This window comes from Amborella trichopoda, chromosome 3, assembly GCF_054954075.1.
Source record: "Amborella trichopoda isolate Santa Cruz 75 chromosome 3, AtrichopodaSantaCruz75HAP2 v2.0, whole genome shotgun sequence".
NCBI classification, from domain to species: Eukaryota; Viridiplantae; Streptophyta; class Magnoliopsida; order Amborellales; family Amborellaceae; genus Amborella; species Amborella trichopoda.
Genome location: NC_142338.1, coordinates 8557412 through 8629500, shown reverse-complemented (window position 1 = coordinate 8629500; position 72089 = coordinate 8557412). Strand labels below are relative to the sequence as shown.

General features: G+C 34.0%; 2 protein-coding genes and 1 long non-coding RNA gene across 34 annotated transcripts; 1 reads left to right on the top strand and 2 right to left on the bottom strand.

The window, feature by feature from the left end:
- Positions 1-12053: 12053 nt before the first annotated feature.
- Positions 12054-19842, bottom strand: RRF (ribosome recycling factor, chloroplast precursor). 2 transcript variants are annotated; one of them, XM_011623113.3, is made up of 12 exons: positions 19638-19842; positions 16330-16456; positions 16061-16130; positions 15657-15752; positions 14439-14536; positions 14080-14191; positions 13341-13382; positions 13164-13220; positions 12912-12962; positions 12643-12699; positions 12479-12519; positions 12054-12312 (listed from the first exon to the last, which is right to left on the bottom strand). In XM_011623113.3, the coding sequence occupies exons 1-11, from the start codon at positions 19735-19737 to the stop codon at positions 12502-12504; spliced, it is 828 nt and encodes a 275-aa protein (XP_011621415.1). In that variant the 5' UTR covers positions 19738-19842; the 3' UTR covers positions 12054-12312; positions 12479-12501. The 2 variants fall into 2 exon arrangements, with proteins under 2 accessions (XP_011621415.1, XP_006838265.1); XM_006838202.4 differs by having other exon boundaries at positions 16330-16450.
- Positions 19843-29272: 9430 nt separating this feature from the next.
- Positions 29273-37322, bottom strand: LOC18428907 (sugar transporter ERD6-like 5). 29 transcript variants are annotated; one of them, XM_020664085.2, is made up of 19 exons: positions 37120-37243; positions 36825-36990; positions 36632-36694; positions 35183-35272; positions 35024-35083; positions 34508-34573; positions 34326-34391; positions 34172-34247; positions 33472-33536; positions 33275-33367; positions 33102-33200; positions 32579-32663; positions 32443-32486; positions 32298-32360; positions 31956-32015; positions 31780-31833; positions 31626-31685; positions 31402-31516; positions 29273-29541 (listed from the first exon to the last, which is right to left on the bottom strand). In XM_020664085.2, the coding sequence occupies exons 2-19, from the start codon at positions 36879-36881 to the stop codon at positions 29417-29419; spliced, it is 1341 nt and encodes a 446-aa protein (XP_020519744.2). In that variant the 5' UTR covers positions 36882-36990; positions 37120-37243; the 3' UTR covers positions 29273-29416. The 29 variants fall into 29 exon arrangements, 27 of the variants coding, with proteins under 27 accessions (XP_020519744.2, XP_088719357.1, XP_020519743.2 ...); XM_088863231.1 differs by having other exon boundaries at positions 33102-33182; XM_020664084.2 differs by having other exon boundaries at positions 37072-37238.
- Positions 37323-48365: 11043 nt separating this feature from the next.
- Positions 48366-55002, top strand: LOC148782717 (uncharacterized). 3 transcript variants are annotated; one of them, XR_016052968.1, is made up of 3 exons: positions 48366-48667; positions 54250-54300; positions 54505-55002. It is a non-coding gene; the product is annotated as an uncharacterized LOC148782717 (long non-coding RNA). The 3 variants fall into 3 exon arrangements; XR_016052967.1 differs by having other exon boundaries at positions 54250-54314; XR_016052966.1 differs by having other exon boundaries at positions 54250-55002.
- Positions 55003-72089: the final 17087 nt, after the last annotated feature.

The following is a 72089-nucleotide window of genomic DNA, read 5'->3' as shown; positions in this document are numbered from 1 at the left end:
CAAGCCAAGGCCTGGTAAAAAACTTAAAGAGAGACAAAGAGGACGCATGACATAAACTCAGTCGGTCTTGATACAGGCGAGGCCTTGGGAGTCCCGGGCCAACTTGCCCGATTTGGTACGTTTTTACTCTTTCTTGTTTTTCTTCTTATTTTTTTATATTTTATTAGAATTAAATTATTTTTATTCTTTTTTACATATAATTTTGTATTTCGAATCAATGCTGGCTCTGCCACTGATTTGAGAGCAGATCTGCTCATTCTATGTAGATCTGACCTCTTATCAGAATTTGATTGTCCCACTCTCTATCACACTTTTTTAAAAATCAGTTTGTGGTGTTCAGATCTAAGGGATCTTCTTTAGGAGATATCTAAAGATAGATCAATCATCATAATCTAATAGAAGGTGTTAGAAACCTATCTTTCGATTTCCTTAACCTAATCCATAAATATATAATGTAGAGAAAATATTACACACTTTCTTTTCATTTTCATTAAATCTCTCGACATGCTTCTTTTGAAAACAAAAATAGCCTCTTATTTCAAAAACTTCCTATTTCATTTCAATTGAATGAATAGCCCTTCATGCATGCCATCAAAACTAGAAAGAGCCTATCAAAACTAAAAAGAGGGTGCTATAAGTGGGGAGTGCAAACCACACCTCCCCATATGATATCTAAAGGTGGCCCATGAAGAATAATGGGCCCAATATGTATGTGTAATTTTAAATAAAATGAATTTAAAAAATATGTAGTGTTTTATTTTTCTCTCTGGATAGTTAAATACTTGAAAATGTAGTTTAAGCTTATTTAAAAATACATTTTGATGAAATAAAATATCTAGAGACTCATAAAAAATTATTTTAATATTTTAAAAATTATTTATGATAAAATTAAGTATTTCTAAATTATTTTGATAGAAATCATATTCAATTTCATAATTCTTTGGTACTTTTGGACCGTACTTCACTCAAGTTTCCTATATAATCATAGTTTTACCTGGTCCCTTTAAATGACCACATGACCCCTACAATACGTACACCACATAATTATAATAAAAATTCCATAACATGATCAAGATAATATATTAACTTAAGTACACCACATAATCATAATAAAAATTCCACAACATAATCAACATAATATATTAACAAAGAATTGTTTAGTTTAATATGCCTCTTCAATCTACTCCAATATCTCAACATATTTTTTCTTCGAATGTACCACACAAAAATCTATTTCGAAAAGTTTTTTGTTTGGGAAAATAGATTTTAAATTGCAGAGAGTTGCTTGAAAGTCCTTTATAACAAAAAAAAAAAGAGAATAACCAGACTTATTACAATAGAAGTATATTATTCCACACTAGTATCATATTGAAAGCATGTGATTCCAAGTTAAGCATGCAAAAGAGATGCCAATCGGTCCTGAAGAACGTACTATTCATTTTGTTTCATACTCCAAACTTGGAGTCTTATTAATCTATAACTTTCTGAATGTTCTTTGACTTACCTTGTTGCAAACGTTATGTAGATCAGTTGTATCATATTTGAACAATTACTATAATACACAAACTCATACAATCAAGAAACAATTATCAAAATGTACGTAAGAGGTGAGCTATTCAACGTCTCACTCATTTCTTTTGATTTAATGTCAAAAATATCATCCAAGAACAAATAATTATGTTCTAAAATACGTGATATTTTAGGTGTAGTTTGATAAATTTCCTTCCAAGTTTACTATTGAAAGAGTACATGCACATCTTTTAAAACAGTTGGCATTTTTTTTGGGGAAAATTACATACATATCTGTTATAGTTTCCGTTATTACGGCTCTATCGAATAATTTTCGTTATTACCAATGTGTCCATTTTTTTCATGTCAACAAATTTTTTTAAAAAATATGACTTTACCATTTTTCGGTTGTTCTCACTGCAGCGTATTTTCTCTACCTCTCTGAAGCTATAGTTATCCGATAAAATCAAACGAAAACAACTAGTTTGAACCCCTAAATTTACGAAAATTTTAGGGATTATGAAATTAGAAGATTAGGAGAAATTTTGTGGTGTATTCTTTATCTACCTCTTTGAAGTCATGGTTATTCGATAAAATAAAGGATGAACACTAGTTTGAGCCCCTAAATTTTAGAGAAATCTCAGATATTATGAACTTATCCAAAAACAGATAGTTGGGTGAAGGGGAGAGAGAGTTTAAAAAAAAAAAAATTCATTTTTACCCCTATAATATAGGGGGAGAGAGAGTTTTAAAAAAGAAATCATTTTTATCTATGTAATGTAGAGAGAGAATATACTGAGAAAATATTTTTCGGTTCTTGAAGAATCGAAATTGGTGTATTTTCGATTGTTCAACCGAAAATACTTTGAATTCGGTTGTTCAATAACAAAAAAAAGAAATAAAATCGTATTTATTTTAAATTTTCGTTTTGACATGAAAAAACCAGATACGCTCAAAAAATTATACTAAATATGTATATACTATATATATATTTTAATTTATAATAAAAGGACAAAAAAGGTGTCATGCGTATAAGCTAACTGGCGTAGGCGAACTTCATTAGTGATGGGACAAGTAATAAAGGACCAACAAGTCATATATGTACTTCAACGATCTAAGCTAATTCGGTTCTTTCACCAACAACCTTGACGAGGGAGCTTCGCCTTTAGCCTTCAGTGCTTGTAAATGGAGGCAAAGGTGGTGGGGGATAATGCATAGGTACGAGGTGCATGTTTGTTGGCTAGTGGCAAAGGCTCTCTGTGAGGCCCTGGGTAAGATGGTGAGAGCATTTAACCTTAGTGACACTTGCTACCTGTGGTCACGATTTTATGTTTTATTGTCTTTTGGGGGCTCGAGCCTAATTTTTTTTGGGTTCGACGGGAACGGTAGAGAGTGGGATCGTGACAAGTAATTATAGTGCCGATAAATGGCTATGCATATATGACTTGGTGGAACACCTAAACCAACAAATGAAGGCTTAATAGTTTGAACCAATGGTTTAAAAAACGGATATGTGACCCGGATAGGGTTTCCAAAAAACCGATCCGGATCGGCGAATCGGCGATCCGGATCGGAAATCCGGTGAATCGGTCAGAATAAAGCTTAAAAAAAATTCGAAAAAATTATTAAAATTCATTATAAATATTGTTTTTTAGGAATTCAATAAAAAATGAGGGCACTCCATTAAGAATTTTCATGTTTTTGAATGAATATGCGAATATTGATATGTTCTTTCCCTGCATGAACCGCTATTCATCATTTAATTTACAGTATTTCGTGCTCATCCCTACACTGTTGTTGTAGGGACTCGATATGTGAATAATATGGCTGGGATAGGGTGGCCTCAGAATCATCATCTCTCTCATTTTCTCTTTGAATAATATGGATTAAAAAAAAAAATAACAAATTTTCAAAAAAATCGATCATGGATTAAAAAAAAAATCACAAATTTTCAAAAAATTCTATCATGGATTACAAAAAAAAATTCGATCATGGATTAAAAAAAAAAAATCACAAATTTTCAAAAAATTCAATCATGAATTACATAAAATTCGATCATGGATTACATAAAATTCGATCATGGATTACATAAAATTCGATCATGGATTACAAAAAAAAACAAACAAAAAAAAACAAAAAATTCAATCGTGGATTACAAAAAAAGAAAAAAACAGTTCGATCATGGATTACAAAAAATTCAATCATGGATTACAAAAAACTCTATCATGGGTTACAAAAAAAGCAAAAAACAAAAAATTCAATCATGGATTACAAAAAAAAAAACAAACATTTTGATCATGGATTACAAAAAAAAACAAACATTTCGATCATGTATTACAAAACATTCGATCATGGATTACAAAAAATTCTATCATGGGTTACAAAAAAAAAAAAAAAAAACAAAAAAAGCGATCATGGATTACAAGAAAAGAAACAAACATTTCGATCATGGATTACAAAAAATTCTATTATGGGTTACAAAAAACCAAAAAATTCGATCATGGATTACAAAAAAATCGATCAAGTATTACAAAAAAATCTATCATGGATTACAACAAAAAAAAAAAAAAAAAAAAAAAAAAAAAAAAAAAAAAAAAAAAAACCGTACGGACTCGCCGATTCACTGTTCGGACTCGCCGATTCCGTACAGTGAATCGGCGAGTCACTGTGTGGAATCGTCTGGTTCTCTCTAGAACCGGACGATTTCCGATTTTTCAACCGATCCGGTCCCTTTTCGCGAATTCCGAGTCGAACCGGGCGAGTCCGGTTCGACTCGGCGGTTTTTAAAACGCTGGTTTGAACCATATTCAACATGATCCGATAAGAGTAGTTAATAAGTTGGGAAATAACATTATATCAACAAATAAAATTTTTTGACAATAAATCGATTTTGGTCCAAAAAATCAGAAGCAAAAAGTTAAGGCAAATATATAATGGTCCACATATTTTTTTACTAGATTTATTATTTATAGTTTTTAAAATTTATTTACTTTTTCATATTCATGATCTCCATGTTAGAGATTATATGTCCTTAAAAATCAAGTCCAAAAATCCATCTAAAAAATAGATTTATTAATAAGCCCGCATTTTTACATATGAGGGCTTGGCCTCATAGAAACTGGCCCCTGCATGCGATAATTTTATTTGGTATAATATACATAGTAAGTAATAAAAAAAAATGCTTGCTTATACCAAGCAAAATGTGGAGGCAAAACCTAAATATTCGAACCTTACCTCTAATTCCAAGCCACCTAAATCTATAAATAATGACCGAATCCCTCTATATTTCTCTTTGAAATTGTGCACTTATTTAGAAAGGAGATTGTTCGTTGGATTGCTCCTTCTTTTATCTAAAATATTTTTTTAGCAAAAATGGCTATTTTAGAAGAATAATTTTTTCTTGCAATATGTTGGGAAAAATGGCTAATTTTTTTCTTGGAATATGTTGGCAAAATATGGCTAATTTTTTCTTGGAATATTTTGGCAAAATATGGCTAATTTTTTCTTGGAATATGTTGGCAATTGTTATTGTTGTAATACCCTTTTTTAGTGAGTTTTGTTTTTTTGGGATACTTTGGTGAAACTTTTGATGAGTTTTTATTAAATCAAGCTTATTAATTTAATTCCATTTCTAGTAAACTTATCAAAATAAAATTCGATGATTTCATATCAATGAAAATGTCAAGAAAAGTCGATAAACAAAGATACAAAAACTAGGAAGAAGTTTTTCAACAAAGTTTTGTTGAAAATAAATAAAATTCACATTTACATCGGTTCTCTAAAGAAACACAATTTTTTGAATATCATTGAAAAATTCAAAGTTTTTAACACATTTCAAACAAGGAATATTTTGAAAAAAGTTATATTTTTATTAGAGATTGGTGGTGTGGACCTCAATAAGCATAAAAATGAAGATAAGTGTATGGGCTATGTAAACCCTTCCTCATACCCTTCAAGGAGTATTTGCGGTTATTAGCTAAAGTGTATAGAGCAATAAGTATGGGCTACAATTCGTTTTCTATACAGGGATTTCCAAATAAAGATGGACTTTGGGTTTTGCAGAAACTTGTATCATATCATACAAGGCAGATCATTGAGGGGGATTCAGCTAACGCGATCAAATGATGTAGAGAATCGGACCTCTACACCTTGGAATTCAAGTCTCATTATGGGTGACATCCTCTTATGCCTTTGCGGGAGAGAAGTACAAATCGCCTACATCTTTAGAGATTTCAATACATATGCACATTATCTGCGACTTTGGCCTAGTGCCTCCCTGTTTTTTTCCTTTTTTTTTTTTCATTATCTTAACGAAGCTCTCGTAACATTTCAAAAAAAAAAAGAAAAGAAAAGAAAAAAACAATTGTTTTTCTAAATAACTTGTACATATGCCTTGTTTGGTTTTTTGCCCCATTTCCTATTGATTATTGGAAGGGAACTCATTCAGATAGTCAAAACATGAGGTTGTTTGTTAACACATACTTGTCTACTCATACTAAGGAGTTGCTCCTTATTGAATATCTTCCCCTAAGGCCATAGCTAATATGGGAAAATATCACTTAAATAGATAAATTACTTTCAAAATCATTCAATTTAGCACACTTTATGAGTTTCATTTCACTCATTCCTCCTATAAATGTTTCTTCAAAAAAACCTAAATTGCCTCTATATAGTTTTTGGAAGTCTGAATATGCAGGGGCAATTTTAATAATTTAGCCGTCTCGAGCCAAATGACGTGAATATCATTGCTTGTTCAAGCTTGGAACTCAAAATACGTTATTCCAATGAAAAAATGAATTGTATTGCTAATCAATCCTAAACAAAGAGATGTGCAATTATTAGTTTGTTTGGTCCTTTAAACACGGGTTTTCAATGAAAAAAAGTTTCGAGATCTTATATCCAAACAAGGTAGAACTACCACATTCCCCGGCTTGTGCCAAATAACGCAAATAACTTTGATTTTTTTAAGAACCCTAAACAAGCTATTTTAATATGAAAAACATACTGTAGATTCAGAAACCCTAAAAAAAAACGAACACAAGTATTCACATCACTTAAGTTGGGCAAATTTACTAAAATTACGCTATTTTTTTGGCATCTAAAAATTGAATAGGAGCAATGTGGTATTTTTGAACAAATTTTTTGGAATAAGCATATGAATGAAATGAAACTCAAAAAATAATTATTTTTATATTAAATTGGATGATTTGACTACTTTAATTATTTTGTGACCGTTAATTGTTAAATTGAGTGATATTTTCTGCTGTACTAAAGATGAGTCGTGGGATGGCCGTATTTTGGGATAAGAGTATTAGAAATTTTACTATTATTACCCATTTGTAAACCATTTCTCTCAAGGACACGCTTTCTATGAGTCCATGTAGAAATGAATCAACTCTTACACATCTATTTTTGAAGGAAAAAGTTTATATAAGGATGCAACCCTTTTGATGTAGAACTACGGATGCATCTCAAAAATCCATCGGAAAAGGTAGTTTTAATGTTGAAAAACCATTTGATTGATCATCTCGACATTGAGATGTATGTCCATAAAAAATAAAAAGATTTTAAGTCTCATAAATAGTGCATTTTACAACATATTATCTACACCGTCCATTTTCAAGATTTTCATCTGTTTATAGATCTACTTCATTTTAACCATTTTTGAAATTTAAAATTTTATAATTAGATATAAAAATAGATTTTGAGATAATCCTAAGAACATTTTACATCAAAATTATATACCATGATAAAATTTGAAGGTGCACCTTACCTCTGCAGCTACAGATGCATCCATATGCCAACTGCACCCATTTTTGAGATGAATTTTTTGACCTAATTTTTAAGGACATAATCTCTAACATGGAGATCATGAATATTAAAATATAAAAAATTTAAAAATTAAAAATAATAATTCTATTAAAAAAACATTTGGACTTTAGTTTCAATTGTTTTTAGATGGACCACTTGCTTTATACCTCAGCGATCACAAAATGTAGAAATGCGGTCCCCTCCTAAAAAACAATTTGCCTTCTCTCAATCTCTTGGACCTGCTTTCTAAACCCAATATCCTTTAGAGAATCTCTCTTGTTGTCCCATTCTCTTCTTAAAGGACATGGTTATTTTATGAGTTGGCCAACTCATACGCATGTGCCCTCTCTGTATCATAGTTAGCCAATAGGAAAATATCAATATATTGGCTCACCATAAAATCAGAAATAAATTTTTTTTATATTAAAAAGTCAAATGAACAAATCAGGTAAAAAATACAGATCGGCAAATTTACTTTATATAAAAATGTCATAAATATAGCGGACTGGGCTAAAAAATCGGAATGAAAAAAATAGATAAATTTTTTAAAAAAGCACCATATTTATGCTAATTATGCTAACACTATAGTCTTTAAACTAACTATTCTAACTATGCACCATATTAACCGCACACCATTAATAAACTATACACCATACTATACACTATATTAATTATACGAATATGCACCGTACCATCCTTTGCACCATATTGAGACTTTTAGAGAGAGAAGACGAGAGGGGGGTGACCATTTCCTTTGGAGCCAGGAGAGAGAGAAGCGGCGTGGGACACAGAAATGCAGAGGGAGAGAGAGAGAGGTGGATGCAGAGAAAGAAATAGAGAGAGAGAGAGCGGGGGCGGGGGTGACCACGGATCTCTCAAAAGAAAGCAGGCAGGGTTTTTTAGAATGGTGCTGTCGTTTTGAAGCAGATGGTGAACTTCTTTTGAAGAAAATCAGATGGGTGCGTCTAAATCAGATGGGTGCAGAATGGTGCTGTCGTTTTGAAGCAGATGGTGAACTTCTTTTGAAGAAAATCAGATGGGTGCGTCACATGCATCCTTTGGATGCATAACGCCATTGGGGATGTAAATGTAGAATTTTGTCCCTTGACGCACCAGGCAAATTTCCCCTTCTTAAATAGGCTGTCCAAAGAAAATGGAATGACTCCATTGTCATTGGTATTTGATTAATACCGTTATTTAAAATAAAAGAACCTTGTTGAACGATGCTCCCTAACGGCCAAATCATATACAAATCAGACATGCTTGTTACTTAAATAAATATATCTAAAATTGAATTATTTGGTTAATTAAAAATTATATTAGGAGTAAAAATTGTTTTTAACAAGGGTTTGTTCCTAAAACTACCATGCTTAAATACATTAATTATACAAATTTGTTGTATGGTATTTTAAATATGTTTTTAATCTAATATAAAACTAAGGATTTTTCTCAAAAAATATTCCTTCTCAACAAACTCATTTTAATAAAGATATTTCAAATTTAAATTCTTAGCTCAAGCAAAAAAAAACACTTAAAATTTAAATAAAAAACCCATTATGACTTAATTTTCTTCTAAATAACCATATAAGTCCTTTAATAAATACAACGGAATATTAAAATATACTAATTTTTTTCAAGGTTTACTACCATAAAAAGTTTCTTCAGAAAAAAAATAGTTTTTATCATTCGTATTGCACTTCTGAATAGTTAAATTTAACAATTAAATTAGAAGTATAAAATATTTAGTTTAAATTTTTACTATAATTTCTAACTAACTACATATTTGAAGCATACCCATATTTAAAAACAACCTTATTAAAATTTGTTACTAAAATATTTCCAAATAGTTAAACCATAGGGGGGTTGATGGTTTGCAGATGCAATAAATTTCCCAAGCTATACTCGTGAAAAGCAAAATAATAAGAAATTATACTAAGAATTCTGTACATTGGGTGTGACTGAATAATTAAGCATTAAAAAGTCAAAGGGGATAAATATATTACCATTTTGTCCAAGGTTCTAATCCAACTAACCTACCCAAGAAAAAGGGAAATATTTTATACTTGAACAAGGGGCATTTCCCTCCTGGGCTTGAGGGTTTCTTTTATTGATCATAGATTAAGGTCATTAAAGTCATCATATCTATTTCCATAACTTAATGTAAAGTGGGTTTGATTCTTCTAAACTAATTTGCTGCCTAAGTGAGCCATACTTAATTAAGTAATGAACCTCTCTTGTTGCGATTTTAACTAAAATTGATGGAAATGTAGCTCTTGAGTTAGGTCTAGTGCCAAAGGTCTCCTAATTCTACCATTACATTGCACAATGCCCTATAAAAAACTTTATGGTCCTTCACTAACAAAAAAACAGAATGGGCATCTTATACTTTTTATCTACCCATTTCCTAAAGGACAAGGTTTTTATGAGTCGGCCAACTCAATTATTTACATGAGTCCTCTCTCCAAAATTCATCTTAATGATGCATTTTGATTCCAAAAATTTTACGGGTTGACAATCTATACCATGATGAGCGTAATGTAAAAAAGGAAAAAGAAAAATACGTGATTCAAAAATAAAATAATGTTTAGTGATTTTAAGGCATGGATGATGAATTTGTTGGTGGTGGTGGGACTACCATATGTTCAACATCCATATTTGAAATGGTGAGATGGATGTTGGTTGAGTCGGGGGACCCCCTGTCGCACACTTCTCCTTTCCAAAATGGAGGTTACTTATGATAGTCACACAACCTCTTAGGTTACTAACTAGTTACATTTTGTCAATATCATCTATAGCTGTTGATTATGAAAACATGTGGTTCTGATGAAGTGTACAATACCTAAAATACGGTTCTCTTGGCATATTAAAGGAGTTCTGAAAATAAGCTCATGGATGAATGATCAAATATCTCATAGGTGGTCCGTCAGCCCCAGCATTCATTCATTAGTTGGGGGTCAACGTCGCTTTTTAAAGGAATATGTAATCCCATGATTGTTTTTTGTCTTCTAGGTCAAGGGCCAAGGGTAAATCTTGGCCCTTAAGGCAGGGTGCAAGTGAATCACATGGAGTTCTTGATGTATATTCTGATAGAAAAAATTCATCTATTCTTTATATCAAATATTGAGGGATAATAAGCGTAAAGCCTCTCTTAGCTATTTATGTTGGGAAAGGTATGTGACCTCCTTACATAAAGGATAGTACCCCACTTCTCAGCCGTTCAATCTGAATGGATGGCTGAGAACGCTCATCACAATATCATGCCAAAACGCTGTTTGGTTTTAATATTTTTTTCTACAAAATACTTGGGAGTGGAATTTAGGATGCACCTAACAAAAATATAAAAAATATATTTGTGGATGAAAATAAATGACAAGCCCTTGTGAGTTTCAAGGATGTTTTGGTAATTTTCCATCATTAGAATTTTTTTTATATAGTTATGATGTGCACTCTTGTTAGATATATGCATGCCCCCAAATTTTGTTGCAAAATGAGTTATAAAAGAAAAATTAAAAATAAAGAATTATGAGCCATCGGATTAAGATCTAACGCTCAAAAGCCAACTCTACTCAGTTGAGAGCAAGGTAACATATGCTTTATATGTGAGTATGGTATGTAAAGCTTTCCCGTTTGTATTTTGGACAGGCTCTATGAATCCACACTTTTGTCATCCTGTATCGTTTTGCTTTCATTTGGGAATGAATCATGGAGCAGTCCTGAATCGTTTTGCTTTCATTTGGGAATGAATCATGGAGCAGTCCTGTATCGTTTTGCTTTCATTTGCTTTCATTTGGGAATGAATCATGGAGCAGTCCTGTATCGTTTTGCTTTCATTTGGGAATGAATCATGGACTATTCATGAAATGGGATCATGAGAATGTGGCTCCTTATTTATTTATAAAGGTTAAGAGGCCTTAAGATTAAATGCAATTGTTCAACAAAGATATCAACGATATCCAACCAGCCCTCCAAGCCCTCGTCCCTTACACTGCTCTTACCCAAAAAAGCACATTTAAATGGACATTTCTGATTCATATCATACCCCTCTTTCTGACAAATTAGAATAATAAAAGTGTTTTATACGTCAAAGGATTCATTTATTTTGACAATGTACTGCTATGAAAACCCAGCTGCTACCGCCTTGACCCAAGCTCAATTCCTTATATGTCAAAGGATTTTAAGGGACCATTGAATCTGATAAGGAAAGAACACAAGGCCAACAATGCCCAATATCAAATTTCATTGCGATTTTGAAATGTTTTGCATAAGTTTCCACAAACTAATTGAATTGCTCATGATACAATTGTGAAGTGATGGCTATGACAGAAAAATTATATCAGCAAACGATAATTCCAAGGCATCTTTTTTCTTGTACAATCACAACACAGCCTATGAAAAAGAGAGGAGACAAATTGCCCTCTCCACTGGAAATGGTATTCTCTCTATGATGTTAAGTAATCATATCTCTAGCGTCTGCTACAATGCAGGTGCTATGCCTTCAATTTACACGATGCAGGGGTATAAAAACTAGATAGTTTGGGGTGGGGTAGAGAGATTCAGTGGTTCCATACTATTCACACAAGAGAGCACACCCACCTGAAGTGTTAAATGGTTGGGCATTTTATGCTGGTTTCTCATCGAGATCCACACTTTCATTCTCGCCACACCGCATCCACATTTCGTTACTTGTTGACATTGTCGGAATAAATAATATTAGCAATAGCATAAAATAGCAGTTAAGAAACAAATTTAGCTCATGAACTTTCATATTGGAGGGTTACAGATTCAAAATCCATTCTGTACAAAAACCTGACCCTAATCAATTCATTAACATCCACTTTAAATTTGGCACTATTTTCCGAGCACAGAACATATACAATAAGCAACAAAAAGCAAAATCAAACAAGGTGGGGCTGGAATCCAAATGAGATCTGGATTATGAAACTCCTTCCCTTTTGACAAAAACGTACATTAATGGTTTGACTGTAGTGTTGTCTGTCACAATAAAGGACAATAAAAAATATCAGTGATTAGCCTCTGCATATTTATGTTAATTTCCCACAGAGAAATTGGAATGTGCTTAAGAACAACCCATTTCAAATGCAACTCAACAATTATTTTTGAAAAACCATAAATTGATTAAAAAAAGAAATCTACCCACTTATCTCTTAACCATGAGAGTCCTCAGACAGTCATTAACTCCTAAAAGAACAGAACAAAGAGAAATCAGAAATCAACAAGAAAGGGCTACAAAATTAGAAAAATATATCTTACACCAACAGCAATGGGTTTATAGCGTTTTCAGTAAGGATGGTTTGGAAATACCTTCTCTTTCTGTTTATAGATGGAATCAATCTTCTTTACATATCCATCAGTTACTTTCTGTATTAAGATAAACTGAGCATCACACTTCCAATAGTATAAACCTATTTTATTACAACCATAGCTCAGAAAACATCTATCTAAATGATGAGCTGCAATAAAATTCTTCCAGTTCCCATACATAAAACAAAGATTGCAGATATGCAGGAAATGCATAACACTATGATAACTTTCAAAAACATCTGATTTTTTTAAGAAGGAATCCTCCATACCTGCAAATCACTTGACAAATCTTTCACATTGTCTTCAGACAGCTTTTTTTCCTATAAAAGGGCACAAAAGAAAACCACCCACAAGGCAGTCAAATAATTGAGTAAATGAAAACCCTCTCTCTCTCTCTCTCTCTCTCAAACAAACAAACAAACACATGCATGCATGCATGCACGTGCGAGTGCACACACAAACACAAACTCAAACACAAACACAAACACAAACAGAAAAAAACTACATTTTAATACACGAACCTTTTCAAGCTTTTCGTATGCTTTTATGGCATCTCTCCTTATATTCCTTATGGCAACCTAGATTGATCACAAACTGGCACATTAAAAGGTGTAAAAGCTTGCAATTTAGTTCCATGATTTGAAAATCTAGATGCCACGGTAAAATTCCGGACTGCTTAAAACCCGCTGCAGGCATACCTTTCCCTCCTCAGCTTGTTTTGCCACTATCTTTAATAGGTCCTGCATTTGCCAACAAAAGCAACATGACTAATATGACTGGCATTCATCATTAGACAGGAAGCACGGTAAATTAAATTATTACTTAGGCAGGCCAAGGTACTGGTTGTTAAATACATGGTCCAATTTCAACCAGGTCTTTTAGGAATGATAATTTCTTCGAAGTAATTAATCAAAAATTTGCTGGGAACCAGTACCACATGATCTAAAGTTGATGACAGAATGGCAAGTCTACAACTATAACAAGGTGACAAGCTCAGGTGCAGGAGCCATCTAATCCTTGCCTTCGTCATCTCTTTAGGACACCTATGACTGCATAACTAAAAAGGAAAAGAAACAATCTACCTTAGGAATCCATATGCAAGCCTGTATAATTTCTAGACAATCGTAGTAACCCATAGAAAACTATGTCATGAATTACTGTGGTTTACCATAACAAAAATAAGTTAGTTCTTCACATAAGCTTGCGTCCTAGTACACATCCCAATGTCACTACAGCCAAGCTCAAGTGTTATATTTCCAAGAACTAAATTCATTATGACCTCTAATAAACAAACTAGTGTCAAAGAGAAATATTATAACTCAAAAGTAGTTGACTGGATCCACAATAAAATTTAATAAGAAAATAAAAAATGAAACTGTCTTTGTAATATTTTAGCAGATGTGGCTCTTCCTTAAGAGAGTGGGGGAGCTAAAGCACCTTCCTTCTTTCTGATGTTAACGGCGGGATATTCAAGCGAATCACTTCTCCATCATTGTTAGGAGTCACGTCAAGATCGGACTTTACAATGGCCTTCTCAATATCTTTCAAGCTGAGATGAATAAAATGGACCAGTGAGCTCAAAGTTATAATCAGGATACTTCAGTTAATGAATCATCATCATCATAGCCTTTTCCCATCTATTTGGGGTCGGCTAATGAATAATAATAGAACAAGATTTACTACTGATTCTTGTTCAATCAATATTGTTTGCTGAATAACGATATTAGAAATCTTATTCTGTTAATAGTATAAAGTTGCTTATCGAAAAAATATAAAATTGATAGAGCTAGGTCTACCAGGATTTGTCAAATGGTTGAACAAGGAGGGAGCTTCCATCTGGAGTACTAATCTGTGCAATGCTTTTCAAGCTGACAGGAGTTCCATAGTACTCAACCTGAAAGCATGGAAAAATACATGGAAGGACTTAGCAAAGGAAACCAAATTATTAACATAAATAAAATAAAATAAAAAACAGACTTTTAGGAAGAAATAGGATGTACAAATGAGAAGTGTGCATCCAATGAAACAATAGATGACGAGAGAGGGGAAGCAAGGGGCAAACAGTGACTCTCTCAGTACTGTCTGTCATTTTATTATCAGAGGGTCAGAACCCCATGGACTATGATTATTTCCATAACTGGTTTTTAGTACATGTACCCTTTACAGAGTACCATTTTAAGATGATAAGACAACCCTTCACTTATACACATGAAATACTTCATATAACACTAGGTAAAGAGAAAGCCCACATTGTATAGGAACATTAATGAAGATAGAATTCACATCAAATTGTTGGGTGACATATGGAATATCAAAATGGTATGAAAGGTCAATCTTGTTATATAAGTCCTGACAGGTACCACCTAAACGATTACAAGAATTTAGGTGCATATCTCCATCAATCTATGAAAAGCACCAGGCTTACGCATTCCCTTTTCCATTTCAAAAAGAATTCTATAAAATGTATAGGAAAGGAGGGAACTACAGAAATTCTGAAGGTGTATAAAATATACTGTCAGCCGGGCCCTCGTTATTTTAAGAATGCTTAGATATAGAAGCCACATTAATTTTTTTTTGAGAATGAGAAAACCTAAATAACAAGAACATTGATAAAGCTTGTGAAATAACATGAGAAACAAATCACTACAATCATTTAAATCTTTACAAAGCTCCAGAAAACCAAAGCGTATCACTAGTCTACAAGCTATCTCTAGAAAATTTCCATCATTTTTTAATATTTCTCATGTTTTTATGAGTTGTATTTTTTAATGTTTTATGGGTATCTAAGTTGGTCCTTGTGGGTGTGATCTTCCGAGAACCCGTGTGCACCAGAGCATTTCTTCCCATGTACTCTAAATGGGCAACATGAATAGGTGCTAATTATTTCTAAACTGCTTAGTACCTCTAGAAACAATGACCATATAGAAGCAACGCTTTACAAACAAATTTCCATCACCTCAATGGTAAAATGCAATTATTTACAAGACACTCAATTTAAAGGAAAATACTCGTACTTCAACTCGATCCAGCATGGCAGGACTTGCTCTTCCTGTCCTTACAGCATTAAAATTTCCTCTGATTGTCTCAATAGTCTTTTCCATCCTATCCTTCTGTAAGAACAATGAAAGGACCAAAATGAATTTTCAATTCAAATAGTTGCATGTGAAATCATAAAGATGCACATAATGATGATCATTGTATTTTGAAATATTTCTTTAATTGGAATTGTTTGAAGTCTCATACTATTTGAGATGGACATACTTAATTTGAAAAATATTTCAAAAGGAACAATAGTCCATCAGGTCATCACCATCCATTTCAATGTATGCTGTCATGGTGACGACCAAATGGACTGCATTTCTCCAGACTATTGGATTACAGAGTACTTTTCCTATCTCAGAAAGTGATGGGAACTGACAGCTTCACTTTCAATCATAGATTTTTCAGCCTCAATTTCTTCAATGGTAGCACACCTACAAAATCCCATCCTGAAGAGAGAAATAGCGGCGCCAATATTTAGAGTAAGCTTCACATAAACTAATTTTATCTGATCTGAAATTCCCACCATCATATAACTAACAAGTATAAACAGATAAGGAGCTTCAATAAAGAAAGCCTAAGACATAAGGCAAAAGAATCACATGCGAATTTATCTTAACAAGCAAGATTGCAATGAGAATCACTTGCCTCCTATTTGTGTTGCGGTTCACAGGAATGGACCTTTCAAAGAAATTTCTTGGGCCCAATAGGGATTTTCCATAGTTAGAGCTGGAACTCAATGCGCATCCCCAAAGAAATTTGGTATAACCTTTATCTCCAGCAGTGTATATTTCAAATACTCCATTAGTAAAAATTTGCAAAAAAAATATCAAACAAATGATATCAAGGAAGTAGTCAGAAAAATCATGCTAAGAACTAATAACGGCAATGACAAGATTTCACTAGTCAACACAATATGAAGCAACAGTGCAAATGGGAAAGACTATTCATCATCCATGGTCCTGGTTTGCTCTAATTTCGACTCTTGAGGTAGTTTTACCAGAAAGAGTACTAGAAATGTAGTTAGTCCCACAGCATGTATCCACAAAAGAGTCTTGGCTTCAAGAGTGTCATGTGGTATATATACAACAGAGACTGCTGAAATTTAGCAAGTCCCACATCTGCCATGTAAAAATGAGTTTTGGATTCCAAAAATACCAGGATCATGACACATCAGGTAACATGCACAGAATCATTATAGTACTTGATCATGACTTGCATGGGTTACTATCAGTAGAATGAATATCTGGCCACAGATATTTCTAGTTTACTACTAACTCAAACAAGTTTGGGCTACATTAGATCAGAACCCAAGCTGGGTGGACTCAAGCAAATCATGGCTTAGCTACTTGGCTAAAGGAGCTTTTAATACTTGCTGTCAATTATGAATATCAAAATATTGGTTGATCATTGTAACAGCGGCATGAACAAGTCTAGGTACGCACCTAGTGCAATTGTATAACCTTTAGATAGTACCAATACTTGAGAGTAACATGAAATTGCCATAGTTGATTGTGAATAAATTGAATTTTGAAAGTATTCAAATATGATCTAAAATTTCACCAGAAAATAGAATTCTTGATTTGCAACTGATGATTCTACCACTCATATAGACAAGAAATAATGCTAAAAGACATGAAGTCAATGCCTTTTCTCAACTAATTGGTGTCGACTACATGAATCCTGGTCCGCTATTCTGCTCTATCAAGGGCCGTACACTCAGTGAGGCCACAAGTTCCCATATCTTTTCTCATTACTTCCAACCATGTCCTTTTGGGCCTACCACTTGTCCTTTTTAAACTTTCCACTTGAACTAACTTGCACCTCCTAACAGGTGTTGTACTGGGTCTGCGCCTCACATGGCCAACCCACCTAAGTCGAATCTCTCTCATCTTATCGCCTATTGGTGCTACTCCTAAATTTTCTCGAATGTATTCATTTCGAATTCTATCCTTTCTTGTCTTGCCACTCATCCATCTCAACATCCTCATCTCTGATACACTCATTCTATGGGTATATTATTTTTTGGCTGCCCAACATTCTGCCCCATAGAGCAAAGCTGGTCTCAAAGTTGTCTTATAAAACTTGCCCTTTAGCTTCATTGGTATGCGGCGATCACATAAAATTACGGTTGCACATCTCCACTTTGCCCACCCAACTTTACTTCTATGTGCGACATCTTCTCTAATCTCTCCATTTTCCTAGATTATCGAACCATGATATCGAAAGTGTGCTCTTTTCGGCATTTCTTGACCATCAATCTTAACTACTTCATCGTCTCTACTCCTATTATTACTAAACTTGCATTCCATATACTCTATTTTAGTCTAGCTAATTTAAAATCTTTAGATTCTAGAGCATCCCTCCAAAGTTCTTTGTATTGGTGCCGTTTCGGGTCTCATCGATCAAAACTATCCCACTATTTCATAATAAGGTTAAAAGAATTATTTATTTTAACATGGGGGCATCCTATGTCACTCATTGAAGACAGGTATGTATGCCATGCCATTATTTTCTATGAAGCTCGATTTTTTAGCCGATCGATCCATGGAGCCCAAATAAAGAATCAAACGGTGGGAAATTTGTTACCTACTAGCTGGACTGGAAAATGTTTGTTGTTGTGATTACACCTAGTTAACTCCATCTCCTTTGAACAATCTTTGATTATTACTACTATACCAAAATGTTATAGATACAAGATTCAACCCATGGAAATGTTTCACATGTGCACCACATATTATATGACAGTTCTGGAGAGGACTTTCACTTCTAGCACTGACACCAACACATCCTCATCATCATCTGAGTTTTATCCCAAATATTTGAGGTCTGCTACAAGAATGTTGTTCTACCATTCCGCTCTATCAAGGGTCATACCCTCAGTCAGCCATAAGTCACCTATCTCTTCTTTCTATTTCCATCTATGCCCTTTTGGGCCTCCCCTTACCCTTTTGAAGCCTTCCACTTAAACCAAATCACTACTCCTAATCGTTGTTATTCTAGATCGACGCCACACATAGCTAGACCACCTAAGTCTACTTTACCTCATCTTATAGACTATTGGAGTCAACCCTATGTTCCCTCGATGTATTCATTCCAAATTCTATCCTTTATTTTCTTGCCACTCATCCATCTCAACATCCTCATCCCAGCTACATTCATTCTATAGACATGTTTCTTGACTGCCGAACGTTCCATCCCATAAAGCATGGCTGGTCTGATAGCCATCTTATACAGCTTCCCCTTCAGTTTCATTGGTATGTCATGATTGCAAAAGTCTCCAAAAGCACATCTCCACTTTGTCCACCCAGCTCTAATTCTACCTGTAACATCTTCCACAATCTTTCCATTCTCATGGATGATCGACCCAAGATACTAAACACCAACACAATAGACAATTTGTTGTCAGGATTAACTTTATTGAAACTGTGGATTTTCATAGATGACAAATACACTAAACAGGCCCTTATTTATTTAACTAATCTTCTATTAAATTGTAATGGATTAAACTGGCTTTAACTTTTTCCCTACCTAGAACACATTGCCAAGGAGAAATAATGGTAATGCACGAACTCAGCAGCAAGTGGCTTACGATTACCTTCAGCCTTACAATTACCTTCAGCTTAAGAATCAGAATAATAAGAACAACCACTTTTATTATGGGTACATTTCAAGTCAAGAAAAATGGCCAAAAAAACAACAAAGCAAAATAAAACATTCCCTATAACAAAAAGAAGCACATATTTCAAGTCAAGAAGCCAAAAAAGAATACAATAAAATAGAAGAATAAATACCCCATTTCCATTAGAACAAAGAGGAGAAGAATTACAAAATACAGTACAGGCTTACCACTGGGGAAAATAGAATTACATATGTTAACTCAAAAAGCAGTCCAGAAATAAAAAATACCAACAAAAGAAACAAATTGGTTTAATGGAAAATAACTGAATGACAACCTCTTGCTGCGACTGGTGTTCTGAGAAGCGAAGCTCTCGGTAAATTCCATCGGACTGTAACAGAATTACCAGCTACAGCGTATGGAAATGCAATTGCCATCAAAATTTGAGACAGAGAACAAAGAACATGAACAAGATATTTTCCTAAATGGAACCCAACAAAATTTCTTTTTATTTAGGCAAGAGCTTTACAACATTGGAAGGAGGTTTGGGTTTTGGGATTTCTAAACCCCTTTATCCGTTCTCCGCAAGAAAAACTCAGGGCCCTCTTGAAAATGACGAAAATAACCCTGGGTGCCTTAATAAGAAGATGCCAAAACAAATTCTACTCCCGCGGGACTAGAATGTCCATAGTATACGTGCTATATAGGGGTGGCAGCGGCTCGGGTCCCGCTGGACCAGGACCCAAACCCAAATAGTATTTGGGTCCAGGTTGTGGACCCAAATTTGGATCCAAATAGTGTTCAGGTCTAGGTTTTGGACTTAGACCTAATCCTCGAGTCCAAATGTTGGACCCATATCTGGACCCGTTTCATGTCCCAAATAGGATCCGGGTCCATTGATACCCCTAGTGCTATAGACTATAAAAGGTATTAATTAGGGGTGGCAATGGACTTGACTAGACTATACCCGATTTCGGGTCTGGGTATGGGTCCAAATTTTGTGTCTGAATACTGTTTTCGGTCCTGCCCGACCCATAAGCATAGTCATAGAGCATATGATGGTAATCATATCTTTAGGCACATGTTAGGAGTTCACATTGTTACAATATTGGCAACATTTATAATATTAATAACAAAAAAAAAAGAAAAAAAAAGAAAAAAGAAAAGCTTATGGTCATGGGGTGGTAATGAATTCAACCACGCACAATACCCGATAGGTCTGAGTATGGCTCCAAATTTTGGCCGGAATACTATTTGGGTCCGTGTCCACCCCTAATATTAATAACACCATGGCGATGTGGTTTACCGGTGGCGGGATGGTGAGGGAGGGGATCCTTCATCATTGTCTCTGTGATTCATTTTCCATGCGGACATGGATCTTGTGATCATGTATGTCGTGCTCCAGTGGGAGCAAATTGTTTATTAACTCCTTTTAGCGCAAGATCCATAGGTGGATTTTTTTGATGGAAAAAATTTATATAGGGGCGAGGCCCTAAACAATCAAATTAAGACCCACCACAAAAATTCACTAGAAGATGTCATTTCAATGGTGGAAAATCCTAAATTTGTTCATCTTGACCTCTAGATGTATGGACATGAGAAAAAATAGATTTCAAATTTTAGAAATAATGTATCTTGTAATGTATTATCTAGACCATCAATTTTCAAGTATTCATAGAACTACTCAATCTACATTACTTTTTAATATTTAAATTTTATGATTCGATATGAAAATAATCATAAAAATTTCTGATACTGAAACAACATATTCCGATACTATTCGAAAGTGCGCCTTATTTTAATTGTTTAGCGCCTTAGCCTTAGCCTTATACAAACCGCATTTTATTGTGAAAATTTCGAATCCAATCACAAGATCAATAATTCTCACGAAAAAAATAAATAAAGGAAAAAAGGAAAAAGATTTTGAGTTCCTTTATACCTAGATTTTAACGTCGAATTAAATAATACTTGTGTTTATATACCTAAATCTGGGAAAGTGATTTCCGATCAACCGTCTCTGATTTAGGTGTATTTGTAAATAAACTATAAAAGTAAAAGGATCAGGCTCCAACTAAATTACAATTTGCAATTTAGAGATTTACGATATCTTTCATATAAACCTCCAACGTTGCTAGACTAGATCTCGCTCAAAATCTTCTTCTTCCCCTTTTTTTTTTTTTTTTAATAAAAGCTTGAAATAAAAGAAATAAAGCAAATTTTATTGTTAAAATTGAAGTCTAAGATTAGGGTGCGGTTGGACCCGAATGCATACCTGAATGTATTCAGGTCTAGATTTTGAACCCGGACCCAACCTATCGGGTCCAAAAAGTTGGACCCATAGCCCTACCCGTCGGGTCCTTGGTTTGGTCGAGTCCATTGCTACTCTCACTATGAGCTTCCTTTTTTGTAGCCTACAATGGTGAGCAACAGAGAACTGCTTTTTGAGGGGTGGGCGATTAGAGAGAGAGAGAGAGAGACATTTGAGATCTAGAGAGAGCTATGTCTTTAAGAACTGAGAGAGGGAGAATTGTAAAGAGGGAGGATGGCGATGGGGTTTGGCTGTTTGAGGAACCAGAGGAAGACGAAAAGTATTGAAATGATTTTAGGGTTGGGGCTTTGGCCTTTGGGTCAACTAAAAATTCGGGTCTGGGTACTCGTCGGGTCGGGTATAACAGGACCCATACTCGGACCCAGAACAATTAGCGTATCCTTAATTAGTCCTGGACCCTACTAGTGGGTCCAAAACATGGACCCATTTCCAGACCCGTGTCAGGTATACCCAGTGGGTGTGGCTCTTGATATTGATAAGTCCAAAGTGAGGAGGGAAAACGACATATCTCGGCATATAGGATTTGAGGCACAATTACAGGAAGAAGGAATGATGGGCAGAGTACAAGATGTGGTGGCCCGCCCGGATTTTACGCCGGCACAATTGGAAGAGGGAAGGTTTTCTCCCTCAAAATTATCGGTTGCAGGTGTGCAGGCAGTGGTTTTGGATTCAAAATAGTGGGATTTCAGCTAGTTTCTCCTAGTTTCCGCTTTGGTGGGTGCAGGCCATCGTCTCGGTTTGTCTTTGGCCCTCCAATTTGTGTTAGTTTTGCTAGGAAAGATGTATCATCTGATGCACCGTCGTGCAACCGTCACTCTTCTCATAGGCCTTCCTTTGATCTTTCGACTATCAATCCTATGGCTATTGTGGTGATTGAGGAGGTTCAAAAGCACATGGTTTTGGAGGAAGGGAAATTTGTTCCTGAAGTGGTGGAAGGTGGTGGAGAAGCTGATTCTGATACTGATGCCTTGGTACAAGACTCTAGGGTAGCTAGGATGGAAGCCGATGATTCCACCTCTCTCAATGTTATCCGAGAAGAGGATAGACCTCTGCTTCTTCATATTGTTGCTGTAAACCCTTCGGTAGAAGCATGGAACTTTCATGCTCCAAAGGTAATGCCAGTTCAGATGAATCCAGAGGAGGTGGTTCAAGAAGACTCGAAAGGGGACGATGTTGCCTCAATTGTTTCTGATAGTGGGTTGGACTTTGATGTCCCAATTGGAGTGGTCTTCAAAGAAATTATAGAAAAGAAGAAGGCAGAAAACCAGGGGAAACAAGCTGTAGGAAAGGAGAAGCTTAGTGCTAGTGGGAAGACTCCTACCAAGGGGGAAAGACGAAACTTAAAGGCAAAAGCTCGATGAAGTGTACGAGATCATCTGCGAGGTTGCTGGCTCGGGGATTTCTGCCTACAGATGTTGCTGCTAAAAGAGTCATCATCCATGATGAACATGTTATTGAAGGGATATCTTCTTCCTCAGAATCGTCGGTGGCTATGGAAGAGGCATTGGATGAGGCCATGGAGGAAGCGTTGCTCCTGAAAGAAGCTTACTTTGGTACGAGCAGGGATGGCCTAGGTTCCTCCTCTGCTAAATTTTTTAATGATTATTCTTTCATGGAATATAAGAGGTTTGGGCGACCTCAAACGTAAGAAAGACGTCATATTTTTGGTTTGTAAGTTTAAGCCTATTGTTCTAATTCTGCAGGAAACCAAACTTCTAAGTCACAGTTTGTCTGGTGTCAATGAAGTTTAGGGTTCTGGGGTAGTAGATTTTGTGGGGATTGACTCGGTTGGGGTTTTTGGGGGACTATGGATTTTGTGGGATCCATCAGTATTACAGTCTTTTGCTTAGTTAAAAAAGAAAACTTTCTTGTGGTTGGTTTTGTGGGGCTAGATGCTAATTTTTAGTGGGGGTGGATCAATGTTTATGGACCCCAAATCTTTGCCCTAAATGAAATTTTTGTTAGTGACATGTTGGATTTCCTTCATCACTTTGACCATTCGATTTGTTTAGGGGGGGGTTTTAATTTTATTAGATGGCCAGATCAGAGTAGCCATGGTGGGCATATTATGTCATCTATACATCTTTTTAACATGTTTATTGAGTCCTATGCTTTACTAAACCTACCTATTTCAGGCACAGTCTTTACCTGGACTAATGGAAGTACTTCGAACTTGTCAATGTCTAAACTTGATAGGTTTTTAGTTTCAAGAGAGTGGTCAGATTTTTTTCGCTTTTGCTTCTATTAAAGCTTTACCTAAGCTTTCCTCTGCTCATAACCCTATTATGCTTAGCTCTAAAATTGTCTCTGTAGGACCTAAACCTTTTCGGCTCGAAATTGGATGGTTACAAGAGAAGGAAGTGATTGATATTATTAACAGCTCTTGGGAGAATATTATTTCCTTTGACTCGAACTCCACAAGAAGCTTTTAAATGTAAAGCATAAGGTTATTGTTTGGAAAAAAGAAAACAGGTATTATGTTAGAGGAAAAATTGAGGAAGTGTTAAGAAGCATAGAAGAGGTGGATTTAGTTGTGCAAAATTCTGGAGTTTTGTCTGAGGAGTTGGTAGTGGAGAGATGTTAAAAAACAAATGAGTTACATGAGCTTAGAAGGGTAGAAGATGTCTTTTGGAAACAAAAGTCTAGAGTGAAATGGTTGAAGGAGGGGGATCTAAATACCAAATTTTTTTATGCCATAGCGAATGCGTGCAATCCACAGAATGATGTTTCTGGTATGTTGATCCATGGAGTAGATATTGATGATAGCAATGGGATGTCTAATGCTAACATTAGTCATTTTCAAAAAACATTTTCTTTAGAGGTGATGTTTAGCCCTTGGTTAAATAGGGTAGAGTTCAAAGTTTTACTTTTAAATTTACTAACTTTTCTGGAGAGTGATGTCTCAATGGACGAGTTAAAAAAAACAGTGTTTTCTCTGCCAGGTAATAAGGCACCTGGCCTTGACGGATTTCCTTTAATATCTTTCCATAAGTTTTGGAATCTGATTAGTGGAGAGTTGTTGGAAATTGTTAGGGGTTTTTTTTAGTGGTAGTGCTGGGGTGGTGATTAAATTGGACATGGAAAAGATATATGACATGGTTGAATGAAGCATTCTTTTGAAAATTATGAAGAACATGGGCTTTGGTAAGAAATGGAGAAATTTGATTTATGGATGCTTATCCTCTGCACATTTTACCATTCTGTATAAAGGGCGCTCGACTGGTTTTTTAAGATGTCTTGGGGTCTTCGTCAAGGTGATCCTCTTTTCCTTTTTCTATTCACTATTTATGCAGAATACTTAAGCCTTCTTGTGAGAAATGTCTAAAGTAAGAGGCATCTTTCGGGCTTCCAGATGCCAAATGAGGGATACTGTATTTGTCATTTGCAATATGTAGATGATGCTATACTGTTTTGTGAGGCTGAGGTTGATCAGATTAACAATATTGCTATTCTCATGAGATGTTGTAATGTGGCCTTAGGTCTTAAGGTTAATTTTGAGAAAACTGTAGTGATTGACATTAATTGTAGTGATTCTGTGGTCCTGGAGATTGTTGAAATGTTGGGATGTAAGGTGGATAATTTTTCAATCACGTATTTGGGTATGCCAATATCGGATGGTCGACTCCCGTTGGCTGTTTGGGATAAAGTTATCCAAAGGATCCAAGTAAAACTTGATATGTGGAAATATAAAAACCTTTATTTGGGGAGAAAGATAACTTTGGTAAAGGCGTATTTGTTGAACTTACCAATATACCAAATGTCTATTTCGTGGATCCCTTCATCGGTGGCTAGGAAAATAGAAACTTTAGTGATGAACTTTCTATGTGGTTCCTTTGTGGACAATAAAAAGGACCATTTTCTTAGATGAGATAGGGTGTGCAAACCTAAAAAGGAGGGTGGTTTAGGAATAAAGAAAATTAAACTTGTAAACCAAGCCTTACCCTATACATGGTGGTGGAGAAGTTTAAATTTCAAAAATCAACTTTGGTGTAAAGTGATTGCCTCGAAGTATGGAGATGATAGATTTAGAATGTGGGTTGGATCGAGGAATGGTACTAGGGGGATGTCTCACTGCTAGAGATCTATTCAATCTTGTAAATCTTTGATTCACAAGGACATCCGATGGACTTTGGGTGATGGAAGCAATATCTCTTTTTGATACCACAAATGGTTAGGTTCATCAACTTTGAAATATGTTTTCCCACTTGTGTTTCAAATGATGGATAACCTCAATGTTGTTATTGTTGATTCCTTTGAGATAAGGGGTAATCAGGTTGTGTGGAATATTAATCTTTCCTACAATAGAATTTCGGATCACCTCTTTTTTGAATTTTTTGGTTTGTTGATATTATTGAATGAAGTATATATCCCTCAAAATGCATTGATGAGGTTGTTTAGGATATTGATAAAGATGAAATTTATTCGGTTAAGTTAATGTATCAGTTGTTGTTCCATGATCGATGGAGGTGGTTCATACCTGAAGTTGCCATTATTTGGAATTGGCCTTTATCACTTAAGGTGCAAGCATTCTTATGGCTGCTAGTGCAAGATAAGGTATCAATTATTGATAATCTCATCAAGAAAGGGAAGATCCTGCCGAATATCTATCTCATGCGTAAGGGTGATGGTGAAACATATGCTCATTTGTTTCTCTATTGTCCATTTACATTTAGACTTTGGTGTTGGTTTTTTGCTCAGCTTGGGATGACGATGGTTATGCCTTCAAAAGTTGAGTGGATAGTTTCAAACTTCTCGCTCTCTTTTTTACCGCAAACAGGTGTGGTGATCTGGCAAATCATGAGAGGTGTGATTTTGTGGGATGTGTGGAAAGAAAGAAATAGGAGCGGGTTTGATGGGATAAGTTTGTCCTTTGAAAGAATTTTAGAGAAGATCTTGTACACAATATGACCATATCTATCGGTTACAAAAGTTGGGCAAGATATATTGGAAGTAGATATTAGGAGAAACTTACCGAACCTTTTTCAAATGGCTTTATCAAATGTAGGCCCAAGGGAAGATGGATGCCCCAATGAGAGGAGCCTTTAAACTCAATTTTGATGGCAGCTCGTTAGGAAACCCTGATTTAGCGGGCTTTGGAGGAGTGGTTAGAGACTGGGATGGAATTATTGTTTTTACTTTTGCAGGTCCTCTTGAGGAAAAAACGTAAATTATATAGAATTACATGCACTTCTTTATGGCTTGAAATTTTTTGTAGCTAGGAATTTAGCTCCTTTTTGTGTTATTAAAGGACATTCTTTAAATGTCATCAAGTGGTGGAAAGGGGAGCAGAAGTCGTATTGGAAGATGAGATCTGTGCTGCTACAGATCCTGGACTTATTAGACCTTTTAACTTCTCTTTTGTACATGTTTTTCGGGAAGCCAATATGTTGGCAGATTTTTTTACAAAAAGGGGTACTTTTTTAGCTGAGACAGTTGTATCCGACTTTGTAATTTCCTTTTATCTTCCTTCTAATAAAGTCTTTGAAATCCTATAAAAAGAAATTTGGTTAAGGTACAAAGGGGTATTTTGGGCAAAACCCAATCTCCCACCTCAGTGAGATATGAATGCCCTAATGCCCTAATGTATTATCTCACAAAACTTGAGATGAAAATGCCCTAATGCATTATCTCACAAAAATCGAGATCAAACGATCACTGGTTTGTCCACCATTGCATTGCACATTGACATAGACATAGTCTGCATTTACATCAATGTGGTTTGCAGTGTCCGGAGAACCATGAACCAAAATGAGCCCTACTTTGGCCTATAATTCAATTATGGCTCAGAAGATTCCCAAGGCTGGATCTTGTTTTGAATGAAGTTTCTTAGGGTTTTGAATTAAACAAAAAAGAGAATATATTAGGGTTACTGTCAATATTTTGAGATGCTAGACTAGCATTCATGGCAATTTCCATTGTTTTGTTTTTTTTGGGTGAATAATTTCTCGTAAGTTTTAGGAAAGCATGGTCTGAGAAGTTGAAGAAAGATAACCCCTAGGTTTAGGATCTCAGTTAAGTTGGTCCTAGTACATTTTAGATATAGACGACTAAAAAATCAATCCAAGGATCTCTAGACCTGAGATTCAAAGATAATTAGGACTTAGAATCACAAAATTTGAAGCCACAGGACCCTAACAGACCCTAGAGGCTCGAAGAAATATTTGGGGCCTTTTGGATGTCATCTTGGGCTGTCAACATGGTATATATCAGTGATATGTGACCTCGTCGTGTAGCATGTTGACAACAATGCATGTTGAGACTAAAATGGAACTTTTGATTGACAAATTGTATTTTGCCCATAACTTTCACACAGAGGATCCAAATTCGAGTAACTCTTAGATTGTTGGAAAGCCTACGACTTCCTATACAATTTAGAATCAAATTTGACGCAATTCTAAAGCTGCCATTATGTTTGGACTTTAAATGGTCAGTTTCAAGGTTTTTGGCCATCAAGTTGGTGCATGGGGTAGTTTTCTAAGTTTGTTAGGATTGAAGGTGGTCTAGGATATTATGTAAATGTATTTTATAAATTTAAAGGTCTAGATTTTAAGGTTTAAGGCACCTAGGAGGACCCTTAGCCAAAGTGAGATGCCTACAATTTGTTCAACCTAAACAATCTTTTGAGGCACCTCTAGAATGACTATGCTGATTTTTCCATTTTATGTCGGTTGCTAGGTTGATAAGGTCTCATCCACCAAAAACTTACCTAATGCTCTAGTGTTTTGCTTGAGAGAACAAGAGTACATTTCAGTCCCATAAAACCATAAAATCTTTTGACTGTTTATATCCATGCCTACCTTTTCCTTGATGTCATGCAGGAGAAGGCAAGTCTAGCCGAGTAGCTCATTTATTAAGGAATTCAGGAAAGGGCTCGAGCTTGTTTAGTATATGACTAATTATCTATGCTTATTTATTTTAAATATATTTTAGAAAAGTGTTATATGTGCTAGAGGATGCACTTGATTTGTTTCCCAAGGCATAATCATCCATCCCAAAGATAGATTAAATTGTGGTCCCTCCCAAAAAAATTAAAATGAATGGTTTAAATATTTCCTTCAAAAAATATATCATTTTAATTTTTAATTTTTTTTATTTTTATATATTAATATCCATGTTAGAGAATACAAATTCCTCAAAAATTAGGGCCAAATCTATTTCAAGAACGGATTATTAAGAGGGGTACATTTCTACATATGTGTCCAACGACTTGTAGAATCCATGTCCATATATTTTATATAATTAGTAGTATATATTAATATCACATTTATACATCATCGTCACACCTTGAGCTTGGTTTGGACATGCTCAAGCTTGCTTGCATGATTAAAGGATAAACTTGAGTTTGGCTTGAGCCATAACACATAGCTTGAGCTTGGTTTGATTAAGGGCAGTTAAGCTTGAAGTTGGTTTCATTTTGCATGTTTATGTAAGCATGCCAGTCATTAACAAGCAATTAATAGAGCCACAACAAACTTACAAACAAGCCAAGCATAAGCCGCTATAATGCGAGGTATATTTCACATTTATACATGTAAATTTGAAATATACTTTGCATTATGGCGACTCATGTTTGTAAGTTTGATGCGGCTCGATTAATTGCTTCTTTATGGCTGGCATGCTTACATGAACATGCGAAACCAACCTCAAACTTAACAATCCTTAATCAAACCAAGCTCAAGCTATGTGGTTTAGGCTCAAACCAAGCATGAGTCATGCTCAAACCAAACTTACGTTTATCCTTTAATCATGCAAGCAAGCTTGACCATGTCCACAGTTGACTGAGCTCTTCAGGGAGAAGAGTGCTCAATGGAAGCCTGTATTTCTTCAAGTGTTCGCCCCTTTGTTTCCGGAACCAGCTTGGCAGCAAATAACACAGTCGCCCCACAAACTCCTGTGTATATGAAGAATGTGCCTGAAACAAACATTACCACAACCCACTATGAATGGGAGAGTATAACTTACTCGGTGGAAATTATGTGTTTTTTTTGGGATTTAACGTTGTAAATCATGTCTCAAAATAAATAAGATGTTTGTTTCAAAATGCCTGTGTTTTGAAAATGTTAACATTTTGGTATCAATAAACACCTTTTTGCTATCAATCTGGGATATGTGTTTTTCACTAGAATTTGTTGTTTCAGGTTTGAAGTCCAAAACACGTGCAAGCATTTCCGTAAATTTGCCCCACTTGTATTGCAGACCACATAACAAAAATATATGTGCTTATTTAGGATCTCAAACAATTGAGAGAGCTATGCCTAGGTAATTTTAGGTGTGGCTCCAATATGCAATAAGATGAAAGAAAGTAAACTTTGGTGGGTTGACAATGTGCAGCTACGTAGTACAACATCTATTATGGGGTACATATTTGTTCAAGCAAAAGGCTCAAAAAGGGCAAAAGGTAGGCCCAAAAATACATAGTTGGAAGTAGTGAAAAAAGATATGGGGACTTGTAGCCTCACTGAAGGTATGACCATTGATAAATGGGAATAGCAGACCAATATTTGTGTAGTCGATTCCGAATAGTTGAGAAAAGGCTCTGATGCTGATGATGAAAACTTTATGGATAATTTGACCACCTCAATAATTTTTAAATGGATTTTGACCATTCTTTTCAAGATTTATTGCATCATTTTCTTCCTTTTAGAAGGATATACTAGTACTTTTGCCAAGATTTACTTATGGAGTCCTTCCATTATTCAGGAACAGCCCAAGTCAATAATAGTGGCAGCTAGGTTTCTACAGTTTTGAACCTCCCCGACAGTCTGACGTGCAAGGGCTGATTGGCATTTGTCCTCCCCTCAAATCAGTAATATTTATATATATATACATCTATATAAAAGAAAAATAAAAGTTTGAGTTGATGAAGAGGAAACACATACTCTTTACTTTCCCTTGTTGCATCAAAGAATCATGTAGATTTGCAAAAATGTAGCAAACCTAAAAAAAATTTAGTTTTTACTTATGAGTGCATATACTATGTTACAAAGGGAGTATCGCTGTATATCTACTCCCTTAGTCATAAGGCCATACTTCAAGCTGAATTTATGGGAACCGCCTAACAATCACTAGATGATTATTTTTAAAATAAAACATTTGAATTTCACATTTTTTGACACTTGGGCACTTAGGTCTCGTCCGTCAAAATTGGACGGTCTCTGTTCAGTCTTGATATATTATTTTTTTTCTAGTACACAATTCAATTTGGAAACTTTATCAAATGAGGTTAGTCTATGCGTGAAAGAGGTTACATCCCCAAAATTTGGACTCCTAAAATTACTTCCATATTGAATTTTACTCGAGGGAATAAATAGACAGCCGCGGATGTATAAAAATTATTTGGCTTTACTTATAGGAGTTGTTGATACTTAATGCATAAAATAGCATATTGCAAAATTATCTAAATTGTGGCAACAATATCTTAAAGGCATGGATATCATGCCTCCAAGACCAATTACCATACACCCAATTGTTACTTAATTCAATCAAAGGTGTATCATATACATTACACCACAGGGGCATGCACCACATGTTCCCAGTGACTGGCATCAAATAATCCCTGCACCTCGGGAAATGTCAGTCATGAGGCGCTAGGACTAATATCCATCATCCATCCTAGGGACATGATGGATGAAACCCTGGTTTACCATATACCATACACCAATGATGTACGTTCAATTCCCTGCAAGAACTTTCATCTACATTTTTCTCCTCTAATCAACTTGCATGTAAATTAGACAGTAAGAGAGGGTTTTCTTATTTCTTTCTTTGAAACCTGATTTGCTCCAGCTCATGAGGGAGCTGTAGGTAATTGTGATGACCCAAGAACCGAACCAGTGTGTGAAGTTCACGAGGCTCCCGGCTGATCCCCTCACATTGATGGGGAATATCTGCATTGAGATAGCTTTTCAGATAAGAATGTTAATAGGCCTCTCTCTCAAGTACACACGTGCACACGCTTGCGCATGCATGCATATCGTTCATGCTTTTGAAGCTCACCTCAGACATTATAATGTATGGTATCCCACCCATGCCCAATGCGACCGATGTCTCAAAAACCTTAAATCAATCACACAAAGAAATGGCTGTCTCAGATTCATCACACAATATGTATCACCTATCATTTTAAAAGAATTCTCTTCAGAAACTTTACCAGGATGCCAGAAAGTGCTAGTATTGGGGAAATTTTTTCTGATTGATCAAGGTCCTGTTTCACAGAAATGACTTAAGATTATTGTTCAGTAAATCTGACGCTCTTTATGTTTGAAAATGAGTAAGAAAAGAAACCATTAATGTTAAAATGCTTGGATTTGGCTTTTTCTACTTTACCTTAAGCACAAATGATATTGCAGTGAAAAGGCAACCTATGCATGTCCCTGTTGCAGATATCTGAACTCATAATATTTCACCATGAGCCATCCATATACCCAAAATCCTCTTTAGTCACAGCCCAGCAAATTATCATTGGGAAAGTACCTATAACCCTGTGGACTATGAAAACCATAGTCCATTGGGTCAACACCATCCACAGAAATGATGGAGAAAGTGGAATCCATCACTGTCTATGTGGAAATGAAAAGTCAGTACATAACAGACTTCCCATATTTGATTATAATACACTTTCCCGTCTCTAATTTTTTCAATTTATTTTCTTCTGTATAATATTCTTACCATTAGAAGAGGCCGCCTTCCATAGCTATCCATCAGAAGTGCACCGACTGATGATGCTGGAACCTGATAAACCAAGGCAATTTTTAGAAGTTCACCGGTCAAGATGGAGTTAGATAGGTCCATACTATAAATAGAAATGGAAGACCTGCATAACAGCCAGCAAGATAGTGCCAACTGTACTTGAGAATCCTGAAAACATATAAAACGAATTAGAAAATTCCATTCAATTGGTTATTAAAGACAGATATCATGGCAAAAATACAGGAAATAGTGCATGTTACCTGCAGAAACAAATGTTTCACTGGCATAGAAACTGATTGCATTCATTCCACCAAATTGTTGCAGGGAAATAAGGCCAACTCCTACCTAATTATTGAAATATTTAAGATTTTGAGAAAGACATCAGGGAATTGAATAATAGTTGGATGAGGAAGTTGAAGGTTAATAATGAGAAGGATTGTTGGGGTTCTAGTAACTTAAAGCTATTATAGCTTTGAAGTATGGAAGGTATACAATGATCAAATTAACCATGGGAAAACCATAACCATGAGATCATTGCTGTCCATTGAAATGGATAGTCAGGAAATGAATTAATTGGCAGGCCCCGCTCTCTGTATCCATTCGTCATATCAATAATGGTGATGTCCCCTTGAACTATGGTTAGGTTTATTGTCCACTTGCTATATACACACGTACATATTAGAAAGATTAAGAACAAAATACCCAATCTTTTGTCATATAATACAAAACAAGAACAATATATTCAAGATGACCCTGATGGGCTTAGGATTTAAGGTTGCTCACAGTGAGTGGATACACGTATTTCCTTTGGAACAAGTCTAGCGGTTTGGCCTGTGGAAGGCTATCAATAATTTTGATGGAGTCCTGTACGATAGTGGCCTTCTATTACATATTTGTAGAATTTACATATTCATTAAAAGTTTATAATGTACACTAAGAAGCAAAAGATTACAAACTTCAATGTCAGCTGCTTCTTTAGAAATATTGGCATCCTTCCCCCGTAGTCTCTGCAATGCTAGTTCACATTCACTTTGCTTTCCAACTTTTGCCTGCAGCATGATTTTTCATTGGTTATTTTATGTTTTCAAGAAATGTTGATTATCTCCGAAATGGATGTAACATGAGATGAACACATTTGAGAATTCTGACAAACCAGCCATCTAGGAGATTCCGGAATTAAAATGAGACCTAGTTGTAGCATCAAGGATGGAATTATCCCTGCACAAGAAATGGCAAATAAAATTGGTAAAAACTTAAATACACAAAAACCTTCATTTACGCACCAACTCTAGTGTATTTCAGTCCCCAACTTTTGGTTTCTCAATATATCTTCCTAACCTGAGTGTAATTCATCTTTGAGCTGGGACCAAAAATATCTGATTGAGTCATGACTCATGAGACATAACTGCTTCTTTTACCCCACTAGTTATGCATTGATTTTCAACTGATCTACAGGGGTCTTTTGTCTAATTTGCCAAGATCTCTGTGGCCTCTAAAAGAACAAGTGGCTATTCTGGACTCCTAAAACCAAAAGTGAAGATATTTTTAGGGAAAGTATACTATAATCAAATCAACAGACTATGGGAACATGATGGTCCATTGAGTAATTGTTGTCCATTAATCTGATTTGTGTGTGTGAGAGAGAGAGAGAGAGAGACCACCATTGGGATGTCGTCATGTTCTAGCAGCTCCCACTCTCGCACAATCATCCTCCATCATTTCAATGGGCGATCATGACTCAATGGAGTATTGCTTTCCCATAGACCTTTGGATGACTGTCTAGTTTCCCTTATTTATGAGGATATCAGGAACATGAAATACATACCATTTCATTCATATAGAGAGAAATGTACCAGTTAAAGTAAGTGTACGCCAGGTCAAAATTGTTCCTAGTAAGTACACAGTTGAGATTCCAAAACCGACCATTAGCTGCATAATAAACAGGAGCTGAGATTATGACCTTTCTTGTCCATAGCCCAAAAGAGACTTTTCTACCTATTATCTTACTTGATTCATTGTTCCGAGACCTCCTCTAAGGTCCTTGGGTGCTACCTCAGCTATGTACACTGGAACCTGGGGAGTGATGTGATTAAAAATTTTATGATCAAAGCAATGGTGATTATGGACTAGACACAATTTTGTAATTGCCAGAGATTTAATGACAATATCTAGGGTATTTTTGAGGATACCACATAAGAGAAAACACCGATTCCATATCCCACAGATAGTCTTCCAAGATCTAGAATCCATGCATCCTTTCACAGCAAAAAGAGTTAAGAACATAAGATGTCCTTCTGGATTCCATTTAGAACAATGTAAACAATGGTACAATGCAATGGACCATGGAAAGATCACAGTTCATCAGGTCAAGAGTGAGACGCACCAGAACAAGACACAACCTCAATGGTTGGTTCCACTCTCTCTCCATCAGCGCGTATCATGTCAATCAACAGGGAAAACTAATATACTATATTGCTTTCCATTATCAATTGGATTACAATATACTTTCCCTAAGAATAATCACATTTTTGTACAAATGGGCCATTTCATTTTTGAAAGGTCAATATGTAGAGCCATTTTTATGGACCTACTAATTACAGTCTAAATTAAAGAGCAGAACTACAGAAGGTTGTTTATTTCTACAACTACTATATTTTTTTGACAAATATCAAAACTTCCACTTGTTCTGAACCAAGACAACAGACCTTAGAAACGCCAGTCGCTACCCATCCCGTGAGGCAAAAGATGGCTGCTATTCTCATTGCCTACTTATAAAAACAGTTAATTAGCATAAAAGTTCCTAAGACTTCAGGAAACCAATTGAATCTGATCGCTTGATATGTTCACAATGCAATTGAGCTCACCCCTTTTCGACCAGTGTAATCGGCTAGGCTCCCGCACATTAGCGCCCCAACCATTGCACCAATTGTCAAGATGGATGCAAAAACAGAGTACTGCACACAAACAAACAAACTAACAAAAAACTGAAAATTCCAACTCTGGCCAGTGTATAAAAGGAAAAAGACAAGCAGAATCTTTAATGCATAAATATCACAAGTGCAAAAGTGACTTTGGCTTAAAACGTGAAGTTTGAAAAAAAGGCTTAGACACCATAGTTATGTCATATAACGGACTTTGGCTCTAAGCCTGTTGACTGTTATAACAGTTGTTATAATGGTTCATCGTGTCTCTCTTTGAAACCAAAATAACATAATATAATAATGTTACGTTGATATTGGCCAATGGCCATTGTAACACACCCTTAAAGCGTGCTGTTATAACATCCGTTGTAACGGTTTTTAGAACCATTTAAGGTTTTTTTTAGGAAGAAATGTCCATACAAGAGAAGCCAACTCTCAAAAAGAAAAGACGACAAAATACTGCAAAACACCTGGTCACTGGCCTATTTTTGCCGATTATGGCAGAAAATAAGTATGAAATTTATCCTTTCAGATAAAAAGTTCATTTAAAGTTTTAAAATAAATCCTAAGAAACTAAAACATGGAGTTTCTGGTTTATTTCTGCCAAATTTAGTCAACTCTTGTTTGAAAATATGACTTTCTTTTTTTTGCTTTCTTTTTCTTTTTCTCTATTTTTTTACAAATTTCAAACAGTTGACTAAGTTTCATCACAAAAATATGGTTTTAAGTAACAACTAAAATTTTTATTTAAAATTTATCAAAATATCAATTAGAGATCACTGTTTAACATCTTACATATTTACAACTATAAGCAATGATTTCATGCAACAATTGTATAGTAATATGATGCAATAACTTTTAAAAACAGCTTATGGCCATTTGTTTGATTCAAAATTTGAAATATACCCTCTTTTCATTCTAATGAACGATCACAAAAAACAATAAATTGAAAACACAATCTAGAAAGTATTTTTTTAGCCCAATTATCATATGCCGTTTATTTTGGTGAGATGCTAAGATCTTGGGCATAGAATGATTTTTTTATTTCCAATTTTTTGGATGACTTTATTATCGTTAGATGAATAATATTTTTTTTAAAAAAGAATGATTTTGAGTTTATAAAGGCTAAGATCTTGAAATTCATAAAATAAATGGTCTAGATTCATTTTTTGGAGGGTACTCGTTTTGACTAAATTTGGGGTTCAAGTTGAACTTACAAACGTTGCATTGAATCATGCTCTACAACTATTCCAACAAATGATTTTGATGAGTATTTTAGAATTAAATAAAAAATATTTCAAAAATGTTAAATGCTTCATCTCTCATACAAATTTTGTTAAGCTTCCTAAAAGGCTAAAACTAAATACAGAACAGGAGATTAGTGAACATTACCTCATATAATGAGAGGCCAAGTTCATTCCTAATCGCTGATTGTGTTGGAGACGAAAAACCCAACTGTGTAAACCGCCATTATAGTAAAAAAAAACAAAAAAAAATCCCCCCAAAAGGCAAAAAAAAAGCTTGAAACCTCTGCAAAATGAGGACAATGGGCATTATAGAAAGCTCAGTCACCAAGATCACTTACTGCACAACCAAATTGAAAAGAACCACAAACTGCAACAAAGGTGCTGAGAAGAACCATCAAAACGGATCCTTCTTTGTCGCCATTTGAGCAACTGCTACTCGCCGCTTCGGAGATGAGGGGCTGCTTTATCTCAGGTTTCTGAATGCCATACCCTCCTTCCAATCCTCTGTTCGTCAACATTGTAGAGAGACTTTTAGTGATAGAATTCAGGGGAGGAAGAAGACACTTTAAGAGAGAAAATCAATACAGAGATCTGGAGCTGTAGCAGACCACGACTTCAAGCTACTGCGATTACCGAATAAAACCATAAACTAATCAAAATTGACGGGGCAAATAATGCACCAGAAACGTAGCTTTTATGCAAAAGACGTTTCGTGCAGGGGCGGGCCTGCATGCGGCCCCTCGTTCGCATGCTACCCACGCCGAGCTTGCTCCCGGATATAATGACAGGGTGCAATCTGCACCGTCCAACTAAATAGGGTGGGGGCGGATACCTGGCCCATATGCAGCAAAAAAATGTTATCTTAAAATTTAGGAATGGAAAATTTATTAATGAGTCAGCAGGTGCAAGAACCTACTCATAGGGCTGAAATGACTTTAGATATTTTGAGTAAAAAAATTTACACTTTAAATATTAAAAGTTTTATTCATTTTTTATATTAATAATCATTTTAACTTAAATCATGAATCTTTAAAATTTTAGATTAAAAATCCATTTTTAAGATATTTATTTTTTATATTAATAATCATTTTAACTTAAATCATGAATCTCTAAAATTTTAGATTAAAAATCCATTTTTAAGATATATTTAAGTACGGGCTTGTATATACACAATATAAATGGGCGGACTCATAGAAATCCCATCTTTTACAAAATTATCATACGGCTCCAAAGATTCAAATTACTCTTATTAATGAAGGAGAGTTTAAGCATTCTAAGGGTATTTGGATAATTTTGACTCACTTAAGTGGCTAAATTTAAAATATGAAAGTATCCCTTGTTGCTCGGGGGAGGGAAAATAGCCATGAAAGACATGCAAATGAGATTTTTTAAATACTGTAGTGATATTGTAGGATAATTAAACACGTTAATGATATTTTTCCATTCAAAATTGCGGATTTAGATTGAGAAGATTTGGTACTCACTCGGTCGACTTCTTGGAGCTGCTAAACAACTTTTTTTTTTTCTTTTTTTTTAAGGAAAATTATTTTATGTGGGCTAAACTGTATTTCTACAATATGCGGTCCAATGGTATAAAGCATCAATCTTAATGATGGATGCAAATAGGTAGTCTTTCTAAAAACAAGTATAACTATCGGTCCAAATGTTTTTTTTTAATATAAATATTATTTCTAGTTTTCAAATTGTTTTTTTTTTCATATTCATGATTTTCATGTTAAAATTATATATTTTTTAAAAATTAAGATCAAATTATATTTTAAAAATATATTTATTGGCAAGCCCGTATTTCTGTAGTAAAAATCGTGTCCTTTTTTCTAATAAAGGAGAATTGTTGTATGTGTGAGGGAATGTATTTCTACATTTACGTCCTCCAAGGATAAAACATCCCTCTGAAAGATAGATACACATGTGTGGTCCCTCTAAAAAACGTTAAAACTAATGGTCCACATATCTTCTTTATGAAATTATTTTTTTTTAAAAAAAATTATTTATTTTTAAGACAATTATAGATGGGAGGGCTTTTTTTGGGACTCCGCCCATATATGGGGTGTATGTGACCCCTAATCTCAATCATCACATATGAGTAGATGGTTGAGATGGCTTGAGTCAAAGGGTCACAAGTTAGCACTTAACCGTCAGCTCTTGATCAGACGGCTTATAGGTTTTATTTTTTATTTTTATTCTACAAATAATTTTGAAGAAAAATTGAGACATGCATATATCTAACAAGGGCACACATGATAAAAATATTAAAAAAATATTTTTTATGATAAAAAATTACTAGAATACCCTTGGAAATTTTCCTTTTGGCCATTTATTTTTACATAAAATATTTTTTTTCCACGTTTGCCCTAATTTTTTTAATGGGACACACAAAATTTCATCAAAAAATATTTTGTAGAAAAAAATAAAAAATAAAATAGTGTTTGACGTGCCATTGTGGTATGAACAATTGTATCTGATTCAGATCGAACGGCTAAGAAGTGAGATCACATATAACTTATATGTTGTTGGGGACACATAGAAACATTTCCCATTATAGATACCTGCCTTGATGCTGCTTTTTAGGAATGCCAACCCATTACTTTGTAAATTACACATTTAACCCCAAAACTTTTTATGTTCGCAACCACCTCTAAAGAATAAAAGTATGGTTATTTTGGACAAAAATAAGTTCTTTTAGGCAATATTTTTTCACTTTCTCTCTCTAAGCCAGCACGATACAAAATGTGTCGGACTAACATAACTTGATATAGAGCTGGTCCAACATATTTTTGGTACCAATCCGGCTTTATATTCAAGTTGTGTAAGTCAGACACAAAATGTATTGGATTAGGCCAACCTGAATATAGACCGGTACAACCAATGGTTTAAAAAGTGGATCTGTGGCCCAGATCGGGCACCTCAAAAACCGATCTGGATCGGCAAATCGACGATCTGGATCAAGAATTGGGTGAATTAGTCAGATTAAAGCTTCAAAAAATCCGAATAAATTATTAAATCTCATTATAAATATTGTTTTTTAGGAATTCAATAAAAAATGAGGGTACTCCATTAAGAATTTTCATTTATTTACATGAATATGCGAATATTGATATGTTCTTTCATTGCATGAACTATTATTTACCATTTAATTTACGTCACACAAAAGGATAAACATAGAATTATCATGGTATAAGTATATCAACATACATGGACCACAATAAAGCATACAATTAGTAACATATGATCTAAAAATAAAATGACAGACGACGTCGTTCTTCTTCTTGGTCACGCTGGTGCCATTGATTGAATTCGTTTGACAATTCATTGATTCGATCTAAAAATGAATCATCGATATTAGCAGGCGTCTGACTATATCTCAATCCCTGAGTGTTAGTGTTTTGTTGTGTTCCTAATCCAAAATCCCCGAAGCTTGTCCGTTCTTCATGCTCACCTACACTGCCGTGCTCATCCCTACCCTGTTGCTGTTGGGACTCGATATGTGAATAATATGGCTGGGATAGGGTGGCCTCGGAATCATCATCTCTCTCATTTTCCCTTAGACCCCCTTCCCACTCTCCCTCATTAGGTGTAATAACACTAACATCTCCAACGAATTGTGGATATGTTGGCTGACTGCTTCCTCTTTCATGCTGCTCATCACGTTCTTCAAGATCTTCCTCACCGATAGCCTCAAGGAACGCTATCTTGTGCAACATTCACTCCTCCTCTTCTACTACCCATTGGTATGTTGTGTCTGTGACAAATATTGTGTTTAAGTCTATCGGCCCATAGTCTTAAAGCTTCATTCTTATTTGTCGCTCTCGGAGGTTTAAGTTGTAATAAACGTAGACTAGTTTATGAAGCTTCTCCAAAGCGAGTCGATTTCTCCTAGTAGTGTGCAACCATTGGAACGTACTCCAGTTGTGCTCACAGCCAGTAGCAGAACATGTCTGGGAGAACACCTTGATTGCTTTCCTCTTTAGGTGAGGTGCATCAGTACCATATATCTCTCACCATTCAGCTGTATTAAAATGCAAAAAGCATTATAAGGGCAAGAACAACTCATAAGATTAAATATATGAATGAACAAAATATTAGCTAGGAGATAACCTGGATCCATCTTAGTTTGAGAATTCTTGGCAAGCCTAGTTCCGAAGGATCCTATAGCATCTCTATACATAGCAAGCTAAAACAAATATATTTTGTTTTAGTGCATTATTCCTCACAAATATAAAAACTCAATAAAGTTCTTACCCAAACATTAAATAATACTTCTTGTATTGCTGCTACTTGGTTTCGCTGGCTTATCTCCAACTTTGTAATAATGTATCTGACTCCTTCCATAATCTTGTAGAGATGTTCAGGTGTCAAATAGAAAATTTTAGGTTGAAGTAGTAACCTATAAAATGTACAGATAGAAAAATGCCATTTACAATTTCATAAAAAAATGATTTAAAATGAAACATTCTAATGATATAAATATATATTTACCAGCATAATGAATTGGATGTCCAAATTTGGCGTTCCACCTCCGTTCGATAATCTCGATCACTTTGCTTGCAAAACTACACTCCTCCCTAATAGCTGATTTCGCTCTTTCGATACCTTCATAAATGATGCTCATGGTAGCTTTCTTGTCAGCATCCACCATTCTTAACACCGTGACCAAAAGGGCAGTGGCCTCTACGACACTGGAACATCGAGACCAGAACCTCCTATTTGAGACTATACCGTCTACTTTTATACCGGTACTGGACTTCGAGAGGCGGTCATTTAACCACTCTTCACAGGTAAACAATCTCTTTAATGCACCTTCAGATTCCCGAGTGGAGTCCACAGCTAAGTAATCGGTGGCAAAGTGGGTTATGACAAGCCTGATTATCTCTTTTTTCTTAGAGTGTTCTCTAAACAGAAATAATATTTTAGAGTGGTTGTATATAAATCTCGACACCAACCTTGCTTCCTCTAGAGTCTCCTTCACAATTTTGATCTTACTGATCTCCTCTAACATAAGATCGATGCTGTGTGCAACACACGGGGTCCATACTAGATGCTTCATCTTACTCATCAACTTGCTGCCCGCAGAAACACATGCACGCGTATTGTCCGTAATAAACTGGACTACATGCTTATCTCCTACCTCCTCCACCTTCTTCGTTCCTGATACGTCTTTGCTAGACAAAAAAGCTATACCTTTTGGGAAATAGGCCAATAAGTTTAAAAACTCCTTTTTGCTAACTTTATTCAACCAACCATCACTCATGAGAGTAACGTCTGTCCTTGGCCAACTCTGTTTACTTCACCTCTTCATCTAATATTGGCCCACTGAGCTCATATGCCGTCAAGGGTTTTACCCAGGGCCCAGCTCTCTGGATTGCACTGACTATAGGTGGAAAATATGAGCTATTGGCTGCATCAAAGGGAATCCCTTTATCATAGAACCATTTACCAACATATCTCCCCAACATGTTTTTTGTACCTTTAACCATGCCTTTTAGGGTTATCTGTTGTGACTTAGGCTTTGAGAGAAATGGGTCTATACGACCATGACCTGCAATAGTGGCACTCTTAGATAAGCTAGGAACTATTTCTTTAACGTTTGATTCTTGTTGACACATACTGCCACCAACCCCTCCATACATATTTGAGCTGGGCCCGCCATACATGCTCGACCTGGGCCCGCCATGCATGTCTAAGCTGGGCCCGCCATACATGTCTGAGCTAGACCCACCATGCATGTCTGTGCTAGACCCACCGGACATTCTAAACCCACGTTCCCTCTGATATTATTCATGTAAACTCATTCTTGTGGCCATGTCCAGGTCATTATTATATTGCTCTTCTAAGTCATTATCATATTGCTTTTTTGTATCATTCCTGCTTGAAGACTTATATAAACTAGCTATCTCCTCATTTATCCTATGTTTGGCAAGTTTTTTACCTTTGTTAGCGTTAAGAAATGCCGCCATCTGTTTTTTGACATTACTAGGGACACTACTGCATGCAGAAACATCTCCCTTAACCCCTGCCAAGTGTTACTTGAACCTATGTACCCAACTACTTATCACTCTTTGGCAGTAATTACAAATAATTTTGTCTTTTTTGTTGGATAAAGTCTGACCCCATGTTGCCATGCAGGGTCTTTTGCAGATTTTGACATGATTCAACTGTTTTAATATGTCAAAAGTTAAAAATTAATCTGACAGTTCAACAAGAAAAATCATCACCATGTGTAGTGATAATATGTTGGGGTAGTTCATGTAGTTATATTTGTTGTTATTTGTTATTGTAAAATACTTCTATTGATAATAATATTTTCGTACATATCAATTACAAACATATAGGATAATATAATACAAAATGCAAGCTCCAAACATGGCTACAACTCAATTATCAAGAACATACATTTTTTGTATTAAAAAATTAATAATAAAATTGAAAAAATGCAGGATAATGTAATTGTCATATATGCCACGATTTTTTTACAATGATATTTATTTTAATTCCTCACAATAATACAATTTAACAATATGTATTTTTTGCGTTCAAAATTTTAAAAATTGAAAATACATTTTTAATGCAAAACGACATTAAAAATATAATACAGTTTTGCATTAGAAATATATTAACATGTATGTTTTTTGCATAAATATTCTATCAACATGCAATTTTTTCAACAAAAACTTTGACAATAAAAATTAAAAATATGGTTTAATACCTCATGATAATCAAAACCTGATCACTATTTTCACATCTTTTCCGAAAATCACGATTTTTTTTAAAAAAATCGATCATGTACTAAAAACAAAAAACAAATAAAAACATTTCTTCACAGAGCCACCTAACATCAATCATTCCAACTAAAAAATGCATTAACAGCAAATTAAAAAAATACAGTTTTTGCATTAAAAATATAATAACATGCATTTTTTGCATAAATAATCTATCAACATACAATTTTTTCAACAAAAACTTTAACAATAAAAATTAAAAATATGGTTTAATACCTCATGATAATCAAAACCTGGGCAGGATTTTCACATCTTTTTGAAAAATCATCATTTTTCAAAAAATTCGATCATGGATAAAAAAAAAAAAAAAAGTACAGCAAACTCAAACAATAAAAATTAAAAATATGGTTTAATACCGCATGATAATCAAAACCTTGTCACGATTTTCACATCTTTTCTGAAAATCATCATTTTTCAAAAAATTCGATCATGGATTACAAAAAAAAAATTCGATCATGGATTACAAAAAAAAAATCACAAATTTCGAAAAAATCGATCATGGATTACAAAAAATTCGATCATGGGTTACAAAAAATTTGACTACAAAAAATTCGATCATGGATTACAAATAATTTGATCATGGATTACACAAAAAAAAAAAAAAAAAATTTTCAAAAAATTCGATCATGGATTGCAAAAAAAAAAAAAAAAAAAACAAAAAATTCGATCATGGATTACAAAAAAAAATAAAAAAAAACAAAAAAATTTGAATATGGATTACAAAAAAAAAAAAAAATTCGATCATGGATTACAAAAAAAAAAAAAAAAACAAAACAAAAAATTCGATCATGGATTACAAAAAAAAAAAACATTTCGATCATGGATTACAAAAAATTCTATCGTGGATTACCAAAAAAAAAAAAAGAAAAAAAGAAAATAGGAAAAAAAAGAAGATGCTGTTTTTCACAGGGCCACCTTACATCTTCCAATCCACCTCCAAGCGAATAAATTACATCCAATTGAATACATTTTTTGATAAACAATAATATAAGGAATCAAAACCCTAAATTATGAACACATTATCATCAATAAATCAAATCAAATCGAGCAAAAAAAAAAAAAAAAAAGCAGTTCTTCACAGACAACAGTCATTGAATCTTAAAAATGAAGCTTAAATTGAATAAATCAAATCAAATTGAATACATCTGATTATAAACAAGACTATAACGATTAAAAACCCTAGAAATCTAACACATTATTTGTAATATATCGTGAAAAAAAAATCGAAAGGCGGAAAAAAAAAAAAAAAAAAAAAACGACAGAAATTTTTTTCACAGACATCACTGTGTTCATCTACAAAATCAGGCTGTAATTGAGTAAATTAAATAAAATTGAATATGGTAATGATAAAAGACATGATAAAGATTTAAAACCCTACAAATGTAACTCATTATTTTCAATATATGGACTAAAATTGATTAAATGGCGGAAAAAAAAAACAAACCTAGAGTTCTTACCTGGTTTTGTGAACTCGTGGCTTCAATCTCCAAACTACTCTGTTTTTCTCAAAGATTATTACAAATTCGTAACAGAATTTTTTGATGAACACATTTACGATTAAAATGCCTAAAAATTTCACAGATTCATGCCCTATTTGGCATGAAACAAAAGGAAAGGCAGAAACCCTAAAATCGCAACTTTCATGATCCAAAAACACGAAATTTCTCTACCATTTAATCCATGAAAAGGCTGAAAAAAGCTGCATAAAGCCTGAATATTCGATCACATGACAAAAAAAAACAAGAAAAATGATAAAAAAATGACAAATTTTGAAAAATCACATGAAGAACACAGTGCAGCCCGTGTTATTCACGGGACTCACCGATTCCGTATAGTGACGGGACTCACCGATTCCGTATAGTGAATCGGCGAGTCACTGTACAGAATCGCTCGGCTCTCTCTGGAATCGGGCGATTCAGTGTAATTTGTCGGAACCGGCACGTCTAGTGCCGATTCCCGAGTCAAACCGGGTGAGTCCGGTTTGACTCGGTTTTTTTTTTAAACAATGGGTACAACACATTGTTTGTGTTGGAGTGACTCTATATTCAAGCCAGTCTTGTATAGGTCTAGACTGATAAATATTGGGCATTACGTTTTGGTATCATAGGTTAAAATGTTGGGTATTTTGGTAAAAAAACTTCACTTTTTTTTTAACTTAGGAAGGTGGTTGTGAAGAAAAATAGTGTTCGCCAGTAAGTGTTTTATAACACTTCAAAATATAAGACCAAAATGACGTTCAAGTTGATAAAGGAGAAAGTCTTTGAAGGGAAAAATGCGTGGTTCCCTATGTACAAGTAAAGTGAACGAGTTAAAGTTAATGTAGATACTCAAGTCTGTAAAGCCTATGATATAAACTATTTGTAGACCAATATTTTGTCTTTACTTTTTCCTTTTCTACACATAAGAAATAACCCATATATTAGAATTGGGAAAAGATGGGATTAGCCCACTAACTCATATAAACATACGAGTCCAACGGTCCAAATTGAATATGGGCTGATCTGACGATCACGGATGTTTGGTAGTTTTTTTAATTTTATTTATTTTTCTACAGATCCAAATCCCTTAAAACTTTAGGTGTGTATTCTTCTCATCAAGGCGCACTTACTAAAAATATAAAAAAAATTATTCGAGAGAAACAAAATGACCAAAATATCTCTCGAAATTTTTTAGGGGTATTTTAATCAATTTATTTCTTGTAAAATATTTTTTTGATATTTTTCAAAGATTCACCTATTTTTTATGAACACACTCCTAAAATTTCAAGTGATTTGGATTTGTAGAAAAATAAAATAAAATTCAAACACTACCAGACATCCGTGATCGTCAGATCGGCCCAGATTTAACCTGAGACGTTGGGCTCATATGTTCATATGAGGTAGTGGGCTAATCCCATCTTTTCCCATTACAAATATATTCAAAATTATACTAAGGACCAATCCGAATTGCCCATTCGTGTTTTCAACTCTGGTGATACATAAAGGCGAAAATGATGTCAAATTAATAAAGAAGAAAGTCTAAATAAAATTAAAGTGCACCTAAAAAATAAATGAGTCACACCTAAACGAATGTGACTCCTTATGTTTTCCTCACTCTCTCATTCTAAATTCAAATTTTTTCCTCTCTAAGAATACAAGACTCTGGTGTTCTACAACAGGCATTTGGTTTAGGTACACGGAGGTGTGAAGCATAAAAAATTGACCTTATGTTTTTTGTGTGTCCCAATAACGAATTGTCATTCTTAAATACATAATTTACATTATTAAAGGGGATAAATATCGTCTTTAAAAAAAACACACTATCCAAAAATAGAAAAGAAATTCGTTCTAATTTTTTGCCGTCATTATCTGTCATGAAATTAAGCAATTGTACGGGTGGGTTATCCATTGCACTAAAAAAAAAAGCGATGATATTAAGCAGACATGCATGTGCAAGCGATCATGAGAGACACATAAATTGATATACTTGTGAGCCATGATATTAAGCAGACATGCATGTGCAAGCGATCATGAGAGACACATAAATTGATATACTTGTGAGCCATGATATTAAGCAGACATGCATGTGCAAGCGATCATGAGAGACACATAAATTGATATACTTGTCCCATTTTAAGCATTAATGATAAGCGTACATACTGAGAATTACATCACCTATGAAATATGATAAACATTGCAACATGAAAGAGAGAGAGAGAAGAGAGAATGTTGTTGACCATGAACAACATCCAGTCACTCATTGTTCAGCACCATAATTGTAAAACCACAAAGGAAAAGTACAGCATAAACAAATACGACTCAAAGAGAATAAATAAGTCCTGAGTTCACAGGCAATAAAAGGTTGTAGTTCAATTACATTCGTGTCATATAAAAATATGATAATTATAAGGAAAATTGTTTCATGCGGGCTGGACCGCATTTCTACAATATACGGTCCAAAGGTATAAAGCATCCATCTTAAAGATGGATACAAATAGGTAGTCTATCTATAACTAACGGTCCAAATCTTTTTTTAATAGAATTATTATTTATAGTTTTCAATTTTTTTATTTTTATTTATTTATTTATTTTCATATTCATGGTTGCCCTATTAAAGATTATATATTCTCTAAAAATTAGGATGAAATTATATTTAAAAAATATATTTATTGCTAAGCCCGTGTCTTAATTATAAAATAGTTGTCTACAAAGAGACCATTTATCTTTTGTACATGGAGGCGACAATTAATTTTAGCCTTTAATTTTCAAAATAGGTGGTTGTAAGAGTGTCATTGAATAGACACAAAGTAAAAAAAAAAATCTCGGACTTCGTGACTCATCCCAAGCTGTCGAAGTTGACATCTAATGAGTATAAATGATTTGTGACCTCCATATACAAAAGATAAAGGAAAAGTCATCTCGTCATCGAGATGCATGGACATAAGAAAAAGATGAATTTCATGTTTTACAAATAGTGCATCTTGTAATGTATATTTGGATTGTTGATTTTCAAGATTTTCAAGTTTTCATAGATCTGCTCGATCTACACTATTTTTGAAGCTTTAAATTTTATAATTAAAGATGAAATTATAGTTTAAGGCTGTCATAAAGATTTCTAGTATTGAAACCATATTTCTTGACACTCTTTGATGGTGGGTTCTAATTTGATTGTTTTGAGCGTTGGCTCTATACAAACCATACCCAAAGATAAATAGTCTCTTTGCAGACAATCCCAATTATAAACTAGTCCAAGAATATGTAATATTTATGTCGAGGTTCTGCTTTCCTAAATTTTTTTAACTTTTTTTTTAACTTTGCCCTTGGTCTGATATTTCAAACGTTGAGACTGAATATTAATTTCATTTTTTTTAGTTTATGATTGTCTAGTAGCCCAAGGAGTCATCCTGGGGTTGTTTCGATATTTCAAACATCAGACCGCTCTAAGGGCATGTTTGATAACATGAAGTGTCTTCCTGGAACTTGAGAACTTCTTAATACTGTTCAAGTTTCATGTTTGATAAAAAAAATGAACTTCAAACAAAACTTCAAACAACTGTTCATGTTCCAATCTCGCGTTACCCAAGGGGTCGAAACTTAAACTTGGAACTTTTTTTATGAGCCCCTGATAACCCTAGTTCCTCAGCATTTCACAGAAGCAGTTCGCATGGAAGCAGAGTCCTCCTCCGCTATCTCTCACACAGAAAAGAGCTTGCAGTTCCCAAATAGCCCTCCCTCCGCCATCTCTCACACAGAAAAAAAGAGCTCACAGTTCGCAGAGACCCCTCTCTCTGCCATCCCTCACACAAGAGAAAGAGCTCAAAAAATCTATTGTTGGAGGAATGATCAGTACGTCGAGCTCCATTGTTCTTGGGCTTGAGTCACCACCCTCCCACCCTACGTTAACAGGTATGGTTTTTTTTTCTTTCTATATACCTATTTCTCTTGCTCGAAAAATTAAGGTTTCTCTGTGCGAAGATCTTCTAAGTTTTTGTGATATTGGTTGTTATCGCTTTTTTTAGTGCTAAAAATGCTTGATTTGGTTTATCATATTTGGGAGAAATTATAGGTGGCCCATATTATGGAATCATAGGGTTTCCTTATTTTTTTGCATTATTCTATTTTTCTGTGTTTGGTTGTTATTCATTTGATTTTGTGGGTTCTTCTCCATGGTCTTGCTTTTTGTAGAAATCCCAATTGTAAATTGTGAATTTTGGCAATAACCCTAAAATTCATTGGACTAGTTTTTGTGTGTATATACAGTTTCCCTTCTAGTGTTGATCTCTATATGATTTTCATGTGATGTTCTTTATTGACAATTTCTAGAAATTGTTTATACAGTTTTGTGCTTTTTCTTTCTTTTTGGCAAGACTTTGTATGGAAAGACTCTGAGCTCTTATCTTTGTTTACAATAATTTTAGAATGGACCATATATTTTTTATTGAGCTCTGCTTAAATCTATTGATCTCTGTGTTTGTTTTTGGTTTTTTACTCTGAGCTCTGATCTCTGTTTACAATTATTTTAGATAGACCATATATTTTTTATTGAGTTCTGTTTAAATCTATTGATCTCTGTGTTTGTTTTACTCTGAGCTCTGATCTCTGTTTACAGTTATTTTTAGATGGATCATATAATTTTTATTGAGCTCTGTTTAAATCTATTGATCACTGTGTTTGTTTTTGCTTTTTTTTACACTGAGCTCTGATATCGGTTTACAACTATTTTTAGATGGAATATACATTTTTTATTGAGCTCTATTTAATCTATTGATCTCTGAGTTTGTTCTTGCTTTTTTTTACTCTGAGCTCTGTTTACAGTTATTTTTAGATGGAACATACATTTTTTATTGAGCTTTGTATAAATCTATTGATCTCTGTGTATGTTCTTGAGCTCTTAAAGTTTATCATGGAACACTTGCGTCAATTGGGGAATGTATCTCTCTCTAGGACGCTTCTATATATATATATATATATATATATCCCTCTCAATCCAACGTACTTTACTTTCAATTGATATTGTATTTCAAAAAGTAACATTATACAAATTAATAAAAAATAAATATCTAGGCCTCAATTTTAATATTTACATCTTGCCTATTATTTAAAGCTAATCCAATATAGATATCCAGTTCTTCTTTAACTTCCCAAGAGGTTATCAAACATAGAAGCCAGAAACTTCTTAACTTCCCAGGGAGTTTATCAAACACAGAAGCTATGAACTTCTTAACTTCCCAGGGAGTTTATCAAATACAGAAGCTAGGATCTTCTTTAGTAACTTCTAATTTACAGTTCTTTAGGAACTTTCAATTTACAGTTCATGAACTTGCTTCTAGTTATCAAACAAGCCCTAAAAATTGGAATATTGCTACCCTTTGAGGTCAATCCAATGTTCAAAACATCGGACCACCTTAAATCTATAGAAAAAAGAGGTTTAAAATATTGCCATATGTTCGAAAAATTGAATTGTATTTAAACCTTTAAAAACTGAGGTTAGGAAAATTGGAGTGTACTTAAACCTTTAAAAACTGAGGTTCAAAATATGGTCCAAATTTTAAACATCGAATCGCCTCTAAACATTCAAAAAATGAGGCTTAGAATGCGGTTTGTTATTTTCTAACATTGGATTGCCTTTGAAACAAAAGAAACAAGGGCTATATGTTTATTAAAAAAGAGAACAATTGTACTCTTTTACAAGGGATTGTCTACAAAGTGACCATTTATCTTTTTTACATAGAGGTCATAATCATTGTTGTCCTTTAAATTTTAAAGGAATGCTTTCTATACTTCCCCTACAGCATAAAAGAACTATCCTCTCCCCTCCTTTTTAACCGTTGATTTGAAATGGGTGGCTGAGATCATTTGAGTGAAGTCACAAAAGTAGGATCACGGGCTCAACCGGTTGCCTAAAACCTTTCTCCGGTAAATGGAGGAAGAAAGCTCCCTATCTCTCCCTCTCCTCTGTCTCTCTCTCCTCTCTCCATCTCCTTCTCACTCTGTGGATGACTCCCTCTCTAAGAGACCCAACGGCTCCCTCTTACTCTCTCACGGAAGCTCTGTAGACCCAATGGCTCTCTCTCTCTCTCTCTCAAACCTCATCTCTCTGCGGACCCTCGTTTATCTCTAACTAACCCTTGCAGAGCTCTCTCATCCTCTGTGAGCAAGAACTAGAGGAACATGTGGGAGCAAGAACAACAACCTCTCAATCAGTAAGTTATATATAGATTTTTCTTCCCTTTTTTTTCTTACTAATTTTAGGTTTTTGGGTTTTTTTTATTAGGAAACCTTGTAAAATTTTTAGGGATTTCTTTATATTTATCTATTTTAAATCTGTTGTAAAAAAAATTTATCCATTTCCCAATGTTTCTCTATTGTAAATATCTTCGATTTCATTCTATTTTATGATTTCTTGCTCCATTTATTTTCATAAACAGGGGAAGAAGATAATCTAATTTATTTCATTTATTTTCACGAATTTCTCCCCCCTCCCGTGACTCCCTCATTTCTTCTGCCCCCCCCCCCCCGCTCTCTCTCTCTCTCTCTCTCTCTCTTTAAATCCACCATTTCTGCTTCTCTATTAAAAGATCGAGAGCTTACTGTCACAGAAATGAGGTTTGGAATATCTCACTGTTACTTATTTGAGAGATATCTCACTGTTACTTATTTGAGAGTTGAACATGACTCTATGACAAATTGAAATGTATGGAATGCTCTCTCTCTCTCTCTCAAACTATATTGTATGACAAAGATGTGCTTGTTCCATTTCTCTTTTTTGTTGTCCTTTTTATTCCATTGTTAAAATTTCTACACTCACAGTCACTGAATTCTGTTGCATTTTGGTTTTGTATTTGCTGAAACTTGACTATGAGAATTTGCTTAATCGTATGTGTGATTTGTGGTATTCTTCCACTCAATAGAAAATGGATTTGGTTATTGATGTAATCACATTAGTGAGGTGTGGAGAAGCCAAACATATGTTCATATTGTTAAATGATGCTATAGAAAGCCTAGGGCATATCACTATTCACAAGGAGATTCTTTTATACTTGACCCGAACAGTGGCATAGAACTATTTTCTCATGGTGTTTGCCACACAATTTCAGTGTTCACTTTAGGAATTCTATGAGCTTTGTATGACCAAAGTATGCCATTTGCATACCTTCCCCATGAATTCTATGAACTTTATATGACCAATGTATTAGGACATATTTTTGTGCAACATTATTGCTTGGAATCCTATTAGGATATGTTTTTTAGCTTTGTGCAACATTATTGTATAATTAGATATGGACTCCCAAGAAGCAAATTCTAAGAAAAAAGTTATTGAAATGCAAACCTTTGGGCTTTATGAGATGGACCAGGATGAGTACTATAAAGACAAGTTTATGGATGTGAGTTATGATAATGTCATAGCAACTAGGGATGGTGATGACAATGAGGTCCCTCTATTTTGTGATCAACAATAGTAGGCATCAAAAGAACTTATTTGTATGAATGAACTTCGAATATGATGATGCTGTGTATCTATTTTACAATACATATGCCCAACAAAAGGCTTTTGCATTTGTCTTGAGAGGCCAAAGAAGGACAAGGACAACAATTTAGGATGCGAGATTATGTTTGGTGAAAAAAAGGCAAACGTAATCCAAAGTATACAGGAAAAATTCATCCTCGACCAATAACAAGGGAATGATGCAAATCAATGTTCAGGGTATGCAGGATGAAAGAGGGGAAAAAACTTTATCCATAGCACCCATAGGAAGGCGAGTGTTAGAGGGAGGGATGGGGAAGCTCTTTTGACCTACTTTCGTGAGCATGTCGAGGCGAACTCATGATTTTTTTATAAAATACAGCTTGATGAAGTATGTCAAGTCTGTAATGTGCTATGGATTGACTCGTGATCAAGGATATCACATGAGAATTTTGACGATGTAGTTATTTTTTATACAAAATATAAGACAAATGCATATCACATGCCTTTTGCCCCCATTATTGGAGCAAACCACCACAAAAACAATATAGTCTTTGGTTGTGCACTAATTAGGCATGAGACAACAGAGTCTTTTAGTTGGTTGTTTGGGCATTGGCTATAAGCTATGCAAGGTTGAGAACCGGGTTGCATCATTATTGATCAAGACGCAGCCATGACTACTGTAATTAAAGAAGTTCTTCCAAATGCAAATCATCAATTATGTAGATGCTACATTTAACGAAAGTTTCAAGAAAAATTGGGCCATGTTGTGCGAAAGCACCCAGGATTCTTACATGAGCTGCATAGAATCACTACTGATTATAATGAAACAATTAATAATTTTGAGGATCGTTGGTCCAGAATGCTTCAAAAATATGAGCTTCGGGCGAATGAATGGTTGGACACAATATATAGATGATGTTCTCAATGGGTTGATGTGTATATGAATAATACATTTTTTGCTGGCCCACGGTCTAGTCAACAGAGTGAATATATGAATAGTTTTATTAAACAATATGTAAATTCACACACCAATTTTTCAGGATTTGTAAAGTAGTGCCAGAAAGCAATCGATCATCTTTATGAGAAAGAAAATATGATGGACTTCAAGAACATTGAAGGTATTCCAATGATGAGAACGACATTCCCCTATGAAAACAAGCTACTAAGTTGTACATCCACAATGTATTTAGGAAGTTTGTTGAGGAAATTCAAAATATACCTCATATGATTACAGAGTCTATAGAAGTTGAGGGACCAAATATCACATATAGAGTGTATAAATATGATGCCAATCGACCATAATATAAAGTGTTATTCAATAAATCAAAAATCACAGCAACTTGTACATGTTGCTTATATGAACATGATGATATTCTTTGTGCACATGTCTTAAAGGTTTTCTATTATAATAATGTTATGCTCATCCCCGAGCACTACATCATGAGAAGATGGCCTAAGGAAGGGAACAAAGGAATGGTATCAGATGGCGATAGTGTTCAAATTAAGACTGACTATAAGGAGTCCCAAACTGCTCGTTACGAAGATTTAAGTAGAGTCGCCTTTAACGTTGTATCAAACGAACCATCTAGTGAAAGACTATGGGAATTTACAAAAAATATTCTTATGGAGTGTAATGAAAAAGTGGAAAGGAAGATATTAGAGTATGAACAAGAAGCAACCTGTTCTAATCAAGGTAGCAATATAAAGGATGTCATGCCTAGCCAAAGTTCTACACCATGGACTAATCCAAATATCTTTATACTTGAACCACAATGTGCTCGAACAAAAGGGCAGGCTACCACTGCAAGAAAGAAAACACCATGGGAGGAGAAGACAAGCACGATGCAGTATTATGTTTGCCAAAATGTTGGGCATGATAGGCATACTTGTCCAACTTTTAAAACTCTAGGGTAAAATTATAATTATGCTTACAATTATAATGTAATATTGTTATACTTCAATATTGTCTTGTGAATTTGAAATAATGCATCAACTAATCATTATTTTGCGACTTATGTAGGTTCGACATGGAAATTCCCACAATGGAGCCTGAAGCTGAGCAAAACAATATGTAGACTTCGCTAAGTATACGATTCGGTTTTTGATGGTATATCAATAATACATTTACACTGATTGATTGTTATATGTTAAATGTATTAGGGTATAATGACATGTGTTTTATGTTAAACGCTTATTTTTTCCATTTTCAATTGGTTTCCATTTTTAATTGGTTACCGAGCTAATGAATATCCTAAAATTTCAATGACTATATCAGTTTGGATAACGATGCAAGAAGTCAATTGGAAGTTTTTTTAGAAGCCCAATGGTCAACCCTCAAGCTCATCATCTCAGAAAAAGCCCAATGCTCAACAATCAAGCTCATAATTTTTTGCAAGCCCAATGCTCAACAATCAAGCTCGTCATCTCAGTTGCAAGGCCAATGCTCAACAATCAAGCTCGTCATCTCAATTGCAAGCCCAATGCTCAACAATCAATCTCATCATCTTGGAAATTTATCGCAAGTCCAATGCCAGTGGCGAAGACCTTGTCTTGGAATCGAGCTTTGAAATGAAATTTTTGTATAGCTTCCATATGTTGTAAAGTGCATGTTGAATAGCTTCAAAATGGAATTTTTGTATAGCTTTCTATTTTGTAAATTGATGTTGCAAATAAAATTTTTGTCTACCTTCGAATGAAATTTATGTATAGCTTCCATATGTTGGACCCATTATGGAGAAAATTCCTTTTATGAAATTTCTATATAGCTTTCGTATTTTTTTGTTGAATCTTTGAAGGGGAAATTTGTGTATAGCTTCGAAGTAGAATTTTTGTATAACTTCTATAAGTTGTAAACAATATGTAGATCTTTCGCGCTATCCCACGACTTAGCTCTCTCTCTCTCTCTCTCTCTCTCTCTCTCTTTGTAGATGCATAAATTCATTTTTCTGTATACATAAACTCTCTCTCTCTCACACACACACACACTCTCTCTCGTCAGCCCTGCAACCATGTAGAACCATATCAGTGGTCGGCGATGCACCACCATGTGAAAGCCAAACCATTTATAAACTCACGTTCACAAGAGTCAGATTTAAAAAACTCTTGTTCACAAGTTTCCAATTTCACAATAAGATCCTTAGGATAAAAAATCCTTAGGATCAGAAATCTACTCCTTAGAGTTCACCACGCTTTGTTTTCTTCTTTCTCATTTTGTACATATCATGATGAACAACACTATATTACATTAAAGGAAAAGTTTCCTAGAAATTGAGAAGATAATTGCATATCTTTGGGTTTGTAGCCAGAGAACTCAAAATTGAATGCCGTTCAGAACTGAGTTTCTACATATCCATCTACAAAAACTTTAATTACAAATATGTAAGATGCCCCAATCTAAATACACCATTTTCCGTTACCCTTGGTCGAAGTTCCCATCTGGGTTCCCCAGGCATAATAAGACTGTGATACTGGTCTTCTCTAGACTTTATTCTCCTTTCATTGTCCTCCTTGGCTTCACTCTCATTTCCTCCATTTTGCTCCTCACTATCCTCTTCGCTTTCATTCGCCTTTCCTGCATCTGGTGTGTTCTTTACTAATAATTCATGTGCCGCAACTGCATAATGCGTGGAATGCCCTTCGTTTTCAAGTGTGGCTTCTTACATCCATATACAGGTGTGTTGCTGCAATTACAACAATATGTATATAATTACAAGACAAATGAGATTGAATAAATTTGATTGAATATATAGCAAAACTTGGACATGTAATGAAATATACAACTAAATAATTTACCCACGACCGGACATAAGTGGGGTTTTTGACAGCTTCAATAACATTGTGTTGATGTTCGCACCAATCCCTAATCTCCATACTCAACTCATCCTCCCAAATTGTGGGGTGCACACCAACCTTCTCCCTCCTATCCTACTTAAAAGGCTCATAACGGGGAAAAAAAAAAAAATGTTGCAACAATGGAGGAAATGAGAGGGTCACAAAATTTCTGTCAAATCTAACAACTTTTTTCAAGGATTCCAATCAATAATGTTGGGAGTCCATATCTAATTATACAATAATGTTGCACAAAGCTCAAAAATATATCCTAATAGGATTCCAAGCAATAATGTTGCACAAAAATATGTCTTAATACATTGGTCATATAAAGCTCATAGAATTCATGAGGAAGGTATGCAAAGCACATAAAATTCTAAAGTGAACACTCCTATGGTCATACAAAGCTCATAGAATGCCTAAAGTGAACACTGAAACTGTGTAGCAAACACCATGTAAAAAGAAATACTATCAAACTCATTCTTCATAAACTGATAGCAACGTAGGCATCTTAACCTTTGCTTAGATGTTACAAATCTCCAAAAGCTCGTCCTTTGTTTTTTCTCCTGCCTCAATACAAAGAAATCAAGTTAGGGAGGTTTCACAGAAAATGAGAAAATAGTTCTATGCCACTATTTGGGTCAAGTACAAGAGAATCTCCTTGTGAATAGTGATATGCGCTAGGCTTTCTATAGCATCATTTAACAATATGACTTAGTCAAGTTTCAGCAAATATAAAACCAAAATACAACAGAATTTAGTGACTGCGAGTATAGAAATTTTAACAATGGAATAAAAAGGACAGCCACAAAGAGAAATGGAACAAGCACATCTTTGTTATACAATATAGTTTGAGAGAGAGAGAAAGAGAGAGAGAGCATTCCATAGACTTCAATTTGTCATAGAGTCATGTTCAACTCTCAAACAAGTAATAGTGGGATGTTCCAAACCTCATTTCTATGATAGTAAGCTCCCGATCTTTTAACAGAGAAGCAGAAATTGTGAACTTAAAGAGAGAGAGAGAGAGAGAGAGAGAGAGAGAGAGAGAGAGAGAAGGGGGGGGGGGGAGAAGAAATACGTGAGTCATGGGAGGGGGGAGAAATTCATGATAATAAATGAAATAAATCAGATTATCTTCTTCCCCTGTTTATGCAAATAAATGGAGCAAGAAACCAGAAAATGGAATGAAATCGAAGAGATTTACAATAGAGAAATATTGAGAAAGGGATACATTTTTTTTACCGCAAAGTTAAAATAGATAAATATAAAGAAATTCCTAAAAAAGTTACATTCCTAACAAAATATCCAAAAACCTAAAATTAGTGAGAGAAAAAAAAAAAAGGAAGAAAAATCTACATATAGCTTATTGATTGAGAGGTTGCTACTCTTGCTCCCACAGGTTCCTCTAGTTCTTGCTCGCAGAGGATAAGAGAGCTCCGCTAGGGTTGGTTAGAGAGAAATGAGGGTCCGCAGAGAGATGAGGTTTGAGAGAGACAGAGAGCCGTTGGGTCTCCAGAGCTTCTGTGAGATAGAGAGAAGAGTCATTGGGTCTCGTAGAGAAGGGAAAACTTCCTCTATCGTCCGCAGAGGATGAGAAGGAGATGGAGAGAGGAGAGATAGAGATAGAGGAGAGAGAGAGATAGGGAGCTTTTTCCTTCCATTTTACCGGGGAAAGGTTTTAGGCAACCGGTTGAGCCCGTGAACCTACTTTTGTGACAACTTCACTCAAATCAACGGCCAAAAAGGAGGGGAGGGGGGGGGGATAGTTTTTTGGGCCTGAACCACACCTACCGGGACCAATTATTGGACCCATACCCGGACCCAGGTCGGGTCCAGGTCCATTGCCACCTCTACCTAATCTCCGGAAGGTCATGGTCTACCTCATTAAATGTTTTTTCATCGCTACTTCAGCCATGTCATTGCCTATGGTAAGTCTCTCCTGTAAGGTAATTGCTCTCTTTTATATTGCTTGGCATCTCTGAGTGTATTATGTATTAATTCAACCGTGATCATCAAAGCCTTTACCCAACTAATTGAGATTGACTATGCATTAATTCAACTAATTCACGTAAAATCGATTGTAGGGTGTCATTGCCAACATGGATATTGTCAGCCTAGTTGATTCACCTTGATCAGCTAGGCCTTTATTTATCCTGGCTACAACATATTATTGTTCAAAATGGGTTGAGGCAGTACCACTCTGGCAAGTGACATGGATGACAATGGCTAACTTTGTCTGTCACGTTATCATTTACTGTTCAAGGTGCTTGATAGAACTATCTTAAACAATGGTTCCTAGTTCAAGAACCAGTTTGTTGATCATCTAATGGATAAATTCCAATTTGAGTAGAAGTATTCAACCGTGTACAAACCCAAGAGAAAATGGTCTGGCCAAGGATTTCAACAAACCCTTATGTGAAGTTTAAAAACTCAAAATAATTTTCATCAGAAGTTGCCTGAATCATTATGGGCTTAATGGGTGATAACCCAAACCTCTACAGTTTCAGTTCTGTACTCCGTAGTTGTGGTAGCAAAGCTGTCCTACCCCTGGAGGTACAATTTCTGTCTCCAAGAGTGGCTATCCATCAAGAACTGTCTACTGAGAAGCATGCAAAAATTCCATCCCAAAAGTTGGAGGCGCTTAATGAAAAGCGCCTCCAAGCACAATATATTGAGGCATATCAGGCCCGTATGAAGGAAAATGTTTATATAAAGTTATAAAAAAAATATAAAGTTATAATTTTATTTTTAGAGATAAGGTTATATTAGTTTATATCATCTATTTTATTTGGATGGTGTAAATTGGACACTATCTTAAAAGATGTGACACATAATAACATTGTTTTAAAAGATGTGTCATAACTGTACTCATCGATTTCACACCTGATGGTTAGAGGTAATTGTAACCCATCGATTTCACACATGATGACTTCTTAATAGTTTAAAAAAGTTTAAAAATTGTGAAGACGCTGCAATTCTAATTTATCAGTAAATATTTTTATGAACCCAATTCAACTTAGCATAGAAATCCTAACTAGAAGTGATAATCTGGAGCCTTTTCTTTTGTAAATTAAAAAATAAAACCAAGAGATGTTATTTGGTTATTATAGTATGCATTTGCAACATGCACGGGTGACGTATCTATTTACATTTAGGGAGATGACGGATCTTATTAAACCCAAGGTAAGGTTCAAGAGTAAATGAGCATAAATCATTTTGGGAATATATCAATAAAATGGACAATCTACCTAAACAATCTAATCTACCAACCAGGTGGGTATTTTTCTTTTTACAAGATTTTCACTGTGACACTTCCTCGTTATTTTGTTAACATTCCTAAAGTGCATCTATTTTACTTATGGAATCATGAACTAGTGAGGATATTTTAATACTTTAGCCCAATGGTTTAAAAAGTGGATCGGTGATCCCGGATTGGGTACCTCAAAAATCGATATGGATAGGCGAATCGGCAATTCGGATCGGGAATCGGCTGAATCGGTCGGATTAAAGCTTCAAAAAAATCCAAAAAAATTATTAAAATTCATTATAAATGTTGTTTCTTAGGAATCCAATAAAAAATGAGGGTACTACATTATTAACTTTCATTTTTTTTATCAATTTGTGAATATTAATATGCTCTTTCCCTGTATAAACTTATTTTAACTATTAAATTTGCATCACATAAAAAAAAAAAAATAGAATTATCATGGATAAAATATATAATTATATATGGACTATTATAAAGAGTAGACTAATCAATGAAAGAATGGCCATTAAAATCTCGTTTTGGCGAAAAACTCTAATCCGGTAAAAAAACCCAAACTATTACAGCCTAACTAACTATAATCCAAAATTATTACAACCTCACTAATTATAATATTATATACTGAGATTATAATTATTAGTTTACATTTTATAATTATTTTATTAGACAAATAATAACAAATTTAAAATATGTTATAATATTATCTAATTTAAAATGTATTATTGACAACTGTAAGAAAAATAGTGCATTACATGATTTATAATGTAAAAATTCATAAAATAAAATAAAATATTTGGTTATCAATGTAAAAATTAATGAAATGCGTACAAATTTTGAAAAAAACACTTCAATTTTTCAAAATTTATTTTTTTAAGTTTTTATAATAAATTTAGTAAAAGAGATTGTTAGTAGAAAGATGGAGATTTCAAATAGAATAAACTTTTTATTTTTATTTTTTTTATACCTTTCATATTATTTACAAAAATAATTATACCGCTATATACAACAAAAATTAACTGTTATATAAAAAATTAATTTTTTTATTTTTTATTTTTTTATGTCTTTTATATTATTTACAAAAATATTTATATTTATACCAACCACTATATACACAACAAAAATGCAACACATGCCCGAAGGGATTCGAATGCAACACATGCCCAAGGGGATTCGACCTTGGGACATCAAGTAAAAAAACAAAAGTCATAACCACTAAGCCATCTAATTACATGTGATTATAAATTGCTGATTAATAGACTATATTTACATTTCGTTTTCATTTAATGATGTTTGAGAATTATCCCACATCGAAAGATGAGTATTCAACTTTGGTATATAAATACCTATGTAATATGAACTATAATATGTGTGCCAAAATATTAGGGCAACATCACGCATGCATGTGTGTGAGGCACGCTTGCACGTGCGCTTGAACACACGTGTGCATGTGTGAGTGTACGTGGGGCATGCTTGCACGTGCACTCAAACACACGTGGGAGCGTGTGAGTGTGCGTGGGGCACGTGCGTGTCATGCGTTACGTGTGTGAACTTGCTTTAGCCACACTTAAACTTCTCGATCGAAAAATACCTATGCTTGCTATGGGCTTAAAACCTAAAACATGATTTTTCATTAAAAAAACTTGTTTTAACATTTTGAACTTGAAAATAAACGTGGGCTTTTTTATCTTTTTTCTTGGGTGACTTAAGTGGGGGAAAGTTACCAAAATGCTCCCACTTGTTCTGGTTTCTAAACTTTGTACAATTTTAAATAAGAAAAAAAAATTCTGCTTTTGGAAATGGGAAGAAACTGGGTTGTTTAGGTCATTTCACTCCATTGACTTAAGTGAGTCGTGCCCCTACTCATTCAGGGTTAGAAACCTTGAACAAGGGCATCTTGTATTTTTCTGACATAATTTTTGATAAGGTACATAATGAAAAGATTCTTATAGAGTAACCACTTTGTTGATAAATTTTTTTATTCAACAACAACATTATTGACTCTTTGAGGTGGGTTGTCCTTTCAATGATATTTTTCTTATTATGCTTTTGAAATGAAAAGAGCATATTAATCCTCTCATTATACACAACTATACGTATATGCATCCATGTCTCAGCAGTATTTTCTCTTCTCAATTTGAGGAAAAATTTAAGAGTTGGAAATGTAATTCGAATAAAACAAATAAATGACTAAATATAGCTAATTTAAGAACAACTTATATTAATAGAACATGTGAGAAATTATTTTCTGGAAGTGAAATCTCTGTAACATAGGAGTCGATAGTAGCCTTTCTTTAGGTAAGCCGCAGCTTCCATTTATCGAACAGCTTCGTGAAGTACATATATTTATTGATGGTCCAAAAATGCATTGCAACATACATTGTTTTCATAATTTTTTTTTTTTTTTCCAAATGTCTATGCATCTTAAGGTCGAGATGATCAATTTGAGGATATTTGAGCATCAAAACAACCTCTTTTAGTGAAATGTTTGAGGTGCGCTCTAATTTGATTGTTTAAAGCCTCACACTTATATAAACTTCTTCCCTTATTGGGATATATAAGGGTTTACGCTAATATAGGATTATGATTTGCAACTATTATATATATATATATATATATATAAAAGTTTATATAGAGCCGAGGAGCTAAATAATCAAATTTCAGCCTACCTCAAAAATTTCACTAGAAGAGGTTGTTTTGAGGCCCAAATATCTTCAAATTGATCATCTCGACATCAAGAAGCATGGACACGAGAAAAAAAATGGATTCAAGTTTTGGAAATAGTGTATTTTGACCGTCAATTTTTAAGGTTTTCAATTTTTTATAGATCTGTCGATCGACACTATTTTTGAAGCTTTAAACTTTATAAATAAATATAAAAATATATTTTAAGGCTATCACAAAGATTTCAAATATTGAGACCACATTTTTCGATATTATTTAAAGATAGCCTCTAATTTGATTGTTTAGAGCCTAGTCTCTATACAAACCGGACATCTCCTCCCCTCTTATTTTGAAAGCTTTTTTTTTTAGGGTTTCTATGCAATGAGATTATTTACCTTTGATAGTTGATATAAGGAGATAACAATTATTTATAACCATTCCATATTTTCATATGATAGTTTTGGTGTATCACAAAGTTTGAAAAAATTTCTAAAGTTTGTGTATGGTCAATGGAATAAATATAACTATCTAATGGTCAAAATTAATATGTGACTACCTTATACCAAAATACTTTTACCCATGTTTTTTTTATTATTATATAGATTGATTTTAATTTGGGTTTGGTAATATGGGATGCATGTTTATAGTCTTTTTTTTTTATCGTAATGATAGATTTTGAAAGGTTTTTTTAAGAGGTGTCTTCCGTGAGAACATAATTTATAGACGTACTTGGAAGGTTTTCTTAACTCCAAAATTTCGGGAGCCCTACTTGGAAGGATTTTTTAACTTTAAAATTTTGGGAGCCCTTAAAAAATTGGATGGTCGTTCAATCTTGAGTCATAAATATTTTTTTTAGCATTTAGAGAGTTCAATTTTAATTTTTGTTTGTTTACTAAGATTAGTTGTGCGGGTGAAGAGGTTAAATCCCCCAAATTTGGGGTCTTAAAGTTACTCATATCTTGGGTTTTACCCAAGGCAACAGATCGACAATATACTCCTGCGGGAGTACAAAATCTTTTGGATATTATTATTATTATTATTATTATTATTATTATTATTATTATTATTATTATTATTATTATTATTATAGGGGATGTGTTTTTATTTGTTATATTGCTTTCGATTGTACTTTTTTTATTTCTTTTATCTTTTATTTTGAGACATGCTCCATTAAACTTCTTTTTTTTTGTTAATGGATGAGCCTTGTATAAAGCATCAACTTTAAACACAAGCAACACCTCTAAACTCTATTAAAAAATGCAACATTGTCATACCTAATTATGAAATTTAAAACCTAAAAAATGGTGCATATTAAACCAATCTAAAAATAATTAAAACTAATTATAAAATTTGAAAATAGATAGTCCAGATAATCTGTAACAAGATGCACTATTTTCATGACTTGACATTCTCTTTTTTTTTTTTAATCTATACATCGAGGTGGAGATGATCTATTTGAAAAATTTCCACCATTGGAATACCCCATTCTGATGGACTTTTGAGGTGTGCTTTCCTTGAACATTATAAGGTGTTGTTCAATCACACTTGGTGGCCATATTTTTTAAGGATTCATCAAGTCCCTGTCTTAAAATTTCCAATCAAATTATCCATAATCCAGTATCAACTTATTATATTCATGTTAGGAAAACCAATTAGAAACTCAATTTCTCAACGACTTTCTCTCTAATTGAAGAAAACCAACATTTCCTGAACTTTTATACGAGTTCTAGAGAGAGAACATGACAAAGAGTGCAGTTCTAGAGAAAGGAATGCATTATTTGATACAAGAAACTATTACAATAAATTAATTCTAATTATCCTTTAAATTTGGGTCGGGGTGGATTGAATGTAGCTTTAATATGAGCTAGTTGATTTAAGGGAACTTGGTAGAATATGAATTTGGGTCTGAGGGGCTTCGATGAAGGTTTATTTGGAATTGGGGAGGGTGTAAACGTAAATTTTCATTGGTATGAGGGAGGGAGTAAGGGGTAAATGTAACCTACAGTGAGGAAGAAGGGATGAGGTGGGGTGTGAGAGAGGGTTTAAAGTGTGAATTTTAGGGTTTGGGGTGTAAATTCTAGGGTGCAGGGTGTAAATTCTAGGGTGTAGGGTGTAATATCTTATATCTATGAATATAATTACACATTTGTATTTATTGTGGGATTGTATATTATGAGACCATTTATTTTCGGTATAAGGATATCAGAATCATTTTGAGCCATTGGATGTGAAATCCAATAGATAAGAGAGTGTGTGAAATCTAATAGAAGAGAGTATATCATAACATTCGAGAAATTTTATTTTGGACTTTATGCTTAAACAATGACACATCCTCAACCACCTGATTTCAAATCTAACGGTTATACAATGACTGTGACCTCCTTATATAAAATAAATAGCGTCATTGTATACATTTCCCTTTTTTTTCACTAATAAATGGTGTTGGGAGTTGTGTAATTATTTGGTCCTTGAATCAGTAGTGCTTAGACTAAATTATTTCTTTAATTTTTGGTTCTTGGTAGTTAGACTTGTGTATTTATTTTATTTTGGCCTTGAATCTTTCATTTCCATTCTTTGAATGAATGGTGATCAGACCCTGACCAGACCTTGACCCCTTTATGTCCTTTAAGTATATTTTGTTTTTGATCTTTGAATGGTGCTTAGACAAGTGTTTTTCTTTTTATTATCCTTGATGCTTAGACTACTGCATTTCTTTTCTGAATTTTATCATGGTTTTCTTGTATGAATGGTGTTACTTGATGCTTAGATTACTGCATTTATTTTCTAAATGTTATCATGGTTTTTTTGTATGAATGGTTTTACAGGGAGGAGTTATCAATGGAAGTGAGGCCCTTACTAAAAGCAGAAAATGATGATTTGCAGAGGTTTGAAGAGGAGCAACAAAAGAAATGAGTAGAATAGAGCTTCTATCTAAGATCATTATTTTTTGTTTCCTATTCAATGGCCTCAATAGCCACAATTTAACAATTTAGTGAATAAGACCACCTGATTTTATTTCTCTTCTTTTAATTTCTGATTTCGAGAATATTCCTCAACAAGGGATCTCCCTTTGTACTTAATGCAGTTTAATTTTGTATTAATGAAAATAGATAGGGGACTGACCTTTCTCATCGATTTACCCCTGAAAAAGAAATATTTTTTTTAAAAAAATATTGCATTTGTGTTCCATTGAGCTTTCTTACTTGAATGAAGGTTATATGAAAGTCTTGTGGAAGAAACAAAGAAGCAAACACAAGAATACCATGTTATTATTTAACTACTGATTAGAAATTAACCATCATCATAAGGATGATATATTTCATCATCTATATGACGAAATACATATATTTCATCAGCTTCCCATCAAATGGTGCACTACTATTCAACTGGAGGATTATATGTGCGTTGGACTTAACAACACAGAAGGAGAAAGAAAAATAACAGAACATGCATAAGACAAAATAATTTAGTATTGAGTTATTAACATGAAAAACCAATGAAACAACAAGAGTCCTTTATGATAAAAAGGCAATGATTTAAAAATCACCGAGTCAACACGGACTCGGACGAGTCAATCAGTCACTCCTTGTCAATTCCAGTAAAATTCAAAGAGCCGGCAAGTCTGTCTGAGTCTCTATAGTAAACCGCATGAGTCTGTCCGAGTCTCTACAGTAAACCACACGAGTCTGTCCGAGTCTCTACAGTAAACTGCCCCGTTTTACTGGAAAACCGGTGAGTCCGACCGAGTCTCAATGGTATACTGCCCGAGGGTAATTGAGATATTGTTTTAAAAAACGGGGTCATTCTATTGTTGCTTGTCACCACGACTGTTAAGGAGCCCCATGCCCATGCATTTGTTTTTGGTATGAGCGTCCTCAGATGTTTTATACCCCGTTAATGGTCCATGAAATTTTCGATGTGGGACAATTCCCACTGCCAGTTTGAAAGGTAATATATATTTTTATTATGAAAACTAACACGTTTAAGTAGTGTTGTGGCATAGTGGTTATCATGTTCGTCTTTAATGCTAGAAGTATAGGGCAACATTTTTTAAAAAAAAAACAAAATTAAAACGTACCATCTACTTATTGTTCTTGTCAAAAATAAATTTTTTTTATCAAAAAATAAAATAAAATAGAAGGCACCATCTTCTTATTTTTCTTGTAAAAAAACAAATTCTTTTTGTTAACAAATAAAATAAATTTTCATAAAAAACAAATTCTTTTTATCAAAAAATAAAATAAAAAGTACCTAGGCAATACCATATTCTTATTTTTCTTGTCAAAAAAAAAGAAGAAAAGGGAACACAACAAGTATTTCTTGTCAATAAATAAAAAAAAATTAATACAAGTATCATGTTTTTCAAATACGCATTTGAGCTGCGATTATCGTAAGCTTAAATTAGATATATAAAGGTAATACAATATACGATTGAAGCATGTTAGCTCTTTTTTTTTCTCTCGTATATAGATGCCTATTGTTAGATTTTTTTTTTTTTTACTTAGGAATAAATGGTCTAATTATATTTTTTATTTTTATAACATGGTGGTCTTTAATGTAAATTTAGGAATATTAATTTAAATATAGGGTTCATACACTGAGGCTATTTGAAATATCGATTTCTCTCTTTCTACTAACAATCTCTTCCACTAAATTTATTCTAAAAACCTAAAAAACTAGATTTTTGGAAAAAAAATGGCATTATAAATTATACAATGTATTATTTTTCTTACAATTGTCAATAATATATTTTAAATTAGATGATATTATAAGATATTATAGATTTATTATTATTTGTATAGTAAAATAATTATAAAATATAAACCGACAATTTCAATTTAAATATCTAATATTATAATTAGTTAGGTTGTAATAATTTTGGATTATAGTTAGTTAGGTTGTAATAATTTGGGTTTTTTTAGTGGATTAGGGTTTTCTGTCAATTCAAAATTTTGGTGGCCATTTTTACATTGATTTAATCCATTATTTATTGTAGTCCATGTATGATGATATACTTCATCCATGAATTCTATGCTTATCCTTTTGTGTGCTGTAAATTTAATGGTTAACAGTAGTTTATGAAGAAAAAAAACAGCTCAATATTCGTATATTGATGCAAAAGAATGAAAGTTCTTAATAGAGCACCCCATTTTTTATTGGATTATTAGAAAACAACATTTATAATGAATTTTAATAATTTTTTTGGATTTTTTTTAAGGCTAAATCTGACCGATTCCCGATCTGGATCACCGATTCCCCACTTCAGATAGATTTTTGGGGTGCTCGATCCATGCCACCGATCCTTTTTTTAAACCAATGATAAAATGAAATAAATAAAAAGTGATCTTTGATAAAAACATGCAAATAAAAATAATTTTAAAACCAGGCTAGTCTCGGATCAAATATTTTATTTCTTAATTGCTTATTTGCATGATTTTCCCACTCACATACACACAAAAGTTTATTTCTTATTTGCATGATTTTCCCACTCACATGCACACACAAAACGTTTGGTTGGTGGGGCTTTGTTACCTACATAAGGATTATGTTGAACGCATATGTATATTTGCGAGAGAACTCGAAAAATTGAGCCTAACAAAGCGGTATAAGAGCTTATGTTTTCCGTCGCTTGCGACACCAACGGTTATCCCTATACATGCATATGTGTTTTCTAAACGCGCTGCTCTATATAAACTTTATATATATATATATATATATATATATATATATATATATATATATATATATATATATATATATATATATATATATATATATATATAATACAAAAATTTAAAAAAATAGGAAATGTATTTTTAAAGCAAGCTTAAGGAAAACACAAAATAGTAGTAAAGCAAAATAGATTTAAAAAAATTCACTTGTGATTGGGGGGGGGGTATTTCAAAATAATCCAAAAAACTAGAAAACTGTGAAAATAAGTATTTATGGTCAAAACACTTTCCAATAGTTTCCAAGATGACAAAAAACATAAAAAAAATATCAAAAATAAATTTTTTGCCTTTTTGAAAAATAATTCTTTGTATTTTTGAATTTTTAAATATCCCCTAGTGGGACACCCAACTCGGGGTAACTTGGGCTTGCCAGGGTGTTGAGCCTGATTACTCAACCTGACTACTCGACACTCAAACCGAGTTGTCTAACACTGATGAAAAGTGATTCTTCAAAAGTCCAAAAAACAAAAGGGCAAGCTTTCTATGCTTCCCCTACAACATAAAACTTATATACTTCCCCTTATCCAACCGTCTATTTTGAATGGAGGGCTAAGATTGCCCCAATCACAATGTCACGTCTCTACACTATTTTATTTTTAATTTTTTTTTGTATAAACTATTTTGGCACCAAATTTTGTATGTCCAATCCTCTATTAAACTCGCACTAGAGAAAAATATAAACAAAATATTTTCAATAAAATAAAATAACCAAAATACCCTTGAAAGAATCAATAGGTATTTTGATCATTATATTTTATCAAAAAATTATTTTTAATATTTTTTATAAGTTCACCCCAATGAGAAGATGGCACGTACTGAATTTCATATCCATACAATTTGAATAAAAAAACTAAAAATAAAATACTTTTGACATTGGATCTAAGATCAAATGGTGAATGACTCTCTTGATCAAAATTGGACGGCTGGATGGTAGGAGAAGTATAGATCTTCTATACTGTAAGGAAAGTATAAAAACATTTCCCAAAACAAAATTAAAAAAACTAGCATCAGAGCTAGGGTTTAGGGCATACATGGTACGAATGTCATTGTTTGGCAACTCAATTTTTAAACCACAGCTCCTAAAATAAGATATTTTCCTCTATCTCATGTCTTGAACAAATGCCTCTACAATAATCAATAGGAAAAACTCCATTCAAGGGCAGGCCGGAATGGTAATCAACCATCCCCCATTTTGTTATGGCCATATGTTTCATCCCCAATTTTGGCACACACATTCTATTGATTCAACAAAGAACTTGAAAAAAGTCAATAAACCTTTAGAATAAGATTTTATGAGGAGTTAAAAAATTGCTCCGAATATGAGCCATACATTCTGAATAAAAAAAAAATTGTATCAATTATTTAACCCCAAATTTTCTTAGGGATTGTCTACAAATATACTATTTATCTTTCGTATGTGGATGTCACAATCATTCTACTCATTAGATGTAAAATTGGATGGCTTGGGGTGAGTCACGAAATATAAGAATTTTTTTTAGAATTTTGTATCTATTAAATGACACTTTTACAACTACCCATTTTGAAATTTAAAAGACATAAATGATTATAACATCCATTCATAAAAGATAAATGTTCTCTTCATAAACAATCCCATTTTCTTAAGTTTCTCATCATTGAGAATGCGCTGCGTCGTGGTGGTAGCACCCCCTATACTTAGGGCTGCACATTGTGGCTTTTATTCCTATTGACACTTTAAAGAAAACTAGTAATTATTTTAAACACAGGTAGAGCCCTGTACTCCCCATTGAATTACCCAAAAAAAGCTCCTCATTATGACTAGATATAAAACTTTTAATAAAAAATATTTTTGAGTAATTAAATGACTACATATGTCATGCCATGAACCTATGGCTCTCATCAAATCCAAAAAACCAATTTTCTCAATTTTGCTATTATGAAAATCTTTTTCAAAGGCTTCTTTATGGCCCGAAAAGAAGATGTGTGAGTCAGAAAGATGGACTCCGAGGCTTCCAAATAGGGGTGAGTGAACCATTATAGCACTCATCCCGGATTGTAGTGTATATAAGGTTGGAACCTTAATATGTAGAATTAAAGATGCACCAAAAAAAATTATCGTAAAAGGTTGTTTTAATATTGAAAGACTTTCCAATGGATCATCTCAACATGGAGATGTATGAATATAAAAAAAAAAAAGATTTTGAGTCTCAAAAAATAGTACATCTCGTAACAAATTATCTAGAACGTCAATTTTTAATACTTTCGTATGTTTATAGATCTACTTGATTTTAACCATTTTTTAATTTTAAAATTTTATAATTAGTTATAAAATTAAATTTTCAGATAATCCTAAGAAATTTTTACCCCAAAATTCCACGTTATAATACAAATTGAGGTGCGCCTTTATTGGATTGTGTTCCTTAGGCTCCTAATAGTATTGAATAGTTTTTGAGCAACTTATGAGAGCCATTTCACATATGGGTTCTACCATTTAATGAAAATGGAGCTAGAAACTTCATCATAGAGATCATTTGGTAATACTCCCAAGCAGTGTTTTAAAAAACGCCGAGTCGAACCAGACTCGCCCGGTTCGACTCGAAAATCGTGAAAAGGGACCGGATCGCCCAAAAAATCGGAAATCGTCCGGTTCTAGAGAGAACCGGACAATTCTGTACAGTGAATCGCCGATTCACTGTACGGAATCGGCGAGTTCGAACAGTGAATCGGCGATTCCGTACGGATTTTTTTTATTTTTTTTTATTTTTTTATTTTTTTATTTTTTATTTTTTTTTGTAATCCATGATAGATTTTTTTGTAATACTTGATCGATTTTTTTGTAATCCATGATCGAATTGTTTTTGTTTTTTTGTAATCCATGATCGAATTTTTTGGTTTTTTATAACCCATAATAGAATTTTTTGTAATCCATGATCGAAATGTTTGTTTTCTTTTCTTGTAATCCATGATCTTTTGTTTTTTTTTTTTTTTTGTAACCCATGATAGAATTTTTTGTAATCCATGATCGAATGTTTTGCAATACATGATCGAAATGTTTGTTTTTTTTTTGTAATCCATGATCGAAATGTTTGTTTTTTTTTTTGTAATCCATGATTGAATTTTTGTTTTTTGCTTTTTTTGTAACCCATGATACAGTTTTTTGTAATTCATGATTGAATTTTTTGTAATCCATGATCGAACTATTTTTTTCTTTTTTTGTAATCCACGATTGAATTTTTTGTTTTTTTTTGTTTGTTTTTTTTGTTTGTTTTTTTTTGTAATCCATGATCGAATTTTATGTAATCCATGATCGAATTTTATGTAATCCATGATTGAATTTTTTGAAAATTTGTGATTTTTTTTGTTTAATCCATGATCGAATTTTTTTTTGTAATCCATGATAGAATTTTTTGAAAATTTGTGATTTTTTTTTTAATCCATGATCAATTTTTTTGAAAAATTGTTTTTTTTTTTTTTTAATCCATATTATTCAAAGAGAAAACGAGAGAGATGATGATTCTGAGGCCACCCTATCCCAGCCATATTATTCACATATCGAGTCCCAACAGCAACAGTGTAGGGATGAGCACGAAATACTGTAAATTAAATGCGGAATGGCGTTTCATGCAGGGAAAGAACATACCAATATTCGCATATTCATTCAAAAACATGAAAATTCTTAATGGAGTACCCTCATTTTTTATTGAATTCCTAAAAAACAATATTTATAATGAATTTTAATAATTTTTTCGAATTTTTTTTAAGTTTTATTCTGACCGATTCACCCGATTCTCGATCCGAATCGCCGATTCGCAGATCCAGATCGATTTTTTGGAAGCCCGATCCGGGTCACCAATCCGTTTTTTAAACCATTGCTCCCAAGGCTGCAGCGATTAAAATATTAGATGGGTCTTATTGTCCTTAATATTAGGGCCGTACTCAAGAGGTCAATCTCCTCCTCCTATTGGCTACAACTCTCTCTCTCTCTCGACCGCTCCTCATGGAGAGAAGTTCCCATTTGACCCAAGACTCAACTTGGGAATATAGTATGAAACTTATATTATGCTTCTTTGGGAGCAAACTGTGCATATACTACCTTAATCAGATGACCTACATGTAGGTTTTTTCTTTTTTAGTCTGAAATTTTCGAGACCACGTAAAAATTATTAAATGATTATTTAAAAATAATAAATTGAAGTTAAATTTTTTTTTTGCACTTAGATCTCACCCTTCAAAAATTGGATAGTCCACGTTTAATTTTAATACTTATTTTTTCAACTACACGGTGAGTTTAATTATGAATTTATTTATTTTTAATTGAATTTGCCTATGGTTGGAGAGGTTATATCCATTATCCCCAAACCTTGGGTTCTTAAAATTGCTCCGGTATTGAGTTTT

Excerpts from the sequence above, each read along its gene's own strand:
- LOC18428907 (XM_020664079.2), bottom strand. The coding sequence starts at position 37,004 with ATGTTGACGAACAGAGGATTGGAAGGAGGGTATGGCATTCAGAAACCT. Across the intron at positions 34,574-35,023 it reads TAGCGACTGGCGTTTCTAAG|GATGCATGGATTCTAGATCT; the intron begins GTCTGTTGTCTT and ends TTGCTGTGAAAG. Across the intron at positions 31,686-31,779 it reads TAGCACTTTCTGGCATCCTG|GTTTTTGAGACATCGGTCGC; the intron begins GTAAAGTTTCTG and ends GATTGATTTAAG.
- RRF (XM_011623113.3), bottom strand. The coding sequence starts at position 19,737 with ATGGCAATTGCATTTCCATACGCTGTAGCTGGTAATTCTGTTACAGTC. Across the intron at positions 15,753-16,060 it reads CTATGATTGAAAGTGAAGCT|AAGGATAGGATGGAAAAGAC; the intron begins GTCAGTTCCCAT and ends TTGTTCTTACAG. Across the intron at positions 12,963-13,163 it reads CATACGAAAAGCTTGAAAAG|GAAAAAAAGCTGTCTGAAGA; the intron begins GTTCGTGTATTA and ends GCCCTTTTATAG.